Raw genomic sequence first — 69,498 nt, 5'->3', positions numbered from 1 at the left:
TTTTTGTGTGTGTGTGTGTGTGTGTAAATTGTGAGCGTGATTCCTGATTCAAATACTTCATTTCCTATGTAGATGTCTTAATCGGCTGCGTGGATCTCATAATCCACTTAAAATCTAAGTGGGCTGTCTAAATCAGACAATCATTATCCCTATGGTCACCTTAATCAAACTTGCAATCTCAATTTTTAAGAGCTCTCCCTTTGAATCCTTCTCCCCAGCTCCTAGTTATCAATTTGGCCGAATAATATCAATTTGGCTTATTCGGCAAAACTGAATTTTTCCGAATTAAATAAAAAATTCGGACCAAATCCGAATTAAAAATAAAATTTGGTAAAAAACGCGTTTTTTACTAATTTGAATTTAAAACGCGAATAATTCGGGCCGAACCGAATTATTCGGTACACTTAAATAGTATTTAAAAAAAATAATAAAAAAAAACGTCATATATGAAACCCACGGTACCCACCACCGAAATAGTTTTTTTTTTTTCCATCTTCTTCTCCCACAAATTTCCGCCTCCTTCTTCCCATCTTTTTTCTCCACCTAATTCTTCTGTAACAATCATACGAATCTACTCTTTGTTTCATTTTTTCTCATAACTTCATCAGTTCATCCTAAGATAGGGGAGATATCAAGCCTTGATGGATAATTTGAGGTTCCGGGGGACCAGGACAGATTCATATCGCCGTATCAATCAATCTTCTTTTATATTGTTGCTTTAATTTTGAAAAATTAGTGCGTCTTAGTGCAATATGGGTCTTGTGAACCCAAGCAAAATGATAGTGAAAATTTCTTGTGGTCAATTTATTTATTTGTTTTATTGTAGTTTTAATCTTGCTTTCACTCTTTTGGGGCCTAATCTATTTCATGAGTAGAAATTGGATTACAATAACCATTGCTTCCATCGCTCAATGATAATTTTTTCATAGTTTTTTACTTTATTGTATAAAGTAATTTGTTCTTTCTAAGTATACAAATCAAGTTAATAACTTGATAAATAAAAAATATACAATAAACTATACAATAATATCTGAATTTTTTGCCCGAATTTTATTTTTTTAATCGAATAATTCTCGAATCCGAATCTGACTCCGATTTTTATTTTGTCCGCTTTTTTGACCGAATCCTTAAATTAATCAATCGAATTATTCCGAATAATTCTCCACCCGAATAATTCCCGAATCCGAATTTGCTAACTATGCCCTAGCTAATTAAAATGACATTACGGCTGTTGCCTTCTCTTATAATTATTGCCCAATAATAAGAGGATTTAGTGATTATAAAAGAAAATAATTAGTTTCCTTTATGTAAGAACATTGTTTAGGCCATACCATCAGTTTATATTAAAACAATATCTTGTCTTTCCCACCTATGAGGTATATATGTCATGATCCATGTATCTTATGAGCTTATCCATTAAGGAGATCACATCTCGTATTGAGCTACATCCAATCAGGATCATTAGTCAACACCCTTTCATTAATCTAAGCATATAGAATAATTGCGTTATGCCAAAAGAGTCCACCTCCTTCTGCTTATATGGATCCAAGTTCGGATTGGGGGTGTGGAAAACTTCTGTTGGTGCGGGCGCTAGAGGGGCGCCAGCAGAGAAGCGTTCAAAAAGTGGTTTAGTATGGTTTAGTACTTCGACAAGCCGATGCCAACCATTATAGATTGATATCGAACAACCTGTATCAAATAAGAAAATCCCTATTTTTTATTAAAAAAATATATTATTTTTTATTCTTAATTTGTTCTTTTCAACTGATACAATATCGATCAAGTATCAAGATTGAAGACTTATTAAACTGTAACTGATACCGATACTTAAAACCATGACTGTTCCTATTCGAGGCTATCTTTGGCATAGTCTCAAATCTCAACACCTGTTTTTTTCGGTTTGTCGGCTATTACTTTCCCACACACCTTTTCCAGTCTCAATTCGTGGGCCTCGTGACTGTTAGTCCTTTCTGTTTTCAAATTCTAAAAGCCTGCCTTTAACGTTTGTGGGCCTCCTGGCTTCTCAAACCTTTTCTTCCCTTATATGATTTGTCTCCTGTTGGGGGTTTTCTTTGTCTCCCAATACCTCTAGAATATGGATCTAGATCTAGAGCTAGAGCTCTCCTGGATTGGACTGGTTGACATGATTGGATCAAACCATTATTGACTCAATATTCATTTAGATTTTTAAAAAAGAAAGGGAAAAAGAATTTTATCGGTCTGACACAGGAAGCATGAAAAGACCGCACTATCCCCTCTTGTATGTAAATAAAATGCCTGATCAACCAGAAACCAAATCAAACCAAAAGAAAAATTAAAACCAAACCAAACCAAAAGAAAAATTAAAACCAAACCGATAAAGAGAAAAGTGATGCTTTTTCCAGATAATATTCGGTGCTTCGTCCGAATGATAGATTGGCCACAAAAAATCGCTTTATTAACGAAGATCACGCCTGCATCAAAGGTAGCTTAATATTTGGACCCCACTTATTTCCAAAGGAATCCTAGTCGCTGATTTAATATTATTGAAAGTCTTTTAAGTCACCATCATCGTCAGACAGGGAGCTTTATGTCGATGGTCGACCCCACACTTGTCTGCTTACAAGTTACAACTACGTGTCTCCATCGGACAGGGTGAAAAGTTTTAAAATTCAGAATCGGAATTCGGATTGAGTCAAATCGATTTTGATCAACCTAACTCCATTCCAAATCGGTCGCCATTCAATTCATGGTTTGAAAAATCAAATCGGATTGGCCGAGGCTGATTTTGATTCTGATCGATTCGAATAAGTCCTATCTTGTACCTAATTTTAGGTTTAGGCCAATTTCCACTGATTTTGGAATGATTCTGATTGAATGAAACTGATTCTGATCCAACTCTGTGAAGGGGTGTGAGTAAAGAACATTACATGTTCACATCCTCTGTTACTGTTACAATATTGCAGTGAGTACCTAGTGGTTGGGAACTCCATAATATGTGTGCCTAGATACTTTCAACCACTTAATGCTCACTTCAACATTGCAGTGGTTGTAGAAAATATGGATTCAAGCAATACTGGATTCAGCCGAAGCCTCAAACCTGATGAAGCCTCAAACCTGATATGGCCTTAACTGGTAGAAAAATTTCAATCCTAAACCATCTTCAGGGCCAGAGTATCTCATCCTAAAACCTGTATAGACATGAGCCGCTTGGGCGATAAGACCAAACTTGCACCCCTTGATGTTGATATCCGATCTACTGCTGGAAGAAACAGAAAAGACAACTAGAGAAGAGAAACTAGGGCACCTTTCTTCTATTTTAAAAAACTTCCTAATCTTCCCATAATTCTTTGTCCTCACCTAATGATTTTTGACTCTATCCTCACCCACTCCATAAGATCGATGAACCTACTTCAACACCAAGCATTATAAATCTTCCTAAAATCATACACAGTTTTATTGGTAATCTACTGATGGTGTCACAGATTTGTTAGCTTTTGTGAACAGAACCACTCCACTTGTAACAATTGCAAATCTTCAGTTTCTCTTAAACCCTGCCATCCACTTCAATTTCTCAGTCCCAAGCGACCATGTGTAAGTGTTGTTTCTTCCTTCACTTTTCTGGGTTTTCTCTCAATTTTTTGAGCTTTTCTGCTGTTCAACTGTGGTGATTCTTCCATTCTATTTACATGAGAGAAATGAAATGAGAGATCTGATCGGATTGGTGGACTTGAAGGTTCTGGGCTTTAATTTTAAGTAGATTTGTAGAAGGAGAATCGTGATCTCATGTCTCTGATCTTTTGGGATGAGAATTGGAGTTTCAAGTGTTCACTGAGATTGTAATGAGTGCTGAGGTTCTGGGTTTTGTAATACAGATCATGTCGATGGCAATTGTCATCTCTGTGATACTATTGTTCGTGGGTATCGTTGTTATGGTCTTGATTCATTGTTGTATTGTTGGGAGAGCCTCCAGGAGAGGATTCAGCAGTGCTAGCACAGGCGAGAGAGGAAGTAATGGAGGCAATAGCATGTCCATTGATGATCTGAAGAAGCTTCCATTGTTTGAATTCAAAGCAGGAGACAAGGGAAGCGCTCCAGTTGATTGTGTAGTTTGCTTGGAAAGTTTCAGGATGGGTGATAACTGCAGATTACTGCCTATTTGCAAACACAGTTTTCATGCTCAATGCGTCGATTCATGGCTGTTGAAGACGCCAATCTGTCCGATTTGTCGAACCAGTGTCGATTCGCAGAAGCGCCATTCCAGTGAATTGAGGACTCAATGGGGTTCTGATTCCTCAACCTTCCAAGCTGCTTCTGCTTCTCCACTTCCTATGATCGTTTAATGTGACTGGTAATCATGCATCCATGCTTAGAACAAACTATTCAAAAATGACTGTTACAGGAAAATTTCAATTTTCTCTTTCTTGATAGGAAAATTCAGATTTAGACAATTCTGTTTTGGATTCTCATTTGGGTTCTCATTTTCTCTTTAAAAAGTTTTGGATTTATGGAAAAATCTTCACCTTCAGTATGTAATCGTTAATTATCAGATTAACTGGTTTCATTTGAATACATCCATGAGCCTCCTCCAGTTACTCTGTTTCTACCGCAGAGTATTTCAAAACCTCAGTGATGAACAGGTCTAACGTGACTGAGGATGACCCATCCTCAGTCATGGGCCCTTCTAGCCTCTTCTCACACCATTCTAACCTTCTCAGTAACCTTCTTACCTTTCTCTTCCACCATTAATTCCTTAACCATCCTTTGCAAGACCTCAGCTCTGACAACACCACCATCGCCTGCGCCTGCTCCTGGAATTCTCAAACCAATCCCTAGCTCCTCCACCACCATCTTAGCATTCAAGAACTGGTCGCCCATCATTGGCCACGCTAGAATGGGAACCGACGCACATATACTTTCCGACACTGAATACCAACCACAATGGCTCAGGAACCCACCGACGCTCTCGTGCCTGAGTATCTCCATCTGGTCCACCCACTCCCTCACTATCAACCCTCTCTCCTTCACCCTCCCTTCCAACCAGGATTCCAAGTCTGAGTTTGATTCTGACCTCGATCTCACCACCCACAAGAAGTCCACACCAGATCCCTCCAACCCAACTGCAATCTCTCTTATCTGTTCTTCAGAAACGCTTACTTGCGTCCCGAACGCGACATATAAAACCTTGCGTACCTCACCTGAACTCGCTCTGGTATCGAGTCGTTGCATCCACATGGGTTTGTCTTCTGGTTTTAGTTCTGGACTTCTCTGTGATTGCCCCGCGAAGGAGAGTGGACCTACGCACCAAGCTTTCGGCTTGAACTCGCGATTCCAGTAGTCAACAAAGGTCGTCTCCATCTCATAGAAGCTGTTGAACAGGAGACCCCAACTGTTGGATGTAGCCATGGCTACCTCGTTGATGAGCTCGTATAAACAGCCCGGACCAAAGTCGCCGGAATCTTGAGAGCTTAGGTCGTCTTTGGTGAGCTTCATCCAAGGGCTGAAGCTCTTGAGAACCAATGGCTCGTCAGGGATGCAATCCTGGTTGGTGTACTCGCGGACCACGGCCCTACGGACGGCCATGAAGTAGGCGGACGTGCCATAGGACACCAACCTTGGGATGCCCAATTTGGAGGCTGACTCGAGAGTCCAACTGAGAAACCCGTCGGAGACTAAGCAGCAGACACGAGGCAGAGACCGGAGGACTCGCTCGAATTGTGGTTGGACTTTGGTGGAGATGATGAAGGGAAGGAAGAGGGACTCGGAGGGGAGTTGGTCGGTGCTCTGGACACTTGGGGGAAGTCCAGGGATTGAATCAGGGAAGGGAAGGTCGTGTTGGATTTATGGGCTAAATTAATTATTCGGATTGATTAAATGGGTGAGAGTCAAATTGCATGAACCGGTTCGGTCCACTCTCAAGCTTAGGGATATGCTGGCTCAACCCATTGTGGTTTAGGGTTTTGAGTGCAGGACAATATTATAAATACTAGGTTTTGGGTCCCTACAACCATTATTCACTCTTCCCCACTTTACCACTAAAGTGAGAGAACCAAGGAGGTTTAAGGGGTTGTAGAAGATCCATAGCCAAGCCAATAGAGCGAAAGTGGGAGTGAACAACATCAATCATCTTCAGCATACTAGGTGAAAGGTACAAATCGATCCTCCATAATTTTATTAGATTCGTGTTCTTGTTTTTCCTGTGTGGTTTCCTCCATAGGGTTTCAATCTCAAACCCATAGGGAGTTCTAACAATTGGTATCAGAGCAGACCACATGGGACAAGAATCGATTGAATTTTTCTTGTACATGAAGATTTTGATTATTACTTAAAACCTGATTTGATTAAAAATCATGAAAATCATAAAAATCGTAATTTTACCATCACTTAAAAATCCTGTATGGAAAAACTTTCTTCACGAAAGTTGTAGATCACGAGAATACGGTCGCGGCGGTATGCCGCAAGTCACCGGAAACATCCGTACGCGCCGGCACGCGCCACCGGAAACCGGCTGCCGGAGGAGAGAGAAAAAAAATTCAAAAAAAAAAAACGGCGGCGAGGCATCGCCGGTTCAACTCGAAAACCCTACCGATTCGAACCGGTGACACAGTGGGTCAACTCATATGTACTATTTGACTCGGTCAAAGGTTGACCGGGTCGTTGACCAATTGACCCGAATTTGACCCGGAATTCATATGGCCGAACCGGTTGGTCTTGATTGATTTAAAAAAAAAAAGACTTGTTTGGTTTTTGTTCATTTTGGGTTTTTATTTAAACTACTTTAAATTTCATTTAAAGGTTCGTTTTAAGGCCAAATTGGAATCTGTTTTTTTTGCGTTGGATTCCTTGTTTCGGGCCACATTTAATGATCTAATTTTTAATATGACATATTTATTTGAAATTTTATGTTGTATTTAGTTTCAATCATTGAAACAAAAGGGCGTTTTTATTTAAACTACTTTAAATTTCATTTAAAGGTTCGTTTTAAGGTCAAATTGAAATCTGTTTTTTGCGTTGGATTCCTTGTTTCGGGCCACATTTAATGATCTAATTTTTTAATATGACATGTTTATTTGAAATTTTATGTTGTATTTAGTTTCAATCATTGAAACAAAATAGCATAAATCAATGCTTTGAAAAATATATATGTTATTGGTTACCATGAAATTGAGAAGTTTTTTTTTTAAATTGAGATATGTTAATATGGAAAAGGGTGTAAGCTTCCGCTCATTCTTAGTTGCAAAGTAATTTTGCTTTAGGAAACCATGAAATGATGAGGTGGAATCCATCAAAGTGGTACATCTTATTATTTCATGATTTTCCACAGGGAAACAATGTAGGTGACATTTGCCCAAAGGTGATGTCACCAAAGTTAAGAAAATGACAGTAACCTAGAGGTTCCTAAGCCCAAAGGTGAGGGGATTTCAAAAGTTATTGTTCTTTTCACAGTAAATATAAATTTACAAGAGGACCAGTGCATTCTTAGCCCAAAGGATAGGAATGTAGTTGCGGTTGTGACTCTTGTATGGTTATTGTTGTCCTAGTGACATTTATATGTATGTTTTGAACATAAAGATATACATCTCCAATGGGAAAGATATGATAGAACTGACTGAAACCCACCAAAGTGGTACATTCAGTTCGATTGTATCTTCTCCAACAGTAAAGGTGATACTTTCCCAAAGGTTATGTCATCAAGGTTTGAGGATAATCATCCACATTTCAGAAAGGGACATTGAATTTGGAGTTCTTTTGCCCAAAGGTGATTGAATTCCAAAGTTAGTGTTGTTTTCACAGTTAAAAGAATAATATAAGAGCATCAGCTAATTCCTGTCCCAAAGGATAGGGATACATTTTTAGTTGTAACTCTTATTTAAAATATATTGATGGTATTACATGCTTTTATATTATGGTTTATATTTTGATATTTGGCATGTATTGTGTTGTTGTTACTGCTGTAGTAAGATGGCAGTTCCCTCAAGTTATGTATCTTCCATCCCAATACTCACTGGTAACAACTATCAAAAGTGGGTGGAGGAATTAGAATTGCATTTAGGTCTTCTTGACTTAGACTTGGCACTTAGGGAGCCTAAACCTGAGCCTCTCACAGACTCGAGCAGAAGTGCTGAAAGAACCAAGTTTAAGAAATGGACTAAAGCAAACAGAAAGTGCATACTGGTTTTAAAAAAGGCAGTTCCTGAAATTATACGTGGGAACATAGAGATCAAAGACACTGCAAAAGAATTCCTGGATGCTATTAAAGCTAGATTTCAACACAATAAAAAAGCTGAGAAAACCACATTGATGACCAGGCTAATGAATACAAGGTATGATGGATGTGGGAGTGTTAGAGAATACATTTTGGGTGTAGCTACTGATGCTGGTAAACTTAAGGATCTTGGAATACAGATCGATGAAGAATATATTGTACACATTGCACTGAATACCCTCCCTAGTCAGTATAAGGTTATCCAATCTACCTACATTGCACTGAAGGACGATTGGAGCCTAAATGAGCTCATTTCCATTTGCACTCAAGAGGAAGAAAAATTGAAACAAACTAGGTTTGATAGTGCACATGCAACTTTCCACAAGGGATCTTCTGGTGGACTAAGCAGAAGGAACAAAAATTTTTCCAACAGAGGAAGCGTCAAGCCATATGACAGGACTAATAACTCTCAAGAACTTGACACATCTCAAAAGGCTCAGGATGAAGAGAATACCAACAACATAGAGTGTTTCTGGTGCCATAAGAAAGGACATGTGAAGAAGGACNTTTTCACAAGGGATCTTCTGGTGGACCAAGCAGAAGGAACAAAAATTTTTCCAACAGAGGAAGCGTCAAGCCATATGACAGGACTAATAGCTCTCAAGAACTTGACACATCTCAAAAGGCTCAGGATGAAGAGAATACCAACAACGTAGAGTGTTTTTTGTGCCATAAGAAAGGACATGTGAAGAAGGACTGTTTTATTTTCAAGAAATGGTTAGAGAAAAGGAAGAATTCTGGGGTTGATAAGCAGAATGATACTAATAAAGGGTGAGGTAGACTGATCATCAGCAATTGAGAGCAAGTAAAATTTGGTCACATCAAGTAGTTAGGATTTCTTTACATACAGTTATTTGAAATGCTTGATTAGTGGGAGTTCTGGTTTTGTTTAGTATTTGTTTATGTTTTGAACCTTAGCCCATATGTTTTGGGGCACAGTTTGATGAATTATGGTTAAGTTTTAGCATTTACATTATGCACAGTTATTTCTTGAAATATTTGGTTTATGATTTCATTTGAAAATGTTTTTATAGGCAGTAATTGTCTCAGTTTATAGGCAATATTTTTGCCACAATTCAAAAGGTAATGTTTGCCACATTTTAAGACAGTATTTGTCACAGTTCATAGGCAATATTTGTCACAGTTTATAGGCGGAAGGCCACAGTTAGATATTAACCACAGGTCAAAGGCGATTTGCCACAGTGAAGGTTAATATCTCAGTTAAGGACCTACATAGAATGACAACAGTGTAATTTGAGGATATGTCAATGTTTCTATGATGGTATCCCACATAGATTCGTGTTAAGAAATTTACTTATGTTTGTAATAACAGAAAGTTGTATGCCGTATATTGAGGTGTATCTTCTGCTGTTATTCGATGTGAGTGGTTTTTCAACTGAATCACAGTAAGAGTGGTTAATGTAATAAGATTCTATGGCCACACCTATTTAAAAGACATCCTTATAATTAATGTATCCCAAGTGGGAGATTGTTGGATTTATGGGCTAAATTAATTATTCGGGTTGATTAAATGGGTGAGAGTCAAATTGCATGAACCGGTTCGGTCCACTCTCAAGCTTAGGGATATGCTGGCTCAACCCATTGTGGTTTAGGGTTTTGAGTGCAGGACAGTATTATAAATACTAGGTTTTGGGTCCCTACAACCATTATTCACTCTTCCCCACTTTACCACTAAAGTGAGAGAACCAATGAGGTTTAAGGGGTTGTAGAAGATCCATAGCCAAGCCAATAGAGCGAAAGTGGGAGTGACCAACATCAATCATCTTCAGCATACTAGGTGAAAGGTACAAATCGATCCTCCATAATTTTATTAGATTCGTGTTCTTGTTTTTCCTGTGTGGTTTCCTCCATAGGGTTTCAATCTCAAACCCATAGGAAGTTCTAACACCGAGCACCTAAATCTTGTTGTCTGTCTCTGATATGTTCGGTTCTATTTGGTCTTCGACACCCATTTACATGAGTGGGAGGCATCTGAGCACAACATTTGGTATTCGACCCCCATGCCAAGCATAGGTTTCTGATCTTCGACATCCATTTCCACATCACAAATGTTAGGTTTTCGACGCCCATATCGAACCCTCCATGCTCACTCGGCATATAAGCTCTCTACTTAGATAAGAATCAATTTATATTTGGTTTAAATTCTTGAATTCATTTCAACATGCTTGGTCTTGGTAACCCTTATAACTACTTTTCATACCATGCAGCTTAATATGCGGTTCACTATTGAACCCAAGAGGAGTCAGTTAAACAAATGGAAAGCAACAAGGGCAATGCCCAGAGACCAACCACAATGGAGATCGATGAAGGTCTACAAAGCATGCCTTGGAGGACCATTCTCAAGCATTGCTCAATAAGATACAAAGCATGCCTTGGAGGACCATTCCCAAGGGATCCGGCTCGTCTCCAATGACTGACGCTCGAACGAGTGTCCAACAACGAGCCGGATGGTCGATACGTGGTGATTACTAATCCGACATCTGAAATTCATCCTCTACATATTGAGAGATTTGCTGCTGAAAGAACGGAGTTAGACGTTGCCGTTGCTTCTGAAACCTGACCCTCTATTTCCGTCTTTCTCTTTCTCTTGCTCTTTCTCTTTCTCTACCATTTGAAACGAAAACCCTATCTATTCGAACCTTCTCTGCTCATGTTCTGAACTGTGAAGACAAGATTTAGGGGTTTTCAAGTTGCATTCTTTGCTCAATTGAAAATTCCCTGCAGGGCTACTGTTGGAGACGAATTTAGGGTTCTCTTTCAAGCTTCTTCCTCTGCCCAGTCGATCGTTCCCTGTTGCTGTCCAAGGAAAAGGTATTTTCTTGCAAACCCATTCCCCAACCGAGCTTCTTGAAATTTCTGAAATTTCGGTTCCTGCTACTGTCTTGAATAAATACATATGCATAACAACCATGCTGCTGTCCAAGAAATATAGGAAGTTCTCGACTTCAAATGTAGTGGCCATTTCTCTCTCTATCTCATCTCTTTCATCTCTTATTTTGGCAATGAAATTTTGAAGGTTTTTTGCATTTTAGGTTCTCTGCTACTGAAATTTTGAACTAGTTTATGAAAATTATTTGAATAATTTTTGCATTTTAGGTTCCCTGCTACTGTGATTTTGAAGTAGTTTATGTAATTTGTGAAATTTTGAATGGTTATTGCATTTTAGATGCCCAATCATACACATGGTAACAAAAAAATTATCCTTCAAAAATAGCCACAATTAACCAATGCCAGTACATAGATGGGTATTGATCAGTAGCCACCAACCTCAGTCTCATCATCTTGTCGGCATTCATTCTTTAATAAGTAGGAACAACCTAGTATATCTTACATATAAAAAACTTATAGACAGGTATTATAAATAACCAAATCTTGAACGTCGATCAATATTTAGGGTCAGTCTGCATCTTGGATCAGATATGGTTTCCATACGGACTCAAAAACTTTACAGATCCAACCTGTAATATGCCCTAACATGCAAGCAGGATGTGGTGAAGTGAAGGTATATCACCTAAGTTTCTAATGTAGGTAAATGACAAAGAGACCCAGATAGGCAGATACAGAAATCCAGTTTAACCTTGTGTACCCACTTATGCACAAGAATTTGAAGAAAACAAGAATAAGAATGGGAGACTTGCACCAAACAATGTTCATTAGGAGTTTATTGCTCAAGGATCTACTTGTCTGCAGTTAAACCATAATCATTGCCTTTGTTCACCCATTTCCATTCTCAGAACATACAACATGTGAAAGGTTAAAACTAAACAATCTCACCTCGGAAACTGTCACTGCCTATCCTCAAAAGTTTGCATGCTGCCTCGGCCAACTGCAGAGAATCATGAATGTTATCTTCTTCTGAACAGTAGCTTAATATGCAAGTGACCTTCAAACCTTTTGCCTGATAAAGAAAGCTTTCGTGAGACAGATTCCCCTTTAATGTAAGGCTAAATCACAAGTGGCTGAACGCCAGAATAGGATCACAAACAAACAAATAAAACATTACCGCAGGCACAGATATTAGTATATGAGAACAACCTCAAACAGATATCACCGCAGGCACAGATATTATCAATTGTGTACATATGGATATCGGAAGAAGATTGAGACATTCTTGATGGATTTCAGTTGTATTTTTTTTTCACTTTAAATATGGAAGTCTACAAGGATGCACTATGAAATCGTTTGGGTTTATGTCTTTGTTTTGAACTATGACTATTTTTATTGGCTTCTTACAATTGTTTGTTTGGTTGATGTGGCTTCCCTTGCCAAAGCTTTTCCATTTAATAGTTACACATGCGGGCAAATAATGCAAGTATGAAACTAGATTTTGTTTTATAGTTAGCCAAAAAAATATGGAAGATCCAATGACTACACATAGTGAGATTAAGCCTCATGTTGGTATGGTGTTTAATTTTGAGCAAGAGGCATATGATTTCTACAATGGATATGGAAGAACGAAGGGGTTTTGTAATACCCTATTTCTTAAGCCCGGTCTGATTACACGGTTGGCCCGGTTTAACCATGCAGGACCCGAACCAGAGAGGGTTAAGGCGGGTTCTTTATGGACCATGATGGCAAGGGTGACTTTGAACACCGGTTGGCCAAACAAGTCCGAGTCAGTGCCAGAGGAGACTGGTGTACCCAAGCCGTGTACATGCACATATCATAAAGCTATGTACGGATAAAGCAGGTACGTAGCCATATCTTAAAGTGCATACGTATATTATATCTTATGCCGAGAGTGAGATTCGTGCCGAGAGTCAAATTCCATCAAAATCCCACTTGGCGACCAATTTTCGGCCCTCAGGTGGGCGGTCACAGGTGGGCGCATCCGCCCACCTGAGTGACCCACCCATGAGGTTACAAGATGTCTTAAAAGGTATAAATAGCTATCTTTATGCTTCTCCTTTTTTTCTCATTTATGACATTGGGGCGTTTGGTGAGAAGAGTAAAGAGGAGAGAGAAAAGAAGGGAAAGAAGAGGAAAAGGGAAGGAAGAGGAAGAAGAAATGGATTTCAGCGGCGTCGAGGTTTGATCTTCCCATTCCGACGCCGGAAGAGTGATCTCCAATACGAGATCTACGTTTAGAGGTGAACAAAGGCTAAGTTTCTTAAACTTTCACCATACCCAAATGAAACCCTTGATTTGGGTAGAGTTTCTTGAGGTCCCGTAAATCCCCCTTAAGATGATGAATCTAAGGTTTAATAGATGGTTTATGTGTTGATTTTGAAGGATTTGAAGGAGTGTTTCCACGGTTGGAGGAGCATTGGTGATTTGAAGTGATTTTGGGGTCTTTGAACGAGTTCTTGGGCAAAGAAGGTAAGATGGCTTCCATTCCTCAAATCTAACCTAGATCTAGGTTAGAACCATCTTATGAGACCTTGAATGTGTAGAGAATGGGTTTGGAAAAGCCCCATTTGATTCCCCAAAGGTTAGGGAAAGTTTGGAAAAAAATGGCATTTTCCCGCCAAGACCGGTGGGCCAAACCGGTGGGCCAAATGGCTCGCCTGAGGGCACCCACCTGAGAGGGCAAACCCTCGGGGCCAATCGGCGGGCCAACCGGCGGGCCCGACCGACGGGCCAACCTGCCCTCCGATCTTAGCAAGACCCTCGGGCCCAACCGATGGGCCCAACCGGCGGCCCGACCTACCCGCCGATCAGGACCGGTGGGTCTGACTGGTGGGTCAAGGCAGGTGGGCTGTCCGACCCACCCGAGAGGCTCCCAACGTGATTTTTATGTCCGAATGGACCCAAAATGGACGTGCGACTTTCTTTTAGGATTCTAAACATGATTTTGTCATCAAATCTTGTTAGTTTGGACCCCAAAGTAGTGAAATGCTAACCCCGCTCACTCATGATAGGTTCACCAAATATTACGCTTCTCGTACCGGATTTTACCTGTACCTGGCGTGAATCTTTGTACACTACAGGTAAGTGGGGAGAGGATGTTTGGCCTTGTTTCAAGGCTTGTTTGGCATTCATCTAATTGTATCTAGACTAGCCATGTCATAATGTAAATGCTATGTAGCTTAGCTATCTTCATATTTTATGCCATGTGTGCTGTGTTCATTTCTCAATGCCAAATGATGATATGCTTATGTGATGAATGTTGACATCATTGTGCATGATGCATTAATAGACTAGATGTCGTAGTCGGCTTGGACACGAGTGCATTGGTGGCCCGTGGAATAGGACGCGGTGGCACTATGCAATCATACTATATCATATAGGAGCATGCGGTTTAGAATTATCATCTTCCCGTGCTACGATCCTTCCCAACAGGGGTTGAGGTGTTAGGTTACCATTTGGGGGGAAGCAGTGGTCGCGGTTGTCGGGTCACTGTGGCGGTTAGACATACGCCCGGCTGGTCATTAGGACAGTCGACAACCTCGGTGGTATATTCAAGAGGGTCAATCGTACTGCTTTTAAATTACTGGAGTCAGCATCTTTAATTTCTATCATTTACTTTATGTTGAGAGCCAGTGGTCGGCATGTTTTACTTTTTCGAGTACTCACGGTGGGCCTTATCCGATAGCCCTATGGGCGTATCGCGGGATGGAGTTCGCGGCTCGTACCCGGAGTATATGCGCACTGTGGTTGTAGTAGCACTAAACCAAAGACTTAGTAATGTTGTTTAGGTGGATGTGATTAAAAATGAATTACATAACATATAGTGCATATGGTTGTGATTTGTTGTGTGGACTGCTGTGTGGTCCTTCTTTTCACTTACTGAGCTAGTGAGTTCATTCCACGTGTGCACCTCCTTTAGATGATTTTGCAGGTCATCAACCTGAAGAGCACGGGTCGGGCCCCACAGTTGAATTCCCTGAAGAGGATTTGTGGGTCCCCGAGGAATTAGAGCACGGCACAGATTGCTCGTGCGAGGGCTGTGTTGTGGGACCGCAGTTTTGATACCGAGTTGAGCTCTACTATTGATACCGAGCTGAGCTTTACTTTTGATACCGAGCTGAGCTTTACCTTTTGATACCGAGCTGAGCTCTACTTTTGATACCGAGCTAAGCTCTACTTTTGATACCGAGCTGAGCTCTACTTTTGATACCAAGCTGAGTTGTATCCTTTGTGTTTTTGATGATCCCTTTTGTGTACTTGATATGTAAATTGTATTCTTTTTGTGTAAATATCATGTCTGCGGGCCCACATGTACTTAACTATGTATTACAATTTGGGTATCAAGTATAATGGGAATATTTACAGATAAACTAAGTTTTTCGCTGAACTGTTGAACACTTTCTTAGTTGTGTGTTTGCTGTGGTGGGATACTGTATCAGATGATCCTGGCAGGTTTGGGTTAACCGGTGTTAACCCGATCACTGGTCTGGTTCTGTGTGAACGGGGTGTGACAAGTTTAGTGTCAGAAGAGGTTGGGTACATAAGAGTATTAAAGATAACAAGACCATTACATCAAGGGTATCTGTATGTAACAAACAAGGAAAAAGGAAACTAGACAAAAGAGATGATAATATTGTCAAGCCTCGAGCGGAGACAAGAACTGATTGTCCTGCACGGATGAGAATAAAATTGAATATTGATGGGATGTACAATTGCATTGAATTTGTTGAAGAACACAATCATGAACTTCACTTGCCATCTACTAGTCATATGATGAAGTCACAAAGGAGTGTTTCTGAATTTCATGCATTTGAAATTGATCTGGAAGATGACTCTGGTATTAGACCTAAGGACATGTTTGAGTACATGAGTAGGCATGCAGGTGGCAAACAGAGTATTGGGCACCTGAAGGAAGATCAAAAGAATTATCTTTGAACTAAGTGTCAACGAGACCTTCGTTATGGTGAAGCCGGGAGTTTGCTATTGTATTTTGAAAATCAAATTAGGATAAATCCATCATTTACTTATTCATTGCAATTGGATAATGATGAGCAGATAACTAACATATTTTTTGCCGATCCGAAGATGAGAATTGATTATGCACAGTTTGGTGATGTTAGCTTTGATACAATATTTTCTACGAACAAAGAGTCTAGACCTTTTGGGATATTTGCTGGATTCAATCATCATAGGGGAATCATCATATTTGGGGCTGCAGTTTTGTATGATGAGACGACTGATTCGTTCAAATGGTTGTTTGAGGTTTTTCTAGAAGCTCATGGACAAAAGAAGCCAATCACTATTTTCACAGATTAAGATGCTGCAATGGGGAAGGCTTTGACTGAGGTGTTACCTAACACATGGCACGGCTTGTGTATATGGCATCTAATGCAAAATGGTATAAAGCATATGGGCTACATGATGAAAGATGGTTCAAAATTTTTAGTAGACTTGAAGAAGTGTATGTTTCATTATGATGATGAATCACAATTAGAAATTGCATGGGATAAACTAAGGAGTGATCATCAGGTTGAAGAAAATTCATGGTTAGACCGTATTTATTGTCTTAAATATAAATGGGCCAAGTGCTACATGAAGGAAACATTGACTATAGGAATGCGGAGTACACAACTAAGTGAAAGTATAAATGGTGACATGAAAGATTACTTAAGTTCAACTCTTAACCTTGTACAATTTTTCAAGCACTTCGAAAGGGTTGTGGTTGACAAGCGTGCTAACGAGTTGAAGGCAGAGTTTGATACAAGAAATAAACTTCCAAGAAATTTATTCATAAACTCACCTGTTATGAATCAAGCAGCAAGAGTTTACACTCCTAAAATATTTGAAAAACTTCAGAAACAGTATGAATGGATTCCAGCATGCTACATCAAGAAAATTATTCGGAATGGCACCTGTTATGAATGTGTAGTCTCAACATTTGGAAAAGAAGATGAATGTACAGTGTCATGCAACCTAAAGGAGCATATGATTCGTTGTAGTTGTAGAAAATTTGAGACATTCGGCATTCTTTGTCGGCATGTTTTTAAAGTTCTAGATGTCAATGATTTTAAATACATTTCAGGTGCATATATATTGAGGAGATGGACACGGACAGCAAGAAGTACAATTGTACATGATACTGAAGGAAAAGTTGTTGTGGATGATGTCCAATTGGATTGTTCACAAAGGTATATGCGTATTTGTCCTAAATTGGTTAGGATTGCAGCAATAACATCAAATTCATCTGAGGGTTATGCTTATGTGGACAATGTTGCTGATGAGATCTGTACACATCTGAAAATTTTAAATATTAGCTTTGATGGGCAGGATGATGAAAGAGTTCTAGTTAAAGATACTGTTGTCAACAATGGATTAACTCTCAAGACAAAAAATGGTCCAAAAGAAGGTGGTAGACGCAAGAAGAGTTGGGTGGAAAATCAAGGAAAGAAAAAGAAAAAAAGTGTTAAGGGAATGACGGATGATTCTTCACAGGAAATGCAACAAGCTTGTACACCTTTTGAAATACACCATTCGATTTCACCTTTTGAAATGCAACAAGCTCATTCGCCTTTTGAACCTGACCAAATGAATGACAATCAAAGTTTCAGTACTACATTGTTGGTATGTTTCAAATGTATCGGTATATTTGACATTACAATCATGTTATTTATTCATTATTGATGTATTAGACAATGTGGTTGCCTTGTTAGAAGGTACTTATGACTTGTAAGGAATATCATCCCAAGCTTCAACAAATAGCAACATCTTTCCCCCATTCAAATAGTGTCTGATCAATCTTATTTGTTAAGTTTTATTTCTGACTTGTGGGAACATATGCCTTAGTTGCATTTATAGAATCCTAATGTGTGTTTGAAATTGATTTTATTTTGTTATATGTCCATTATATGTCACACTGTTGAATTTTTTATTAAATTTTGAAACTAACATGGTTTATGATGCCCCTAGGTGAGTCTTTAGCTCAATCGGAAGAGCACATGGGTTACACCATGGGATGGTGACTCGAATCCACGAAGACTCAATATCTATTGTTGAGCATATCATAAGTGTCAATTTTATTTGAAACCTTGCTTGCATCTCCTTTCATTACTAATAATCCATTTAATAAAAATAACTCATCAAATAAAGAGAGAATCCAAAATGAAACACCAAAAAAGAGAATACCATTTCATTACTAACATCTCTTTCAGTTACATAACATTGTCACATTCTTCTACCAATCACAATTGCTACAAACACACCAACTAAAAAAACAAATACAAAGTTAGCTACAACCGTCACCGATCCAACAAATTTTTCCACTTCATCTATTCTAATTTTTTCACTGTGCATCTCCTTTTGCAACCCTCGCATCTCCTCTCGCAACACCTGCACCTCCTCTCGTAACACCCGCACCTCCTCTCGCAACCTCCGCACCTCCTCTCGTAACACCCACACCTCCTCTCGCAACCTCCGCACTCTTCTTGCATCTCTCGAAAGTCATGTGCGAGATTGTTTATTGGGACTTCTTTACGCGGAGACTCCGTTGTTGGTGCATTTATAGGATCACATCAAGTGAAGTAGTTACATGTAAACTCTGGGCACCTGTAAAAGAGTCTATTTAGATTCTCCGTAGTCTCTGAGATCCTAATCGTAGTTTTTCGATTACATTGACACCTGATGCATCTGTACTAAAGTACATCGGGATTACTACAATTAACACTTGAGATAGACATTTGATCTGCACAATAAAAAGTCAATCAGTCACATATATGAAGCACAAAACCATTCGCTATGGAATGAATCTGAAACTTAAATGCATTGAAAGGTTGTATAGAAGTGAACACCATTAAATAAGAAATTTAGTCTTGAATGGTTTTTGCATTTTAGGTTCCCTGCTACTGTTGGGATGTATCATCCTTGACCAGATGAGGAGACTGAGGTTGGTGGCTATTGATCAATACCCATCTATGTACTAGCATTGGTTAATTGTGGTCGAGTTTCATAGTTTACAGGATTTAAGTTCCAAATATATGGCTATTTTTTAAGGATAATTAAAGTTCACTAAAGCAAACCTCTTAATCAGGCTAATGGAGAGCAAAATGAATGAGAATATGGAGGAACTGGCATCTTATCACCTTGGTTTTGTTGTTACCATGTGTATGATTGGGCATCTAAAATGCAAAAACCTAAAATGCAATTACCATTCAAAATTTCACAAATTACATAAACTACTTCAAAATCACAGTAGTAGGGAACCTAAAATGCAAAAATTATTCAAATAAATTTCATAAACTAGTTCAAAATTACAATAGCAGGGAACATAAAATGCAAAAAACCTTCAAAATTTTATTGCCAATATAAGAGATGAGATAGAGAGAGAAATGGCCACTATATTTGAAGTTGAGAACTTCCTATATTTCTTGGACAGCAACATGGCTGTTATGCATATATATTTATTGAAGACAGTAGCAGGAACCGAAATTTCAGAAATTTCAAGAAGCTCGGTTGGGGAATGGGTTTGCAAGAAAATACCTTTTCCTTGGACAGCAACAGAGAACGATCGACTGGGCAGAGGAAGAAGCTTGAAAGAAAACCCTAAATTCGTCTCCAACAGTAGCCCTGCAGGGAATGTTCAATTGAGCAAAGAATGCAACTAGAAAACCCCTAAATCTTGTCTTCACAGCTCTAACATGAGCAGAGAAGGTTCGAATAGATAGGGTTTTTGTTTCAAATGGTAGAGAAAGAGAAAGAGAGAAATAGAGGGTCCGGTTTCAGCGAGCAACGGCAACGTCAACTCCGTTCTTTCAGCGGTAGATCTTTGGATATGTAGAGAAAGAGAAAGACGGAAATAGAGGGTCAGGTTTCAGAAGCAATGGCAACGTCTAACTCTCGATATGTAGAGGATGAATTTCAGACATCGGATTAGTAGTCACCATGTGTCGACCATCCGGCTTGTCGTTGGACGCTCGTTGGAGCGTCAATCGTTGGAGATGAGCCGGATCCATTCCCAAGCGTTGCTGATGAAGCTACAAAGCATGCCTTGGAGAAACATTCCCAAGCACTGATCACAAAGCTATAAAGCATACCTAGAGGACCATTCCCAAGCACTACTGACGAAGCTACAAAGCCCGACTTGGAGGACCATTCCCAAGGGCTGCTCACGAGACGACCAGGGCATTGCCCACCTCCTCCATGAGAGCGCAAGAGGACGATTAGGGCTCCGCCCATCTCCTCCAAGAGAGGCTCCACGTCGGAACCTAAGGTCTCACAAAGACTAGATGAACAAGAGGTCTCACAAAGACCAGATGAACAAGGGGTCTCATAAAGACCAGATAAAAGGAAGTCTCATAAAGACCAGAAGAACAGAGGTTTCACAATGACCAGATGAACAGAAGGTCTCACAGAGATCATATGAACAGGAGGTCTCACAGAGACCAGATGAACAGAAGGTCTCACAAAGACCAGGTGAATAGGAGGTCTCACAAAGACCAAATGAACAGAAGATTTGACAGAGACCAGACAAACAGGAGGTCTCACAGAGAGCGAACGAACAGGAGGTCTCACAAAGATAGAAGAGCAGGACACAATCGACTTCCTCCTAGAGAGAACGATTAGGGTACAACCCAGTTCCTCTAATAGAGGTCGACCAGAAGACCAGGGCACAACCCACCTCCTCCAAGTGAGTATGACCACACGCTAAGGGCAAGGCCCAAATGCATCACTAGTTAACACTGGACATAACCCAATAACCTTGCAAACAACGACAAGTGGATACACCTATTGCACCCCCAAACCCTCAGGCTCAAGCTACAAAGCACTACAAATACGAGATATTCAACTAAGGGTTCAAGCTACAACCCAACACTCTCCTTGGATGACCATTCCCAAAATTTGCTCGGCCCCAGCCCAGCCCCAACTCGACCCAACCTAGTTGGTTCAGCCCTTCACGTTCTGATAGATCTCTACCTGGTCTACTAATTTCTCCCTGGTCTTTGACTCTTTAACTCAAATCATCATCTCATCTCATCATTCTAGCTCTTCAGCCCTTCGTTTCACCTATGCTTAAGCTCTTTATAGTTAAGCTACCACAAATAGAAGAAAAAGGAGAAAAAATAAATCTATTCCCTCGACCTCTTACAGAGCCAAAGGGAGTGGGGGGGCACCAGATACGCTATAAATAACTCCACCAATAGGTGGTACACACGTGGTAAGCAACTACAAACCCAAGGACCTCTCCAACTCAAAAGCACGTACCCACAGGGACAAAGAAGGCATTTCACCCCTTATGGGGCAAATATGGTATTCCACCCCTATGGGGATTAGGGTTTCATGACAGCTATCCTATAAAAGGGAAAAGGAAGGCTAAGAAAAGAAGGTCACTTTTTCTCGCTCTCCCCCTCTCTCCCTCTCCCCCACTGCTCTTTCAATATTGAACCTAAGACTAAGTTAGGCATTGAAGTCTCATCCACCGGAGTCCCCTACGGTGGACACTCTCTTGTCTGTTGTGTGCAAGTCTGAACTAAGTCGGAATCTGCAGCAACAGTACCCAAATCAACTCCTCTGAAAAGGAAAAAATGTATCATTATAACCATAATAAAGTCTCCCTATTAACATGAATGCTCTGGCACGAACAGAGCCAGAGAAAGTGCCAGGGCATGCGTCGTGAATACGCTTCTTCTTGGCTATCTTGCACCATCTGGTGCTTTGGAAGTTGAACACACCATAGCATTTGTTTCTGTTCCATATTTTTCAGCAAGCTGCACATCCATTTCCTATTCATTTGATCCAGCACATCTTCTTAGCTGCAAGTCTTAAAAGGGTTACAATGATCAGTTATTTTGACATTGGACTTCTCTTGATGAATAATCATTTTGATTGGACAATTCAGGTTGCCTACTGTTAGGACTAAACAATCTGCTCAGGTGCAAGCCGCGGAGCCAGTGAAGGTGGCTACTGCAGGGGAGGGAGGCCAAGGACAATGTTCATCGATGTTCAGAGAGCAAAAATGTGCTCTTTTGCTGAAGATCATTTTTGCTATCAACACCACCTATCGATTTCTTCTCATGGACTTATCAACTACTATTTGCCCTTCCAATTTATCCCTACTATCTCCCTTTGTGCCCTCCTTGGTGCTGACTTCCAAACCTTGTGCTTTACCAGCAACAAACTTTCGTTTCATTTACTTCCTGTTCAACATTTCTAGAAACTTAGATAACTGAACTCCTACCCCAATCTTTCAATATCTTCCATAGATTACCTATAATCCTCCAAAACCTATGAAAGGCTTACAAGGCCACTTCATCTAGAAAGGCTTGGAAATGAAAGAAAATCCATAATCCATAGAACTCTTCCATAGCCCAAACTCTAGAACCAAGAAATCTCTAATTTGTGAACTCTTAGAACATCCACAATTCAATTAAAAAACAAAACCCTAACTATATAAATCCTCACATAAACCAATAAACCCTCTCCTTCCCACCTAGCATTATAAAATCATATAAAAATCTCATAGGAATAAAAGCATCAAAAGGGAAATTTAGAAACATTAAAATGAAGAACATCAATACAATCTACAAACCCCTAATTCCATTATCTCAACCCATATTTTTTTTTTGCTAAATGTCAACAAAAGAATATATTCATCAAAGAATGAGAATTACAAAAGAGAAACTCTTTGAGATCTTACACCACCTTCAGCATGGCCATCAACAATGAAGATCTCAAAGCAAGGAAATTACAGTGAAGTTACAATAAACAATATTTGGGTCTATTAAGACAATCCCAATTAAGATCAAATAAAACTGAGTTTGGAGACCCATCCCAATATGAAGAAGATTGAGTGACTGCAGCAAGTTTCGCTAGTGTATCTACTATATTGTTTACCTCTTTGTAACAATGTGTTATCATTCATGTGGTGTTCTCCAAGTACTTCTTATAAAATAGCCACTTTTTTTGGAAACACCAAGGAATATTATGATTTTTTATGCAGGTTACCACTGATTGAGAGTCACACTCAATCCATAATTTATCTATCCCTTTTTCTGCAGCATACTTGAGGCCATGAAAGAAAGCAGCAAACTCCACCATGAAGTTGGACTGAATACCTTCATACATTATAAAACATCCACGGCAACATCCTTTTTCTTCTCTAAGAATTCCTCCCACACCCAAGTGGCCCTAGATTCCCCAGGGAGAATCCCATAAGACATCAAAGACCAATATTGAAATACTTTCCAATGGAAATTATCATAAAACAATCACCCAAATCATGCCAAAGAAACCTTATTTTATCAGATACTCAGCTACATATCTCTACCCATTAGTAATCAAAGATCAATTTTCACTTTCCATTGAAGTTACCATAAAACAAACCCAAAGCATTCCAAAGAACCTAATTTCTCATATACTCAGCTTCTTTATCTTGTGGTTTGCAAATGCAAGCTGGGGCTCCAATCTACATAAACGTTACAAGAAAACAAGCCATGTAAGCTTAGAAAGAGCAGGAGATAAGAGTTTCCATCTATATGGAGTAGAAGGGCTTGAGGATCTCATCCTCCTCCATCAGTACTTCTAAGCCAATAAGAAGTTGGCTATGTTATCCTCTCAAGGCCAATCACACCCCGCCATGTATCCAATCTTCCTCATTGTCCCCCTTTTTGAAGTTGACATGGTGTGTTTCCTTGTACCACTCATATACATGAAAGCTCAAGTGGCATAAACCAAAGAAGTAGAAATACACTTAGGCTGCATTTGGTTGCAAGGGAAATGGAAAGGGAAGGGAAGAGAAGGGAAGTGAAGCGAAGGAAAGGGAAGTGAAGGAATTTTTTTTCCCCTTTTGAGTCATTTGGTTGCAATAGAAGTGAAGTAAAATTCATTTCCCAAAGTTGTTTGGTTGGATGTAAAATAGATGTAAAATTTTAAAGAATTGAAGATGCTATATATATTTACTAGAAGAGGCAAAAAAATTTAAAAGGCTTAATAGCCTCAAAGCCACCCAAATTTATGAATTTGAAATGAAATTTCAATGAATACAATACATTGGATGCATGACTTCATATGATCTACAAGTTTTATTCTCCTTAATTCACTTGGTGCTGGACTTGAGCATCCAACACCTCCTGTTAATTATCATTACAAATAGCTTGTACTCAATTCTTTGTTCAATAGTGACACTCTCACTCCCTTTAAGCAAATTCAATATTTTTAAGGTAAAGAAGACCGATAGTGGGCATTTCCTTTTAGAGCCATTGTTAGGTTGTTTTAGAAGCTCTCCAATAACCATTCTCAAAAGCAATCCCTACCAGTCCTGTTACTTGAAAGTTGAGACCTCAAAAAGCCAACATGGAAGCCAAATTATTTTAATGATAGAGGAATCATGGATCAACCCCACCTGATTGAAAATAAGGTATTCTTTGTTCATCATTTCTAAAAGTTAAGTGCAGCTTGCATGATTAAGACTTGATCCTACAAAACAAAGATGTAATGTAGTGCACACAACAACAATTAATAGATAAAAAAAAAACACTCCTCTCTCTCTCTCTCTCTCTCTCACACACACACACACACACATATCCACAAACACACATAGTACATTCAACTACTCTTCTTTAAAATATAAACAACAATCAGAAAAGTGTAAACCTCTGTCTGTTTGGACTGCTGCTTGTGAATGCATGTGGTGATATAATGAACTGTGAACCCAAATACTAGAACTTATAAAAAGAAGTAAAGCTTTCACAACAAGTACAGTGACAATCCTTGGAAAAATGTTCAGTGATCATATTAGTAGTTTGTTTTCAACTAAAACACTTTGTAACTTCTCATTTCACAGAAGTGAATAGAAAAATCATATTAAGTTCATCTGATACAAAACTAATCAACTTCATCCATGACATTACTATTCATGAAAAATATCTAATGTTCAAAAAGTTCCCAAGCCCAATTGCATTACTTTAAACATTTTGAGTTGGAAGGTGGGTTTGGATGGACCATGGAAGCAGTGACACGCAATCCTTTTGCACTTCTACCTGCAGATTAAGAGATTATCAGTGTTGACTTCTATTTAATTCTAGATTCAAAGGGCTGACATAAATCCATGCATAAATAGATTTAAAAAATAAACATTCATACATTTGCTGTGAATTTAAAGCCAGGCACAACATTATATAAACTTGGTTGCATTTCTATGAATCCCTTGTCATTTCCTTCAGTTACTATCCCTTCTTGATGACCTCTGCATAGAACAAACAAACACAAGAAGAAGAAGAGGAAGGCACTTATGAGATGCAAGAATTTAGCTATTAAATTACAAAGAAAAATTTTCATGTACTTTATTGATTTTTTTTAAATAGATCTATTGTCAAACAACTAACCAACAAGCGCACAAATGGGTATGCAAGCCCCATTACATTGGCCACCCTAATAAATTACCAAGACTAAACATTAACCAACTAGAAATCTCATACTCATGGGATTTTCACAAAAATAAAAACCTAAATATAGGTTCCTGAAGTTTCAAAAGGCAAGATGGAGATTCCATAAATGAATAATGTGGAACATAAATGCATAACAAACAAATTATCTCAAGTCCCAACTGCATTAAACAAATATAACATAGCTACAAATGAAATGCTAAATGGCTTTAGGATTTATTTTGGAGAGAAGCATTATGAATTTTTTTTTTTTTGATACAAATTCCATAACAATTGCTCCCAACACAGATACTGAATGCACTAAAGAATAAGACCCATGCCATCATTCTCCAAGTTTGCCATACAACAAATTTTTTGACAAAATGCTTATTAAAAAGGAAACCTGTAGGCTTCAGTTTCATCCAGTGTTCAACTGGAGTCCATCTCAATTCCAGTTCTCTTTCCCATCCACAACGTAGAAGACACAACCAAGTTTAATAATACTAATAATTTATAGATAACACCATATTCTATGCCCTATGAGGAGTTTTATTAATCTTCCTCAACCTTCAAATAAAGCAATTTGCAACAATTAAAACCACTCAGTCATGCAACTGCGAGGAAGATCCAAGATATACACATGTCCCAGTATGAGACAAAATACAGAAAATTTGAGATGTGTGGCTAATCTACTATTAGAAAAAATCGTAACACGGCAACTTGAAGGAAAAAGACAAAAAAAGATAGAAATGGGAAGAGAAAAGTTAAGGAAAACAATAAAGGGTAGAAATGGGAAGGGAAAAGTTAGTGAAGGAAAACAAACAAAAGAAGGAAAGGAACAGAGGACATCAGAAGGTTTCATGGCCTCTCATGTGTTGGATATTATATTTCTAGAACTTTTAAACGACATATGGCTCATGAAAATTGGATTTTTTTTTTCAGTAAAGTGAGTAGAAAAAAGAGGGAATGCATGTGACAAGGAGTCGATCCTTAAACCTTCCACACTCCTAGCACCTGTTTTACAAATAGAAACTGCAACCAATGCACTACACATTGGATCCATAAGAAATCTTTTGTCACTAATCAGAGAAGCAGATAAGGAAGTGTGGACAAGGTTGTTGGTCTAATCCATCACTTATTGGGTATGCTATGAAGCAGATACCCTAATTTCCACATGGCAGCAGGTGGGCAGTCATGAGCTGGTATTTGGCTTCGTCTCTGAATCTAATGAAACCATATTTTTTATTTTAGATGACAAAGTGGCACTAAATAATGATTTTACATGCAAAAATTTTGTTTCTTTCCTGAACAACAATAGAGAGATAAAAGAAAATGATTAATCCTAGCCCATAGGTATTTATATTTGTCTTAGATTATAGAACAGTATGATTATAAATTTTAAATAGCTAAGATATTGATTAAAACAGCTACTGAAAGGAGCAAATTAAAACCCTTTCCCACTTTTTTACAGAGTTTTAAGTTAGCATCTTGTGTGGCTAGATTTGAGAGGATTACTAAACAAGAAAAACTGATCAAACAACTTGATCCTTACATTAATATTGGGAAGAAAGCTGTTGACTGGATGATTGAGATCAGTCAATGCTTGCAATTTCATGAGCTTGAAGATTTGGAATCTTTGGGTTTGTGCACTACCACCTAAGAGATTGGTTTAAAATTGAAAAAAAAAACAGATAAATAATTCAGCATATCAAAAGAGTAGAAAAAACTACTGATCTGACTTTTGAGTAGGGAATTCTCATATCTGGGAACCAAGCATCATCAATAGAACCCATACAGTTGTGAGAAAGGTATTGATAAACCTACCAAAAACACTTCACTGGAACCATCCCACAAGAGGTTTTCTTTTCCCCTGCAGAAAGAGCAAAGGAAAAAAACAACAAACCAGCCATCAAGGGACCTGGGCTTGCTCAACAATATTGAAGATAATGAAGGCTCAGACACTGGCTAACAGTTCATAGGAGGATTTACTAGTAAGCCACAAGCAGACTTCCACCTTACCCTGTCAAGGTAAAGATAGAACATCACCTCCTAGGACATAGTTTAAGCTTCTTCATCAGCTCAGGGTTTGGGACCTCTAGCTGTGGTTGGGTTTGAAATGGAGTTATGAACCATAAAGATAGGGGCTTAAAATCATTTTTTAAAGGTGAGAAAAAACCACTGAGGGAATAACCCCTTGGCTTTTCAACAAGACATCCTGGAATAGGAGAGAATAGACAGATACCCTATGCTACAAGTTCCTACTGCAACCGGTTTTTCTTCGAATCCATAGCATGTTCATCACCAAGAGGAAGGATGAAAATTTAAGCCAAGGGTGCTAGCTTATCTGAAGGAGTCATGCTTGAATTTGAAATGCAATAAAGCTGTTGTGTAAGGGACTGTCATTCAAGCTGGAATCATGGAGAAGATAAGAGGGGGAAATACCTCATCGACAGTGATTCTTGTTGCTGAGAAAAGACGGAAGTCTATCTCCCTGTAAAAGTCATGGAAGAAAATGATAACATCCTCAATTTATCACTGTAAATGCAAAAGGAGAAGACAATTTCGACCTCCTGACCCAAAAGGTTCATCCTCCAAAGAGTGCCATATTAATCAGATTATCTTTATTTTTTATTTTCCACTCTTTAGTACTGCAACTGGTTTTTCTTCGAATCCATAGCATGTTCATCACCAAGAGGAAGGATGAAAATTTAAGCCAAGGGTGCTAGCTTATCTGAAGGAGTCATGCTTGAATTTGAAATGCAATAAAGCTGTTGTGTAAGGGACTGTCATTCAAGTTGGAATCATGGAGAAGATATGAGGGGGAAATACCTCATCCACAGTGATTCTTGTGGCTGAGAAAAGACGGAAGTCTATCTCCCTGTAAAAGTCATGGAAGAAAATGATAAAATCCTCAATTTATCACTGTAAATGCCAAAGGAGAAGACAATTTCGACCTCTTGACCCAAAAGGTTCATCCTCCAAAGAGTGCCATATTAATCAGATTATCTTTATTTTTTATTTTCTACTCTTTGATATATGCCCTGTCTCAATCTCTATTTCCACACCCCAATACCAGTATTAGTTCAAGCAGAGCTGTAAAGCATGGCTTCAACGACCTTGGCCTCATTACATGTATAAAATGCATTTTTGATATTTATAACCTGAGATGAAATTAGTTTTTATACAGAGCAGTGAAGGTGGGTTGGATGTTTAAACTAACAGAAACCAAATCTGTATGAAACATTTCATCAAACACTTGATGAGCAAGATCAATACTCACATACCAATGTGTTGCAAAAACACACAGCTTAGTTACAAAATGAAGAAGAGATACAAAATAAAGAAGAGAATGAACATAAGTGAAGAAGAAAACAAAACTTGAGGATTAGAGATTCCAAATTCTTCTCCTGAGGAAAAGAACCAACAACTTGTCGAGAAGGAAAACCACGAACAGAATGAGAGTCGCGTGAGAGAGAGATCATCTCACCCTTCTCCAGCATGATGACAGTCGTCTGAGAGGGAGATCGTTGAAAATCACGCGAGAGAGAGATCGCTTCACCCTGCCCGCAATTTGAGAGTCATGAGATCGTTGAGAGACACGTGAGAGAGAGATCGAGTCATGAGCGGGGTGAGACTTGAGAGTTGCGAGAGTGATAGAGAGACGATGAGAATAAGGTTTTGTTTTTTCTTCCTAATTTGGTCGAAAATAAAATAGGAAGTTTTAATGTATAAATAAAATTTTACATGTTCCTTGTAGCCAAACATCTCAATTTATTTTTTTTGGAAAAAAAATTTTACTTTACATAAAAAATTTGCATTCCCCTGTCAACCAAACAAAGCCTTATTGATTGGTAGCTTTGAGAAATTAGGTTTCTTTGACATTCTTTGGGTTTGTCTATGGTAATTTCCATAGAAAATGTTTCACTACAAGTTTTGACCTTTGATATTTCCTGGGTTGAGATATTGGTGTTAGGGTTCTGAGACTTTATGGTTTCTTTGGCATTGGGTTCCTTTTATGGTAATATTCTTGAAAAATATTTTACCATAAGTTTTGATCTTTTATGTTTTATGTCTTATGGATTGAGATATTAGTATTACAGGTTTTTAGATTTTTAGTGATTATTTTAGGGTTTCTTATTTCCCCTTTTAATGCTTTCATTTTGGAACTAGATTTTCTATATGCTATTGTCATGCTAGGTGAGCTCCTGGTTTATGTATTGACTTAAATAAAGTTTTACTTCTTTATTAAAATTCTTGGATGTTCTACCTTGTTAAGGGATTTTTGAGTTTCTAAAGTTTGGGTTTTGGAGAGTTCTTTATCGAAACAATTTCCTAACAGAACTAGATGAGAACGAGGATTAAGAAACAAGAAAGTTCACTACATGACTTTGTAATTTTCGTTTTTATCTAGCTCTGCTAGAAAATTTTCCCTTCTTAATTGGATTATCGATTAATGCCAAGGTTTAAAAACCCAGAATCTGGATCCAGATGAATCAGTCTACATCTGATAGCTTGTAGATCCATTAGGGTAGTTTCTGTACAAAGATCAGTTCGTTCCGCGTCATCCGTAATCGAAATCAGCCTTTGTTAGTACCAATCCGAATTGGTCAGAATCAAGATCAGAATCCATCAATACTAGTCCAGATCTGCCTGAATCGACCAATCCGATGAGATTTTTTAATCCCTGATTTATGCATTTTCCATTCCTTTCAAGATGAATTAATCTTATACCTAAGCGTTTCTTATTTTTTGCAGGACTACAGGTTTTTAGGGATTTCCTTCTAGGATTGATATGATATTCATGGAATAGAAATGAAGTTAACTTCTAGGTTGTTGGAAATAGTTACTAAAGCACAAAATGTGGTTTATCCACAAGGAGGAGGGCACACGTGAGAGCGTGGTTTAAGATATTGGAATCATAGTCGAATCAGTCCTGTCGATTTCAGTTGGATCTGATTTGAATTCATCATGATGGTCCCAAGAACTCAAGAATCAGCCCCATAGATCTGAAAAACCTAGCGACTTTAATCCAAAAAGCCCAAAATCTGTGACTTTGGAACATCCTGGATAAGGAGGATTAGTCATTGTCAATTCCAATTCAAATTGATCGATACAACCAATCTGACTCTAATTATTGGAACAACTTTAAACACACTCGTAAGTATTGGTTAGGATAATGAGGCAGAAATTTAGACAAATATGAAAACTTTTTACCCATAGTATTGTAAATATAGACAACAAATAGCAAATGCTTAGAAGAACTAGGACTTTGACAAAGAGAAATTTCACATATAAATTTTTATTTTCGTCTGGGTTCCCATCAAATAGATGTAAAAAAAGAAAGAAAACAAATAGAAGTACCTGCTGATAATCTAAAAACGGAGAGAGATAAAATAAAACAAAGTTACCATAGCAAGATTATAATCCAAGGTTCAAGATTCTCCCTTCGCCTCCTTTTAAGACTAAATATGGAGAGATCATTGAATCGGTAAACTAATCGACTTTGGAACAGAAGTGGTCATGGTCAATCTTCATCATATCCTAGCTACTTCAACACAGTCAATTCAATTCATGTCTAGAAACCATATATTCGCCGAGTTTTCAGGTCTAAGGGTTAATTTTAGGATTCTTGGGACTGATTCTAGCTGATTCAGATCTGATCCAGATTCGATCAAAATAGGCATGGACCAATTCGATCTTTGTTAATTTTGATCCAGATTTATTCGGATCAGAATTGGCTAGGATGAATCCCAAAAACTTCAGAATCAGCTCTTCAAATCTGAAAACCTAGTGAATCCTTTTAAAAAGGCTATAGAATATGCCGCTCTAGAACGAATAGGGATTGCCCACATTTGATTCCAATCCAAATTGGCCTATTTGACCAATTCAATTCCAATTAGTGAAATAAAGCTTAACTAACTATTAGTAATGGTTAGAATAATAGAACAAAAATGTGCACAAATAAAAAAACCTTTTACTCATGATGTTCTAAACAAAAACAGCGTGTAGCAAATGCATAGAAGACTTAGGACCTAAACGAAGGTAAATTTCACATCTACTCCTTTAATTTTTCTCCAGGTTTCCATCAAATATATGCAAATAAAAATATAGAAGTAACTATGCAATCATTTAGGAATGAAAGAAGAAAGAACTTAATTTCCATAGCAATATGATAATTCTTGGTTCAAGATTCCACCCCTCCATTTAAAACTAAATATGGGGATTATCATTACATGTACTCATGGTTTAAATTTGGGAATCAGACCGATAAATTTGCCGATTTGGATTGGAGCAGAGATGACCGATCCAAATAAAGGTTTAAGAACTCGGTATTGGGAATGGGATTGTTCAAGGTCGATACCAATCGGATAACAAACCGGATTGGCCTAGATCAGACAGAAATATCCCTGATTTTAATTTAAAAACAGTTATTTTAATTGTTTTACCCTTCGTTCGTATCGACCCATCAATATGGTATCGGCCAAGGATTGGGATAGGTCAAGTTTGGTCTAAACCCATGATTTGGGTTGCAGAAAAAGAATCGTCTAGTTTATAACCTGCAACAATCTATTTCAAGGAAAGAATCCTTATTTGAAATGAATTCAAAGAAGGATGCTCTGAATTCAAAAAATATTTTCGGGTGGTAATAGAGTTTTGGTGAAGAATAAGGAGGATAAAAGAAACATAAGTGATCTAAATTTATAAGCAAAAGAAGTTTCTAGAATCAACAGATGTTTCACATGCATTTACCAAAATAACCTTATAGTACATTCACTTGACACCCTAACCATTTATTGAATAGCTATCAGTATCAATATATGGCCGCTAAGACTAGCTAGATTTGTAAGTTGGTGTGACCCAAGATTGCCACATCAACACTTATCCATAAACTAGTCGTTTTGTAATGCCACATCAACACTTATCCATAAACTAGTCATTGGCATTTGAATGTTCGATGTTATGGTTTTTTTTTTTTTTTTTTTGTTAATCAATGTGTCTAGGCCAGCTTACGCACACCTTGACTAATCCTCGGGGAGACTAGCACAGCAACCAACTGCAATGGTCTCCACTTAAATTGCAGATGCATAAATGGGGAATCGAACCTGGGACCGTGCGCCTATCCACACAATCCCTAATTCACCCTAACCATCTGGGCAACCCACTGATGGGTATTCGATGTTGATGATTGTAACCCATAAACGGGCATTAAGAATTGCAGCCACCGAACATTAAATGTGAAAGATTTGTTATTTCCCCATATTTCATAATGGAAAAAATAGATTCCACATCCTCTATAGCCGATGCACTGAGCATCTGGCAACTGGAAGCATTTGGGCACACACCTCAAGAGGCTCCCAGCCACTGGATGCTCAGTGCAACATTGCACCGGCTGCAGAGGATGTGGAATCTGTTTCTTCCATTATGAAATATGGGGCAGTTACAAATATTTCACCCTAATGTTCGGTGGTTACAATTCTTAATGCCCATTTTGTGGATTACAATCATCAACATCGAATACCCATCAGTGGGTTGCCCAGATGGTTACGACGAATTGGAGATTGTGTGGATAGGCGTACGGTCCCAGATTCGATTCTCCATTTATGTATCTACGATTTAAATGGAGACCATAGAGGTGGATTGCTATGCTAGTCTCCCCGAGGATTAGTCGAGGTGCACGTAAGCTGGCCCAACACCTTGGTTGACAAAAAATAAATAAATAAATAATCATCAACATCGAATGTTCAAATGCCAAAGACTAGTTTATGGATAAGTGTTGATGTGGCATTACAATTCTTAATGCCCATTTCATCGGTTACAATTATCAACATCGAACATTCAAATGCCATAAGTATTGATGTGGTGTTAGAATTCTTAATGCCCGTTTCATCGAATCCAATTATCAACATCCAGTGTTCAAATCCCAACGACTAGTTTATGGATAAGTGTTGATGCGGCAATCTTAGGCCACACCAACTTACAAATCTAGCTAGTCTTAGTGGCCATATATTGATACGGTAGCTATTCAATAAATGGTTAGGGAGTCAAGTGAATTTACTATAAGGTTATTTTGGTAAATGCATGTAAAACATCTTTTGATTCTAGAAACTTCTTTCGCTTATAAATTTCGATAACTTCTCTTCCTTTTATCCTCCTTATTCTTCACCAAAACCTTATTACCACCCGCAAATAGTTTTTTTTTGAATTCGGAGCATCTTTCAAAGAAGGATTCTTTTCTTAAAATAGTTTGTTGCAGGTATAAACTAGACAATTCTTTTTCCGCAACTCAAATCATGGATCTAGACCAAACATGCAAGAACGAAAGTAAGGCCTCTTTTACCTATAAGTTCATTATTGATATATTTGTTTAATTGTTTGATTGTACGCCCCTTTAGATTTTCTAAAGAATTTTTTTTGTCTTCACTAAATTTTCTTTCTTTGTAGTGAGATTTTTAATTTTAATGAACTAATTTACATCTAATATGGAATTATTATGCATTTTTTACATTCTAATGGATTTATTTTAAATTGTGTTACTTTGTTTTCTATTTCGAAAATCTTTTTTACATCAAACTAGTCTTAGTACATGCATGATCCGTGCATGTAGCATCGCGAATACAGGTCAATTTCGATCTAGTCTGAATCAGATTACAATCCGTCCCAAGAAAACTAGAATCGAACCTCAGATCTGATTCTAGGGTTTCTTGGCATGATTCGACTATGTCGAATAGGCCAGTATTGGGATCATGGTTTGAGGAATGAGATCGGTTGGAGTATGTCATATTGGAATGGAATTAGCCTTGACCTATCCTAATCCTTGGCCGATACGATATCGGTGGGTCAATACGAACGAAGGGTAAAACAGTCAAAATATCAATTTTTAAATTAAAATCAGGTATATTTCTGTCTGATCCACGCCAATCTGGTTTGTTATTTAATTGGTCTCGACCTTGACCAATCCTATTCTCAAAACCGAGTTCTTAAACCTTTATTTGGATCGATCATCTCTGCTTCCAATCCAAATCGGCAGATTCATCAGTCTGATTCCCAAATGCTTAAACCATGAGTACATGTAATGATATTCCCCATATTTAGTCTTAAATAGAGGGGTGGAATCTTGAACCAAGGATTATCATATTGCTATGGAAACTAAGTTCTTTCTTCTTTCATTCCTCAATGATTGCATAGTTACTTCTATATTTTTATTTGCATATGTTTGATGGAAACCTAGAGAAAAATTAAAGGGGTAGATGTGAAATTTACCTTCTCGTTTAGGCCCTAAGTCTTCTATGCATTTGCTACACGCAGTTTTTGTTTAGAACATCATGAGTAAAAGGTTTTTTTATTTGTATACATTTTTGTTCAATTACTCTAACTATTACTAATAGTTAGTTAAGCTTTGTTTCACTAATTGAAATTGAATCTGTCAGATAGGCCATTTTGGATTGGAATCAAATGTGGGCAATCCCTATCCGTTCTAGAGTGGCATATTTTTTCCCACCCTTCTCACTTCCAATTGGTAGGACTTTGGCCCTATTCATGGGAAAGTTGATATTGTGCTTGTTTCTCTCCTCTTCCTATATCCTCTCTTTCCTATAGAATTCCACCCCAACTCCATTTCCTCTTTCTCCCACCAAATTCCACCTCAAAATTACATATTCCACTATTTTCTTCCCTCCCCTTTCCATGTCAGTCCAACCCACAGCATGTGGGACTCACCCTTACAAGTTTCTCACCCATTTTTATCTGTCAAACAAACGGGGCCTTAGGAAAAAGAAAAAAATTGAGAAAGAGCAATTCACATGACTGCCCTTCACACAGTTGACGTTAGAAATTCAATTGACACTTTTAACCCTGTATTCATCTATAATCATAAATAGATTAGGGGGAGTGTGAATAAGTTACAAATGACATGGTAGGTGGTATTTAAATATTTAACTCCCGGACCCACTTTGCGAGCATTATTGTCTTATAATAGAACCAGAGGCAATAGACGAAGATAAGAAGACATTAATTAACTAAGTGAATATGAGTTGTAACTGTAGAAAAAGTAAGCAGTAAGCAGTAAGCAGTAAGCAGTAAGCAGTAAGCTGTAAGAAGAATCTCCTTTTATTCTTCTTTATGTGTATTTCAATATCTATTTTTCTTCCATAATTTCCCAAGATGATGAGGATAACAAGAAAAGACAAAAATAGGGATTTTCATCCAAGTTGATTTGTCACAGGTAAGTGTGGAAGAAAACCCACCTGGTTGGGCCAAAACACTTTATCCTCTTCCTCAGCCTGTGGTGGTGGCATGCCCACTAAAAGCATCACCATTGTTTTTTCATCTTCTCTAAGCCTTTCCACTCCATGTCTATGGAAGCTATGAATTTAATTTGAAGCATTGGTAGGTGTTTAAAGTCTATTTTTTGAAATCTAGGCAGTCCAATCGGACTTTGGTGTAGTCCCTTTCCTTTTAAATTTGAAGCTACTTCTTTAAATACAATTATTGTTGTTTACTACAGGACAAGAAAGTCTGATCACCTTATAGCTAAGGCATTGCAAAACACTTCTCATACATAAAGAGAGATAAGGTTTGTCCAATGGATGGATAGAAAACTACCTAAATAGGGTACTAGTCAAATGAGTAGGATTCAACTCATATTCTAAAGTTAGTTATCTTCTTTTTACGTTTCCTCTTTGAAGTTCCATATGATATTTTCGAGTTTTGTGGGATATTTATTCTAACTTCCTGTAACAAGTTGCATCAGTTCTAGATTTGGTCATTAATTATCTGAATTATTTTCTTTATTATTGTACATTTTGGTTCATAGCAAGCAGATGTGGTTCTATACTTTCTTGTAAGATCTTTAATTTTTTTCCTCCTGAGGATTATACCCTCTAATTCATGTAGTAGTTCTTTTACAAGAATTTTGTGGTGCAGAGTTTAATATGCGGCTGAATGGATTTCTAGTAGCAATGGCAAAAATCACCTCTGGTCACAAGCCAATGTCAAATGCAATATGAAAATGTTCAACCCTTAACAATTGAAGTATATGTGCTAATTGCTCTTTTTAGCACTAGTCCCGTCTTTTAGTTTTTGTGGTTCTTGGTTGTTTCTAAATAGATTTCCCAGGATTACAACTTAAAAAAACCCTTGAAGTATTTTCTATTTCTAAAGTTGAATTTAATGCTTTCCTTCTCCAAAGGGGTGTAGTTGGGTTGTGACTATCTGATTAGCTATGACCCTTGTTCAAGGCCCCAGCACTTGACTTCTGACCCCTTATTAAATATCCCTTGTTTATTCAGAAAAGGAAAAGAAGATATTCTAGGGTTCCCTCAGGTTGAGAAATGAAAATATTGGCCCAGAACTTGATGAGGAGATGATTATAGAAAGGATCTTTAGTCTGATTTCTTAGAAATATGAAACTTCTTAGGGTGATATGGGTGGTTGTTCTATAAAATCAGTTTGTTGGTTCCTGTTGGGACACATTGTGACTTGGGTTGAGCTTAGTTTAGATTTCTACTACTTAGTGATGGTATGTGGGGCGATCCTAATTTTAAGGAAGAAGCTATGACAACTTACTGGGAGACTACCTCTTGGCAACATGGACATGATTTTGGGTTTACATAGATTCAGCTCTGTACATTGTTCCTTTTTCTCAGAGATAGATCCCATCTTCAAATGCAAGTTCCATTCTGTTAGAGGAGAAGGGCCAGATCAATGTGGCTCCCGGTTGAATTTGGTAATATTAAGATCTTGATGTACTTGAATGGTCAGATCTTTACACGTGAAGTTGCTTCTCCTCACCATGGGGGATTCACTAGCAATGCAAGGCAGCAGAGTAGTTTCTATACATTGAGGAGTATCAGTCCATGTAGGATTTCAATCGAATATTCTATCAGATCTTTCTTACCTTGTACACAAGGATTTCAATTCTCTCTATTATCTTGTATACCAAAATCCATACCACATGTGAATGGTAAGTAGATCACATGTGAATGGTAATTCTTGTATATTTAAGCTATCTTTCATCAATGGAATATATAGAATCACAAACCCTAAAATACAAGTTCTATCATGGTATCAGAGCCACAAAAGCTCCAACGAGCATAGCCACCCTCCCTCTCCATTGCCGCCGCCGAAGACTCTCCTAGGGGTGACCAAGCAACACCTACCCTCTCTCTTTCTCCCTCTTCTTCCATGCCTCACTCCACATCTATACCTACTACCTATCTATCTCTCCATAAAACTCACCTCCATGAATTTTTTTATTCTGGAAAACTCAATTGGAACCCTTCCTTGAAGGTCAAATTTTGCTTGGTTTCCTTAATGGCTCCAAACCCTGCCCATCTGATCCAAGCACTGCTGCAGCATGGCGTCAACAGGATGCTCTCATTCATAGTCTGCTTATTTCTTCCTTCTCTGAGGAAGTTTTTCCTCTTGTTATTGGTAAGCCAACCAGTCAGGCCATATGGGACACACTCACCACTGCCTACGCCTAAGCATCTACAACACACATTCTCTCTCTTCACATGACCCTCCAGGACCTTGTGCACAAATCCGAGGGATCTGTATCCTCTTTTTTTCAAAGAGCAAAGAGCATCTCTGATGAGCTCAGTGCCGTCGGTGAACCTCTAAAAACTGTAAAATTTAATATACAGATTTTCAGAGCTCTCTACTCTGATCTCCGTGAGGTCATACCTACTTTGCTAGGTCGCTGTTGGTTGCGAGTTGACAGAGAGAGGAGTGAAACCCAAGGAGAGGGCGAGAGAGTGAATGGTGTAGGTCCTAGAACAGAGGATGTGGTCATTTGGAATGGGTAAACTGACTCATCAAAACGAACATGACAAGCAATGTACATACAATTGGTGTATATGTCCATGCAGCAATAACCAGAGTGGGATGGATTGTCGAAATTGCTTCTTGTGATTGTTATAAGGATGAAGGAAGGGAAAGCAGCGACAACCAAAAGTGCGCAAGAAGGATCTCCAAGTTCAGTTCATCTCGACGATTGATCAGATCGCCGATATCTTCACCAAAGGTCTACCCTCCAAAAGGTTTCAATTCCTTCGCGACAAGATAAAAATTTGACTAATCGAATTGTCACCTTGAGGGGGTGTATCAGTCCGTGTAGGATTTCAATCGAATATTCCCTCAGTTCGTTCTTACCTTGTACACGAGGATTCCAATCATCTCTATTACCTTATATACCAAAATCCATATCACATGTGAAAGGCAAGAATATCACATGTGAATGGCAATTCCTATATTAACAATCCTGCATTCCCTTGTATACCAAAATCCATATCACATGTGAATGGTAACTCTTGTATATTTAAACTATCTTTCATCAATGGAATATACAGAATCACAAACCCTAAAATACAAGTTCTATCAAGGAGAAGGTTTACTTTGGGCTTTGGGGATTGCCCTCTGGCCTTCTTTTATATCCTTGCTTTATATTCACATCTTTAATTTAAGGACTAATTGGCAAGTATTGTAAGGCCTAATTGATTCTTTATCTTACCTGTTTCAGTTGGTACTTTATGGCGAGAGGTAAGACTACTGGTCTACCTTAGTCAACAATCGAGGGAAAGGATGGGCATAATGATGATTAATTGTTGGATCAGATGGGAAAGTAAAGGAGCTTTTGGATGATGTGTGGCACTAAAGTATACCTCCACCACCCATCTAGTGCACACAAAAAGGTAAGGAAAAAAATGGCTTATTAACAACAATCTTGGCTCTGTTTCTTTATATTTTCTTTGGATGATATATTCATCCCTTCTTTTATCAATATGTTGCTAATGGGTTTGTTTTCTTTTGACTAATTCCTATCCTCTTTGTATTATTTTTCTTCAATATCCTCCCCTTCCCACACCCCGCCCACACCCCCCCCCCCCCAAAAAAAAAAAACCTAGAAAAGAAAGTGAAAAGTAAGGGACTTTTATATTTGACTTGAATCATAGTATTCATCCCTTTATAGCTATCTTACACTTAATAAGTATATTTACTTGAGATTGAATTCCCATTCTTTCTATATTATTTTCATTTTTACATAGTCAGTCATATGTTTCTGATTTTATGTTTATTTTTCCATTAGTTTCATCCGACCCCATTAAGTTGGGATAAGGCTTTGTTGTTGTTTGTCATCAGTTTTCATAAATTTGCTAGTTTATGTAGAGAGTTGATAATTCTTACATGAGTTACTTTTCCATCTATGTTGTTAGTGTCTTTGATTGATGGAGGATTTTCCCTGCTATTTCTGAAGATGCTAATGATTTCTCTGTATCTCTCATAATGATTAAAATAAATGATTTTTCCTCCATGTATTCACAGTTCCTAGTGATGAAAGATTTAGTGATCTGAAATTTGCATGAAATTCTGCAAGATAGGTGCTCCCTTTGCATTCTCTTTTGCAGAGGTTGAGGGACCTTTTCATGCTAGGTTGATACCAGGTGTTTAGAGGGAAGTTGTTTAGTAATCCCAACTTTGCATGAAATTATGATATATTGGTGTGATCCCAACTCTTGGGATAGTTACGAATTTTTTTTAACCTCTTTGATAGGTATACATGTCAACAATCTGATGCATGAAACTTTATCCAATCCTGAAACATTATATTCTTGTTCTCTTTACATTTTCTATTATTGTTGCATAGTTGTCACGATGAAAAGGTGATTCAAGGCATTGGCCAAGCGCCTTGTCGCTTAGGCAGCCACCCAGGCATCGCCTACCTCCCTTTGGCATGCATGCTCTCTAATAATATAGTCAGTTACTCATGGTGCATCTTGTTTCCTTTTGTTTCGGTAGGACATGGACACATGGTAAGTGCTGCATGAGAGATCGAGTTCGAGGATGCCAGGGAGGTGATTTCATCTCCTCTGAAGCCAGGTTTACTTGTTTCCTAGACACCGCCTTGACAACTATGCTACATGCATGCTGGAATCAATCCTTTTGAAGTCATCTACCATGATGTAACAAGTCTCTCTTTATTTTCATTTACTTTCTTGTGTAAATAGTACCGTTAATATACTGGAATTAACTTCCAACACACACCCAACGAATAGTCATTTGAGAGCCTTGGGATCAAGTTTGGTGCGGGAGGATTTGTTAACATGCACATAACAAACATAACCGAACACCTTGAGGGGAAGAGTAAAAGCAAAAGATTGAGGAGACAAGAGCGCAACTGGGTTTTGAGACCTAAGAAGTTTGGTAGGCATGTGATTGATGAGGAAAGGCCGCAACAAAAACAGCTTTAGACTAAAAGGTTTTAGGAACACACATACCAAATAAAAGACTTCGATCGAATTCTAACAGGGTATTAACACAAAGCAAGCTAATGGATAATACCATTGTCAATAAAAGAAATTATTGTAGACCACCATACATGTACTCCCCCCTTATTAGATCCGACTATTTTGATCTTGGTTTCAAATTAGGTATAGACCTTTTATAGAAGTTTTTAAAGGCATCATAAACATCACTCTTATGCTTCATAAGAATGGTCCAAGAATAATGAGAAAAATCATCAACAAAAGAAACAAAATAACGATGGCCAAACAGGGAGGTAGTAGGACAAGGTCCCCGGACATCAGTATGCACAACATGAAAAGGAACAACAGATCTATTACCGTAATAGGGATAAGTTGAACGACAATATTTAGCAAAAGTACATTGTTCATAATGAAATACATAAGAAAAAGAAAAATATGTAAAGAATGAGGTAATTTTTCCTCATAACAACCAAGGATGGAAAGAAAAATATGTAAACAAATAAAGTAATTTTTTCCTCATAACAACCAAGGATGGATGTCCCAAACGTTGATGCCAAAGCATCACAGAGTCTAGAACTAGCAACACTACGGCCACATGCATAGGACTATGGTATAGTAAAAAAAGATAACTGCTACGCAAGACAGTATAGGCCATAACTGCTACGCAAGACAGTATAGGCCACCCTCCTCACATCCACTATCAATAATCCTCTTCGTCACCAAATCCTCAAAGAGGCAATGAAAAGGAAAAAATGTAATACAACAATTCAAAGTTTTAGTTAATATGCTCACAGACAATAGATTCAAGGTAAAGTTAGAAACACAGAATCAAGTGAAATGGAAGAGTTAATGGGGATACTACCTTTATCGGAAATAGAGAAGGTATCATCACCTACCTAGATCTTATCCTTACCAGAACAAATAGAGTAGGAGTCAATAATGGAATGTATCAGTCATGTAGTCAGTGGCACCAGAGTCAATGAGCCATGAAGGAGTTGTGGAAGGTGCAGAGGTAGTAACATGCATAAGGGAAGTTGAGGCATCCTATGAGGTAGATGGGCTATCAAGTTGAGACATGAACCGATGAAGCACTACAATATCATCCCTAGAGAAGGAACTGGCATCTCCTTGTGAGGATCCTCTAGTATCAGTCTCTGTCATAGTAGCATGGGTTGTAGCCCCTCCTCTATGAACACCATGTGTGCCTATAAATCCACTATGTGTATCTAGGGGCCATAAAGGACCTAGACATCAGTATGCAAAATATGGAAAGGAACAACAAAATCTATTACCGTAATAGGAATAAGGTGAACGACAATATTTAGCAAAAGTACATGGCTCATAATGAAATACATAAGAAGAAGAAAAATATGTAAACAAATGAGGTAATTTTTTCCTCATAACAACCAAGGATGGATGTCCCAAACATTGATGCCAAAGCATCACAGAGTCTAGAACTAGCAACACTACGGCCACATGCATAGGACTATGGTATGGTAAAAAAAAATAGCTGTTGTGCAAGACAGTATAGGCCACCCTCCTCACATCCACTATCAATAATCCTCTTCGTCACCAAATCCTCAAAAAGACAATGAGAAGGAAAAAATGTAATACAATAATTCAAAGTTTTAGTTAATGTGCTCATAGACAATAGATTCAAGGTAAAGTTAGAAACACAGAATCAAGTGAAATGGAAGAGGTAATGGGGATACTACCTTTATCAGAAATAGAGAAGGTATCATCACATACCTAGATCTTATCCTTACCAGAACAAATAGAGTAGGAGTCAGTAATGGGATGTATCAGTCATGTAGTCAGTGGCACCAGAGTCAATGAGCCATGAAGGAGCTGTGGAAGGTGCAGAGGTAATAACATACATAAGGGAAGTTGAGGCATCCTATGAGGTAGATGGGCTATCAAGCTGAGACATGAACCGATGAAGCACTATAATATCATCCCTAGAGAAGGAACTGGCATCTCCTTGTGAGGAACCTCTAGTATCAGTCTCTATCATAGTAGCATGGGTTGTAGCCCCTCCTCTATGAACACCATGTGTGCCTATAGATCCACCACGTGTACCTAGGATGGCCATAAAGGACCCAATAACTCTCTTGAGTGTGTCTAGGTTTCCTACAATGATCACACTGTCATCTATCTCTGTCATCTCCATGGCAAGGCCTTTTGATGTAGATCCCTATCATGGGATCCAGTATCAAAGGAGAAAAAAAGAAGCAACAACTTTGAAGCTACTGCCCAACCCATGAAGTGCAGTTACCGCTAGCCTTATGCTATTATTTTAGTTTCCTAATTTAGTAGTATTGTAGAGCCCTGCTCTTTAAAACCAATTTATTGACCGGTTGGTCAGTTTGGTCTTACAGGGTCCAAACCGAAACGGGTTGACACTATTGCTTTATGGTACATGACGGCAAGGGTGACATCAAATGTCAGGTGCCCAGACAAGGTTGATCCAGTACCCGAAGTGTTTCGCAAACCTAAGCTATGCCCTTGCATATATCACAAGGCCATGTACAAATAGGAAAGGTGAATTGTCATATTTAAATGAAAAGAACTTAGTGTAAAACACGTGGTGAGAGTGAGGTGCATGTTAAGATTCTGTTTTCCTCCAAAATACAACAAGAGTGGCTTGTTTGGCCAACTAGTAGGTGTCACTGGTAGGTGCAACACCCACCAGTGTGACCTACTTGTATGGGTAATGTGGACCCCAGCATGCCCAACTTGGGTGGGCATAAGTATTTCAGCCTCCTCGACATAATGAGGTCTCGTACACCTGATGATGTCAGTTACTTCGCCCGAAAACAAGATTTAATATGTTTTGGTTCATAAATGGGCAAAACCAAATGGACCTTAGAAGATATTTATTGGCCATGGTATAAATAGCACTTATACCTTTCCCTCTCTCCCATTTATGATTTTCAGCAAAGGTTGGTGAGGGGAGTAAAGAGGAGGGAGAAAAGAGGAAGAAGAAGAAGACAAGTGGAAGAAGGTTTTCCCTTGGATTCTGTAGCTATGTTTTACCTTTTCGCCATCGGTATTGTCACCGGTGCCTTGAGATCTACATATTGAGGTAAGTAACGCCATAAACCCTTGAGATGTGATGAAACCCTTTTGTTTGTGGTTGAATCTAGGGAATAATGAAACCCTTGTGTGATTTCCTTGAAGAATTTAAGAAGGGAAACAAGATTTGGGAGTTATTGAAGTGGCATTTGAGTTTGGGAAGAGTGTCCCAAGATTTGGGGTTTTTCAAGCTANAAACAGCTTTAGACTAAAAGGTTTTAAGAACACACATACCAAATAAAAGACTTCGATCGAATTCTAATAGGGTATTAACACAAAGCAAGCTAATGGATAATACCATTGTCAATAAAAAAATTCTTGTAGACCACCATACATGTACTCCCCCCTTATTAGATCCGACTATTTTGATCTTGGTTTCAGATTAGGTATAGACCTTTTATAGAAGTTTTTAAAGGCATCATAAACATCACTCTTATGCTTCATAAGAATGGTCCAAGTATAATGAGAAAAATCATCAACAAAAGAAACAAAATAACGATGGCCAAACAGGGAAGTAGTAGGACAAGGTCCCTAGACATCAGTATGCACAACATGAAAAGGAACAACAGATCTATTACCGTAATAGGGATAAGTTGAACGACAATATTTAGCAAAAGTACATTGTTCATAATGAAATACATAAGAAAAAGAAAAATATGTAAAAAAATGAGGTAATTTTTTCCTCATAACAACCAAGGATGGAAAGAAAAATATGTAAACAAATGAAGTAATTTTTTCCTCATAACAACCAAGGATGGATGTCCCAAACATTGATGCCAAAGCATCACAGAGTCTAGAACTAGCAACACTACAACCACATGCATAGGACTATGGTATAGTAAAAAAAGATAACTGCTACGCAAGACAGTATAAGCCACCCTCCTCACATCCACTATCAATAATCCTCTTCGTCACCAAATCCTCAAAGAGGCAATGAAAAGGAAAAAATGTAATACAACAATTCAAAGTTTTAGTTAATATGCTCACAGACAATAGATTCAAGGTAAAGTTAGAAACACAGAATCAAGTGAAATGGAAGAGTTAATAGGGATACTACCTTTATCGGAAATAGAGAAGGTATCATCACCTACCTAGATCTTATCCTTACCAGAACAAATAGAGTAGGAGTCAGTAATGGAGTGTATCAGTCATGTAGTCAGTGGCACCAAAGTCAATGAGCCATAAAGGAGCTATGGAAGGTGCAGAGGTAGTAACATGCATAAGGGAAGTTGAGGCATCCTATGAGGTAGATGGGCTATCAAGTTGAGACATGAACCGACGAAGCACTACAATATCGTCCCTAGAGAAGGAACTGGCATCTCCTTGTGAGGAACCTCTAGTATCAGTCTCTGTCATAGTAGCATGGGTTGTAGCCCCTCCTCTATGGACACCATGTGTGCCTATAGATCCACCATGTGTATCTAGGGGCCATAAAGGACCCAGACATCAGTATGCAAAATATGGAAAGGAACAACAAAATCTATTACCGTAATAGGAATAAGGTGAATGACAATATTTAGCAAAAGTACATGGCTCATAATGAAATACATAAGAAGAAGAAAAATATGTAAACAAATGAGGTAAATTTTTTTTCATAACAACCAAGGATGGATGTCCCAAACGTTGGTGCCAAAGCATCACAGAGTCTAGAACTAGCAACACTATGACCACTTGCATAGGACTATGGTATAGTAAAAAAAGATAACTGTTGTGCAAGACAGTATAGGCCACCCTCCTCACATCCACTATCAATAATCCTCTTCGTCACCAAATCCTCAAAAAGACAATGAGAAGAAAAAAATGTAATACAATAATTCAAAGTTTTATTTAATGTGCTCATAGACTATAGATTCAAAGTAAAGTTAGAAACACAGAATCAAGTGAAATGGAAGAGGTAATGGGGATACTACCTTTATCAAAAATAGAGAAGTTATCATCACCTACCTAGATCTTATCCTTACCAGAACAAATAGAGTAGGAGTCAGTAATGGGATGTATCAGTCATGTAGTCAGTGGCACCAGAGTCAATGAGCCATGAAGGAGCTGTGGAAGGTGCAGAGGTAATAACATGCATAAGGGAAGTTGAGGCATCCTATGAGGTAGATGGGCTATCAAGCTGAGATATGAACCGATGAAGCACTACAATATCATCCCTAGAGAGGGAACTGGCATCTCCTTGTGAGGAACCTCTAGTATTAGTCTCTATCATAGTAGCATGGGTTGTAGCCCCTCCTCTACGAACACCATGTGTGCCTATAGATCCACCATGTGTATCTAGGGGCCATAAAGGACCCAGACATCAGTATGCAAAATATGGAAAGGAACAACAAAATCTATTACCGTAATAGGAATAAGGTGAATGACAATATTTAGCAAAAGTACATGGCTCATAATGAAATACATAAGAAGAAGAAAAATATGTAAACAAATGAGGTAAATTTTTTCTCATAACAACCAAGGATGGATGTCTCAAACGTTGGTGCCAAAGCATCACAAAGTCTAGATCTAGCAACACTATGACCACTTGCATAGGACTATGGTATAGTAAAAAAAGATAACTGTTGTGCAAGACAGTATAGGCCACCCTCCTCACATCCACTATCAATAATCCTCTTCGTCACCAAATCCTCAAAAAGACAATGAGAAGAAAAAAATGTAATACAATAATTCAAAGTTTTAGTTAATGTGCTCATAGACTATAGATTCAAAGTAAAGTTAGAAACACATAATCAAGTGAAATGGAAGAGGTAATGGGGATACTACCTTTATCAGAAATAGAGAAGGTATCATCACCTACCTGGATCTTATCCTTACCAGAACAAATAGAGTAGGAGTCAGTAATGGGATGTATCAGTCATGTAGTCAGTGGCACCAAAGTCAATGAGCCATGAAGGAGCTGTGGAAGGTGCAGAGGTAATAACATGCATAAGGGAAGTTGAGGCATCCTATGAGGTAGATGGGCTATCAAGCTGAGATATGAACCGATGAAGCACTACAATATCATCCCTAGAGAGGGAACTGGCATCTCCTTGTGAGGAACCTCTAGTATTAGTCTCTATCATAGTAGCATGGGTTGTAGCCCCTCCTCTACGAACACCATGTGTGCCTATAGATCCACCACGTGTATCTAGGATGGCCATAAAGGACCCAACAACTCTCTCGAGTGTGTCTAGGTTTCCTACAATGATCACACTGTCATCTATCTCTGTCATCTCCATGGCAAGGCCTTTTGATGTAGATCCCTATCATGGGATCCAGTATCAAAGGAGAATAAAAGAAGCAACAGCTTTGAAGCTACTGCCCAGCCCATAAAGTGCAGTTACCGCTAGCCTTATGCTATTATTTTAGTTTCCTAATTTAGTAGTATTGTAGAGCCCTACTATTTAAACCCAATTTATTGACTGGTTGGTCGGTTTGGTCTTACAGGGTCTGAACCGAAACGGGTTGACACTGGTGCCTTATGGTACATGACGGCAAGGGTGACATCAAATGTCAGGTGGCCAGACAAGGTTGATCCAGTACCCGAAGTGATTCGCAAGCCTAAACTATGCCCTTGCATATATCACAAGGCCATGTACGAATAGGAAAGGTGCATTGTCATATTTAAATGAAAAGAACTTAGTGTAAAACACGTGGTGAGAGTGAGGTACATGTTAAGATTCTGTTTTCCTCCAAAATACAACAAGATTGGCTTGTTTGGCCAACTAGTAGGTGTCACTGGTTGGTGCAAGACCCACCAGTGTGACCTACCTGTATGGGTAATGTGGACCCCAGCATGCCCAGCTTGGGTGGGCATGGGTATTTCAGCCTCCTCGTCTTAATGAGGTCTCATACACCTGATGATGTCAGTTACTTCACCCGAAAACAAGATTTAATGTGTTTTGGTTCATAAATGGGTAAAACCAAATGGACCTTAGAAGATATTTATTAGCCATGGTATAAATAGCACTTATACCTTTCTCTCTCTCCCATTTATGATTTTCAGCAAAGGTTGGTGAGGGGAGTAAAGAGGAGGGAGAAAAGAGGAAGAAGAAGAAGACGAGTGGGAAGAAGGTTTTTCCTTGGATTCTTTAGCCACATTTTACCTTTTCTCCATCGGTATTGTCACCGGTGCCTTGAGATCTACATATTGAGGTAAGTAACGCCATAAACCCTTGAATTGTGATGAAACCATTTTGTTTGTGGTTGAATCTAGGGAATAATGAAACTCTTGTGTGATTTCCTTGAAGAATTTAAGAAGGAAAACAAGATTTGGGAGTTATTGAAGTGGCATTTGAGTTTGGGAAGAGGATCCCAAGATTTGGGGTTTTTCAAGCTAAGGTATGATTTCTTTTCCCAAATCTTGATGATGACTTAGATCCATGGAACAATCAAGTAAATGAGGCTTAGGAAGTGTGGGAAATGAAGTGGGAACCACCCTATTGGGTTTTCAAGAAGTAGAATTAAGGAAGGAAGGAAAACAATAAAACCCACAGAATACCAACGGTTAGCACCAGCGGGTGGTCACACCTACAAGTGTGACCCCAGTCTTGCCTGGGCGTCTGGCCCAACCGACGGGTAGGACCAGTGGGTGCCACACCTACAAATGTGACCCACAGATATTCTCTAGGTCAACTGGCGAGTAAGACCGATGGGTGCCTAACCTACCAGTGTGACCTACCTCTATCGATGGGTGCCAAACCTACCAGTATGACCTGTCGGTGTGGACAGTTTGCACAGATGGGTTCTCCTACCCACCTGTATGACCCATTGGTAGCCCAAATGAGCTCCAGTTGAGCTCAAACTCACCGATAACCTTCTTCACGCTATTATATGCGTCGTTAATATAACCTACGTCATTTACGGTCCCAAATTGGACGCATTATAAACTCCTTATCTATGCTAGGTTTTGAGACACTCGTCTTCACTCCGGATCTTACCCGTATCGTGAGTGTAGATTCTTCTACAAGAATAGGTAAGTGGAGAGAGGACTTTGATCTTATTTTCAGAGTGTTTTTGGCATTCTATGTATTCATAGACGATATTGACATTCTGATTGCCATTCCCATGCATATACTGATGTATGATTGATGCATTTAGAACTGAACATGTTGTATCTTAAATACTATATGCTTGTTACTTGCTTGGAATCATGAGAATGGATTCATCATATGTTGGAACATGGTGATGGGATTTCTATAATATGTTGGAACATGTTGGATTAGGATTTCATTATTCCCTCGTGCTATGTGGTTAGGATTTCATATTTCCTCGTAACTATCATATTCATGAGGGAATATGAAATCCTATACTAACCACATGTTGGGAGCATGTGGTTAGGATCTCATATTCCCTTGTGCTACAACCCTTCCTAACAGGGGTTTATGTGTTGGGTTATCACTGAGGGAAAGCGTCGATCGCAGACCGCCGTGGTGGTTAGAAGTACGCCTGGATGATCATTAGGATAGTTAGAAATCTTGGTGATATATTCAGAGGGCCAATCGTACTACTTTTAATCTCTTCTGTGGTTCGGCCACAATTTACTTTTCTACTGTAGTTTGGCCACGATTTATATTTCTATTGTGGTTCGGCCATAATTTACTTTTTCGAGTGCTCACAACTGGCCTTCTCCAACAACCCTATGGGCATGTCGCGGGATGGAGAACGCATCTTGTACCCGGGGCATACGTGCACTGTGGTTATGAGTAGCACGTTACCTATGAGTTAGTAATGATTGTTTAGGAGAAATAGGATTAAAATGAATCTCATGCATATAGTATCATTTGAAATGTATTTACTTGTGTGCATCTTTCTTTCCATTTACTGAGCTAGTAAGCTTATCCATCATTTACACGTATTTTTAGACGATTTTACAGGCTATTTAGTAGAGGAACCTGTGCCGGGTCCTACTGATAAAACCCCAGTGGGGGATTATTGGGTCCCTAAAGAATTCAAACACCGTGATAGATGCCCCTGTGAGGGTTGTGTTGCAGGGCAATAGTGACAGATTCTATTTACTGTACTCTTTATTATTCTTTTGGTATATTTCTATTTTTATGGTCTTGATTGTTAAATTGCTATCTCTTGTGTTAATATCATGCCTACGGGCCCACATGTAAATACTTTATGTATAACAATTTGGGTATCAAGAGTATATGGGAAATTATAGGTAATTATTTATAACAAGACTTCTGCTGAACTAGAATATTATATTTCATGATTACTTGTGGTTTGTTGTGTTGTGGTTACTGTATCAGATGGTCCTGGTGGTTTTGGATTACCCAGAGGGAACTCGATCACCGGTCCAGTTCTATGTGAATGGGGCGTGGCAACGGTGGTATCAGAGGCGATGCTCTAATCACACACAGTATTCAAGAGTAAATTCTTAGAAACCATAATAGAATTAGGGGTTAGGGAAAACATAAAAAACTTCATATAAAAATCTAAAAGTACACAAAACTTAAAAAAAAATTTCCATGATGCATTCATAAGTTGGGAGTATCCAAAAATTTTCACACAAGAAGAAAGATTACATAATCACAGAAAAGATTCCATACACCAGAGAGAATTCACAACATAACAAAAAAAAAGAGAACAAAAGAATAATTAGAAAAGAAGGAAAGAAGATAGAGTTCCAAATCCATATTCCAAATGAAAAGAAAAGAAAACCACCCCAGACAAGTTGTGCCCCACTCAATCATCATCAATATCGTGACCTCCTCCAACCGAGATCTTAAGTTGATACCCAAGTAGTGGTCGTAGTGGTCGAACTGGCTGTTCACCAAATCCACCTCCTCCTGAAGGTGTCTTAGGCTCCTCGCCATGTCCTTGGAGGAGGTGTACACGGTGTTATCCAAATCAATCCATGACCATGCTTGCCCGGGTTTCCTGGATGGTCTTCTATCCTGTCAGGAGTTTCTCCTAACCATTCTAGAAGGCCTTCAATCTAGCCATCATACCTTGATAATCAAAGGGGCCACCTAGAGATGGTGGGACCACATTGATGGGGACCTTCTCCTCCATCTCCATCTCCACATTCACATCCTCCTCTTCAGCCTCGGGCATATAATCCTCATCATCCTCCTCTTGGGTTGCCTCCCCCACTACAGGATTTATCAGATGAAACAACTTCATCATATGTAAGATGTCCCAAAAAAATCTGTCCGAGGGGGCACTACCCACCTTACCCTCAAGATCTATCTGGAAGTGCTCGAAGATCTTGGTGAGTGACCGAGCATAAGGGGTAGTTACCATCAGTAGAGTGGGTTACATGGTACTCCATGGTCTTCATGATCACATATGGAAGGCACAGGTGTGGAGGATTTCCCAAAGCGGTGTAAAGGCAGTATGCTACATAGGCGGCCATAAAGTTCACCTGGTTCTGGTGCTTGGCCCGTCAAATGGCTGAAGACTCGGACTTTAGCAAGGAAGGCTATCTCGGACTCAGGACGGATGGCGCTACCACAAATAGTCTGGTAGTTGTGCTTCTGGAGGGTCTCACTCATGTGAGGACCTAAGGCCTTACCCCTAGGAGGGCAATTGTACCAAGTACCCTCCATGGAGATGCCCAAAATCCCCGCTAGTAAGTCAATCAATAGCCTGATATCTCGACCCTTCACTCGGCTGGTGAGGGTATACGTTCGGTTGTCATATGCCACCTTTAGATTGCAACAATATAACCAGACGAGATTGGGGTAGCATTGATGGTCGACCGATAACATGGCCTCACAACCAAGGGCTGTGAACCTCTTGAGCAACTGAACTTGAGTGAAGTCCTCCATCACCACTGTTTTCTCCATTAGAACGGGTCTTTTGGAGAAGGTGCTCTAAGAGAGTGAAGCCTCAAGGCTGCAAAAGATGTCATCATCATAATCCTCTAGATCCTCAGAAAGATTTCTGATAGGTTAGGCCTGAGAGGTAGAAGAACTAGTGGCAGCACCCTTCTTCTTCCTACTGGAGGCATGTCCACTACGCAATGAGGAAGCTATTCCTTTTCCCTTGTGGGAATACATCCTATAAAATTCGGGAAGAAAACATGAGAGAATGGATAAGTTGCAAAAAGGAACCATAGTGAAAGGCCATAGTCACAATGTAATTATATATAAATGGTAGATTGAAAAAACCACGCATTGACAAATGAATGTTATGGAGTCATGATACTTGAAGCATCATACAAGTATGATATAATAGAGGAAAGCATCTATTTAATGCATGGATACATGTAAATAACAAAGTTGACAACAATTCAAGACGATTGATAGATTTCCAAAAGAATAAGGAAATGAAAATTTCACAGAGAGGAGCATAAACCTTGAATATCCAAAGCATTGAGGAAATTTTTGGCAATAACATATGAGGGAAGGTTCAATTTCTTGAAAATGTGTATATTTTGGCATATTGAGGTCAAAATAAGCAAAAGCCCCAAATTTTCCCAAGAACACTAACCTAGAAATGGAGAGAAGTCATACCAAAGTGAGAAAAGTTATGCATATGTGCAATGTAGCACTCCTACCACTATTATGCAACCAAATGTGAATATATAGACTCATTGAATCAAACATTTTGCAACAAATAAAAGAAGAAATGGGAGAAACCCTAAAATAGCAAAATTTCAAGAAAATTGGGTTAAACAATCCATAGAGATGACATATATGATGTTTAGAAATGAGACACATCAAAGAAATGACAAACCCACATACTACATTCAATTTAGTTGGAAGAAATCAAAAGAAAATGGAGTTTTTGAGGTTATTGAACAAAAGTAACCGAAATCCCAAAGAGAAAGGAAAAACCTACTTACTTGATGTTGAGAATGGAGTTGAGAGGCTTTGAGTTTGAATAGAGGAGTGAATAGGGCTTATAAAGGTGCTCCTAGGTCCTCTCTTGTTGCCTTGGGCGATTTGAAGAAGAAAGGAAAAAGAGAGAAATGAAGGGTTTTAAAAATAAGGGTTTTTCTGCCCTTAAAACAGAACTGCACAAAGGACCGGCGGGTCCTGAAAATAGCCCACCCACAGGTGTGAGATTTTAGGCCGAAAAATCCTAAATTTTGGGAAATTGTTATTCAAGCCTTTTGGGACCTGTTTTTGCATAAAATATAGGCTAATGTGCAATTAATCTTCATGCATGCTTATTTGTACGATACAATATAGAACTCAAATGCTCGAGATGCGTGCTATGATGATGAAATGCACTATGACTACATAATGGGAGGCTTGATGTGCATTGATTTTGTGCTTACATGAAATGAATGTGGCACTTAATTGTACCTAATCTTGATGCAATCCAGGTGCAAAGCATCATGGTATGCACTAGATCTGGCAATAGTGCAAGAGGGGCCCCACGTGGCTCCTGTCCTGTTAGACGACCACTAACCCTCGGGGACCTTGACCATGGGTGAGTCATAGATAAGAAGATATAGTTAAGGACTCACCTACACCTGAAATTCTAGATCCTCCTCCTGTTGTTACTCCCAATGATGTTGCGGCTCTTATTCAACAGTCGTAACAGGCATTCCAACAACAGTTACTCCAACAGTAGCAGACCATCATGAATGCTGTGCACCAATAGTTACACCCTGGTCAACACCCTCATGGGGTAACTTTCCCACCAGATCCTCTCGTGGTGCCATGTGTCAAAGTTCAACCGAGGGGTGCTTCTCCTCGAGCACCACCTATTGAGACACAAGGGAGTGCACTACCTGTAGTGCCAACACAGGACCAACCAGGGGGTACTCCACCTGTGGCACTTCATGGTTCCCTCCTTATGGCACTCCTCTATATATGGTGCCACCCCCATACCAATATTACCCAACTTATCCTCCATACTATCCACTAGCAACCACTACTGCAAAGGTGGTGAAATCATTTAAGAGACACTTGCCACCTATATTCACAAAGGTGGGAAGTGATCCATTAGAGGCAGATCGGTGGATCCAAGAAATGGAAAAGATATTTGAGGTGGTAGAATGTACAGAACCTCAAAAGCTCATATGTGCTGGGTTACAGTTAAGGAATTGAGTTGATTCATGGTGGAGGGCCTCTAAGCTATTTTGGTGGCAACCCATCCGGAAATAGCATGGGAGCAGTTCAAGGAATTGTTGTTATCAAATTATTACCCCACTAGCTTCAGAGATCAGAAAGAGACTGAATCCTCAGCTTTAACTCATGGAAACAAGTCGATTTTTCCAACAACAGTTTGAGAAGTTATTTTACTTTGCTCCTCCACACATGAAAATAGTGGAGGAAAAAGGCAAAGGAATTTTTGAAGGGGCTAAAAGTATCTATTGGCACCATTTTAGTAGCCATGGACCTTATTGATTTTGCCCAAATTGTTCAGAAGGCTAAGACTATAGATGACAAGTAGAAGGGAGAATTTTCCACCACACCTAGACTTTGCAAGAGATCCAATCCCTGTGCAGATTTGGACAACCCGAACAAGAATTTCCATAGGCCATATAATTATGGTCCATCATATCAACGGCCCTATAGGTCATCGGGATACATACCCCGGCCAGCCAGTAGACCGGGTACTACCTCTTTTCGTCCGAATACTAGCACAGTGCCTATGGTACCATGGCCACCTCGTCCTCCTACTACACAGGGCCAAATACAAAGGGCACTAGTACCAGTACTAGCCTCTTAGAACAGCTGCTATGTATACCATTCACTCAGGCATTTTGCCAAGGATTGCCCGTAAAAACCAGTTATGGTACAGAATCAGCCTCCTGTTCATAGACCCGCCTTGACTCAAGGTGGTCCACCTCAAGGAAGAATGTATGCATTATCAGCTGAAGAGGTTGAGGCAAGCCCCGATGTTATAGTAAGTACCCTATCTATCTCGGGTATACCAGCTTATGTATTATTTGACACTGGTGCATTACATTCTTTTATATCTAAAAGATTTGCTAGAAAGATTGACATGACACCTAGGGCTCTAGAAAATAAATTGATTATTAGCACACCCATGGGTAAGGTGGCACAGTTAAATGAAGTGTATGGGCCCTGTCCCATTCATATAGGTGGAAAGAAGCTGGATGCCCAACTTATCAAATTCGATATGCAGAATTTTGATGTTATCTTAGGCATGGATTGGTTCTTTACTCACCGAGCAAATGTGATATGTGCCGAGAAGAAAATTAAGGTGGTGAGTGATGATGGTGAAGAGCTTGTGTATCAAACAGATAAGATAAAATGACCTAAAGAGGTTCTTATCTCTACATTATAGGTGGTAAAATTATTAGAAGATGGATGTCAGGGCTACCTAGCTTCAATACAAGATGTAGACGCAAAGGTCACACCATTAGAGGAGTTGAATGTAGTTAGGGAGTTCCCCGATGTCTTCCCAGATGATCTAACTCGACTCCTGCCTGTCAGGGAGTTAAAGTTTGCCATTGATTTGATTTCTGGAACGACACTAGTGTCTAAAGCTCCATACAGAATGGCACCACCCAAATTAAAGGAGTTACAAAACCAGTTGCAGGATTTGTTAGAGAAAGGATTTATACGACCAAGTGTTTCTCCATGGGGTGTACCAATTCTATTTGTCAAAAAGAAGGATAGGAGTTTGCATATGCACATTGACTACCGGGAGTTTAACAAATTGACCATCAAGAATTGGTATCCATTGCCACACATAAATGATCTTTTTGATCAGTTGCAAGGTGCTAAGGTATACTCGAAGATTGATCTCAAGTTTGGTTATTATCAAATCAAGATAAAGAGCAATGACATACCCAAGACAGCCTTTAGAACTCGGCACGACCATTATGAATTCCTACTGCTGTCTTTTAGGTTAACTAATGTGCCAGTAGCTTTTATGGACCTGATGAATTGAGTATTTTATGATTCCCTTGATAAGTGGGTCATCATTTTCATCGATGACATCTTAATATACTTGAAAACTGAAAAAGAGCATGCACAACACTTGCGAATGGTACTTCAAAGATTAAGAAAACAACAGTTATACGCAAAATTCAGCAAGTGTGAATTTTGGTTGAAACAAGTTGGATTCCTGGGACACATAGTGTCTGAGAATGGGATCGAAGTTGACCCAAGGAAAGTAAAAAAAATAGTAGAGTGGGAAGCTCCCAAGAATGCCACAGAGGTCAGAGGTTTCTTAGGATTGGTTGGCTAGTACCGGCGGTTCATTAAGAACTTTTCCCAAATCGCCGCTTTAATGACCAGTTTGACCAGAAGGGGGGTAAAGTTTGAATGGTTAAAGGAGTGTGAAAGTAGTTTTCAGGAGCTAAAGAAACAATTGGTGTCAGCCCCAGTACTGACGATACCAGAAGGTACTAGTGGAATGATAGTCTACATGGATGCCTCCAAAGCTGGACTAGGTTGTGTTCTTATGCAACATTGCAAGGTGGTGACATATGCATCTAGACAGTTGAAGGAGTATAAAAAGAGCTATCCCACTCATGATTTAGAGTTGGCGGCATTTATCGTTGCCTTAAAAATCTGGTTCCATCACTTGTATGGGGAAAAGTGCGAGATATTCAGTGATCACAAAAATCTCAAGTACTTCTTCACCCAGAGAGATTTGAACATAAGTCAGAGGAGATGACTAGAACTCATAAAGGATTATGACTATGACATACAGTACCATCCAGGTAAGGCTAATGTGGTGGCTGATGCATTAAGCCAGAAAGCTCAGACTATATCACTTGCTTATTTGGCCACCAGCCCACAACTGAAGCAAGAAGCCATATTGATCGATGAAATCATTTTGAATAAAGGATCAACCTTAGAGCTTGATCAGCAGCCAAAAAATATCAAGCAGTTAACTATATCTCTGGCGGCCCTACAAGTACAACCATCCATTAAGTATGAAACAATCATGAAACAGCCCATGGATCCTGAATTACAAAAAATCATAGTTAAAATTCAAGAGCAAAGGATGGACGATCCTGATTTCACAATAGGTAGTGATGGAGCACTATTGTTTCAAGATAGGTTATGTGTAACCAATGACATGGGAATACAAGATAAGATAATTAAAGAAGCACATAGTTCTAACTACACACTTCACCCTGGAAGTACCAAGATGTATAAAGACCTTAAGCAAAGTTATTGGTGGCCAGGGATGAAGATTACAGTAGCTCTATATGTTGCTCAGTGTTTCACGTGTCAAAGGGTCAAGGCAGAATGGCATCGATCATATGGCACTCTTCAGGCACTCCCAGTACCAGAGTGGAAATGAGACATGATTACTATGGATTTTGTCATTGGGCTACCCCGTTCACCAAGGGAATGGATGTAATTTAGGTGGTAGTTGACAGGCTTACTAAAACTGCCCATTTCATTCCAATCAAGACTACCTACTCTATGGACAAGCTAGCACAACTTTACATAGAGAATATTGTTCGCTTACATGGAGTACCAGTGAGTATTGTGTCAGACCGAGACCCAAGTTTCACATCTAAATTCTAGAAGAGCCTCTAGTATGCCATGGGGACATTGGTGAACCTAAGCATTGCTTTCCATCCTCAGACTGATGGGCAATCTGAACAGACCATACAAATATTAGAAGATATGCTCAGAGCCTATGCAATGGAAATGAGTGGTAGTTGGGAAGAAAACATACCTCTTATGGAGTTTGTTTATAATAATAGTTATCAAGCCACGATCGAAATGGATCCATATGAGGCATTGTATGGCAGAAGGTGCAGAACTCCCTTATATTGGGATGATGTAGGAGAACGACGAATGCTTGGGCCAGAAATGACACAGATGACTTGTGATAAGGTTGATGTCATCCGCGAGATCAAGGCGGTCCAATCCCATCAAAAGAGCTATGCGGACAACTGCAGAAAAGATATGGAATTCCAAGAGGGGGAGAAGGTCTTCCTAAAAATCTCTCATACCAAGGGCTTACACAGGTTCCATAAGAAGGGCAAATTGAGTCCAAGATATGTTGGCTCATTTGAGATCTTGAAACGGGTTGGCTCAGTAGCATATATGTTGGCCCTTTCGCCATCTTTCAGCAACGTACACAATGTATTCCACGTTTCGATGTTGAAGCGGTATGTACATGATACATCACATGTGCTAACTATGGAACCAGAGTACTTAGAGGTTGATATGACTTATGAGGAGCAGCCTGCTGAAATCCTAAACCAGAAGATAAAGACTCTTCACAACCAATCCATTGCTTTTATAAAGGTGCGATGGGCCAACCATTCACTTGAGGAAGCATCCTGGGAGAAAGAAGATGACATCCAAGCTAAATATCCTCATCTATTCGGACAATTTGGTAACTTCAATTTCGATGATGAAATTTTTAAAGAGGGTCCAATTTATTAACCGGTTGGTTCGATTTGTTCTTACAGGGTCCGAACCGAAATGGGTTGACGCTAGTGCCTTATAATACATGACGGCAAAGGTTATCAAATGTCGGGTGGCTGGACAAGGTTGAGCTAGTACCCAAAGTGATTCGCACACCTAAGTCGTGCCCTTGCACATATCACAAGGCCCATGTATGAATAAAAAATGTGTATTGTTATACTTGAATGATAAGAACTTAGTCTACAACACGTTGCGAAAGTGAGGTACGTGTTAAGATTTTGTTTTCCTCTAAAATACAACAAGATTGGCTTGTTTGGCCAATTGGTGGGTGTCACTGGTAGGAGCGAGACCCACCAGTGTGATCTACCTGTGTGGGTAATGTGGACCCCAGCATTCCTAGGTTGGGTGAGCACGTGTATTTTGACCTCCTCATCGTAATGAGGTCTCGTATGCCTGATGATGTCAGCTACTTCGCTCGAAAACACAATTTAATATGTTTTGGTCTATAAATGGGCAAAACCAAAAGGACCTTAGAAGATATTTATTGGCCACGGTATAAATAGCACTTATACCTTTCACTCTCTCCCATTTATGATTTTCAGCAAAGGTTGGTGAGAGGAGTAAAGAGTAGGGGAGAAAAGAGGAGGAAGAAGAAGAAGAGTGGGAAGAAGGCTTTCCCCTTAGATTCCGTAGCCACATTTTACCTTTTTGTCGTCGGTATTGTCACCGGTGCCTTGAGATCTACATATTGAGGTAAGTAATGCCATAAACCCTTAAGATGTGATGTAACCCTTTTATATATGGTTGAATCTAAGGAATAATGAAATCCTTGTGTGATTTCCTTGAAGGATTTAAGAAGGGAAACAAATATTTGTGAGTTATTGAAGTGGCATTTGTGATTGGGAAGAGAATCCCAAGATTTGGGGTTTTTTAAGCTAAGTTATGATTTCTTTCCCCAAATCTTGATGATGACTTAGATCCATAGAATAATCAAGTAAATGAGGCTTAGGAAGTGTGGGAAATGAAGTGGGAGCCACCCTATTGGGTAGAGGTGGAATGAACGAAGGAAGAAAAATAGCAAAACCCACAGAACACCGGTGGGTGGTCACACCTACCAATGTGACCCCCTAGTCTTACTTGAGCTTTTGGCTCAACCGTGGGTGCCACACCTATCAGTGTGACCCACTGGTCTTCTCTAGGTTAACCAGCGAATAAGACTGGCGGGTGCCTGACCCACCGGTGTGATCTACCAGTCTCGCGAGTGCTTTTGGTTCTACCAGCAGGTAGAACCGGTGGGTGCCAGACCTACCAGTATGACCAGCTAGTGTGGACATTTTGCACAGGTGGGTTCTCCTACCTACCTGTATGACCCACCAGTAGCCCAAATGAGCTCTGTTTGAGCTCAAACTCACCGACAACTTTCTTCACGCTATTATATACGTCATGACTATAACCTACATCATTTATGGTCCCAAATCGGATGCATTCTAAACTCCTTATCTATGCTAGGTTTTGAGACACTCATCCGACCCCATTCAGTTGGGATAAGGTTATGATTGTTGTTGTTTGTTGTTGTTTCGAGACACTCGTCTTCACTTCAGATCTTACCCGTACCGTGAGTATAGATTCTTCTACAAGAATAGGTAAGTGGGGAGAGGACTTTGATCTTATTTTCGTAGTGTTTTTGGCATCCTATGCATTCATAGACTATATTGACATTCCTATTACCATTCATATGCATATGCTTGATGTATGAATGATGCATTTAGAACTGAACATGTTGTATCTTAAATTTTTTATGCTTGTTTTTGCTTGAAATCATGAGAATGGATTTATCATATGTTTGAACATGGTGATGATTTATCAGACATGTGTGCTATTTCTAGAATATATGCCATAGTCGGCTTGGAAACAAATGCATTGGTACACTGTGGAATGGGACACAAAAGTATTATACAATTGTACTATCTCATATAGGAGCATGTGGTTAGGATTTCATATTTCCTCGTGCTACGACCCTTCCTAACAGGGGTTTACGTGTTGGGTTATCACTGGGGGGAAGCATCGGTCACAGACCGCCGTGGTGGTTAGAAGTACGCCTGGCTGATCATTAGGACAGTTGAAAACCTTGGTGATATATTCAGAGAGCCAATCATACTGCTTTTAATTTCTGATGTGGTTCGGCCACGATTTACTTTTCTGAGTGCTCATGACTGACCTTCTCCGACAACCTTATGGGCATATCACGGGATGGAGAATGCATCTCGTACCCAAGGTATACATGTACTGTGGTTGTGAGTAATATGTTACCTATGACCTAGTAATGATTGTTTAGATGAAATAAGATTAAAATGAATCTCATGCATATAGTATCATTTGAAATACATTTGTTTGTGTGTGTCTTTCTTTCCATTTACTGAGCTAGTGAGCTCATCCCTCGTTTACACACCTTTTTAGATGATTTTATAGGCTATTCAATAGAGGATCTCAAGTCGGGTCCTATCGACATAACCTCAGTGGGGGATTGGTTGGTCCCCGAAGAATTCGAACACTGTAATGGCTGCCCGTGTGAGGGTTGTATTGCAGGGCAGCAATGACAGATTCTATTTATTGTACTCTTTTTTATTCTTTTTGAATAGTTTCCTTTTTGTGCTCTAGATAGTTAAATTGCTATCTTTTGTGTAAATATCATGCCTACGGGTCCACATGTAAATACTTTATTTATAACAATTTAGGTATCAAGAATATATGAAAAATTACAGGTAATCATTTATAACAAGACTTCTGCTGAACTAGAATATTATATTTTATGATTACTTGTGGTCTGCTGTGCTGTGGTTACTGTATCAGATGATCCTGGTGGTTTTGGGTTACCCGGAGGGAACCAAGTCACCTGTCCGGTTCTATGTAAACGGTGAGTGAAAAGTGTAATTATGTTTTTTAGGAAATCCTATTAGCTGCTATTGTGTTTCCTAAATTAGAGATAGAGGTAGTTTCTATTTTGTATTAGTTTCTAATTTGAGTTAGTTGCTTTTTTGTTTAGCTGCTATTTTATTCAGTTTCTATTTTATGTTAATCTATTATTTTGAAATTTCAAACCTTTATATAAAGAGGATCTGCTGTGGACACAACGGATGATTGAATTAATGAAGGTGCGGCAGTTTTTTGCTTGTTCCATCTCCTACGAAAGGAAGACAACAGTTGGGATAGCTGTGGGTGAGATACCCAGGCTGAGATAGCCATTCCCACCCACATCTATCTTGACTTACATCTTCTTTTCTTCTTCTTTTCTGTTCTCTGTTGTTGTTTTCTATGAGAGAGAGGTTTGTAAGTGTTTGAAGCATCGATTGAAGGCACAACAACATCCATAGTTGCAGAGCAAGGAACAGACATATATCAGCCATCGATTTCTTAGACATATGTATCGCCCAGGCATGTTTCTCAACTTTTGTTCATCACTTTTGAAGACCCTTTGGAAGGATTACGGACCACATCAAGGAAGCCACTGGACCAGAGTTTCATCCCCTACTGGGTTGTCAAACTCCACTCGCAGGTTTCTCCCTGCTTCTGGCCAAAACCCAGCTTTGCTTGGGATTGCTAGCTGTTGTTGGATTGTTGTTGCTGAGCTGTTTCTTAATACTATGAGAAGGTTTTGGAATTATTTCTGCTTACTTCTGGACATATTTGATCTCCTAATTCCTGGGTTCTTATTTCCCTTTATTTCTATCTCTACTTCTGATTTCTGTTGAACTAATTGAAGAGGTCAGATCTGAAATTGGTTTGAGTTTATATATTAGAAGTTTATTTACTTAGTGTAACCTACTTCGACATTACCTTTGACCTTGGTCACCTCCACGCCAATCTCTGTGGGTGGTGGAAGAAAGAGCAGAGCGCTCAAGTGAAGGTGTAGAATCTATGGCACATCTCTTGGTCTCCTCACTCATGAGGTAGCTACACGCCTCATCAAGGGATGGAAGAGGTGATTGGCCCAAAATCTATATCAGGATCTACTCATAGTCTGAATTCAGCCCACCTAAAAGAATCAGGGCATGCTCTTTTTTAAGAGATCAATAGTCCTTCGCTTCATCATCAAGATTGGTCAACTAAAGATCTCAGTAATAATCATACTCCTCGTAGAGTCCTAGAACCATATTATAGTCATCAGAAATGAACTTAGTCCCTTGCTTCATGGAGAGGGCTTGTTGAAGAAGTTGGTAGACTTTCTTAGAGTCAACTACCCTATCATAAGTCTTGTAGACACTATCCCAAATATTCTTAGTAGTTTTCTCCTTATAAATCTCCTACCTATCTTAGGTTTCATGGAGAAAGTAGTCAAGTCATAATAGTAGAGTTTGCAGTTTCCCATTTCTGGTACCCTGGGTCTGCGACAGCGGGAACCTTGATAGCCCCAGTAATATACCCTAGCTTCCCTCTACTCCATAGGGACAGCTTCACAGAATGTGACCAATCCAAGTCGTTGATACTATCCAACTTCACCCGAGAAATCTGAGTGTTAGGATTGTCAAAGATAGTCGAACTGGGGTTGGTACTACTTAACCCACCAGAAATAGCTTCCATAGGTTCCGTGAGATCAAACATGATGTAAGGGTACTTCTTAAACAATACCAATGGAGATCCAAACCAAGGGGCATACACAAGTCCCAAATATTGTCTTCTCAGGACCCAAAGAAAAAAATTCCAGCAAGCTATTAAGCCATGAAACCTTGAGAGAAAGCCATTAAAAAACACTTATAACTATAGAGCTTCATCCCAATAGCATATACAAGCATCATATGAGGTAGCGCATTCAACAAAAACAACCAATGACAACACTACTAGTCATTTTCAGACCAAACAACCTAAAAACAGAGAAGATGTCAATACCTAGTAGCAAGGAGAGATTTGAATTGTGTTCCAACACCATACCAAATCACAAGCCAGCACTTGGTTTGAAAATGGTCCTGAGAGAGAGGGGACCTTGGGCGATTCTTTCAAGCCCAACCACATCTCCATCCAAGCTTTGAGGAGAGAGAAACAAGGAGGAGAATCTAGAGTTGGCAGTAATCCAAGGGAGCTCCTCATGTCTCGGTTTGGGCTTCAAATGGTCCTCTTGGACTTCAAGCTCCTTCCAAGTGTCTTCAACTGCAATCTAGAACTCCATTAGGTCATCTTGTATACTCTTCTTACATAGTATAGCCTTTGATGGACTCTTTTGCTTCTAGGGTTCCAAGAGAGACTTAAAGAATGAAACTAGGATGCTTGATTGACTCTCAAACCCTTGTACAAGCTCTGGTACCAAGTTAAAAATAAGGAGTAGGGTTAGAGATGAAGGAAGAAGAGAGGAAGGAAGAAGAAGGAGAGAAGATGAGAGAAGGAGAAGGGGAAATGAGAGCAAAATGTGGGGAGCATTTCTTGTTCTTTCCACTTATATTAAGTTCAACTAGAACTTTAGGGAAATTATATCAAATCTCCCTAGGGAGGTACAAGGGAAAAAATAAAACACAGGTTAGGACAACATAATATAAAAACAATTCCTAAACTAGCCCCATTACATAAACTCCAACAGAAATTGCAACTCTCTATTAAGGCTATATATCACCCTAAAACTTACCTTTGCCAGCAGTTGATGCATCCTCAGGGGGCCGAAGTAATTCGCAGCGATAGACAGTAGCTCACTCACAAGGATGGAGCACAATCTCAGGGAAGAAGGTGTAGTTTCCACCCTCACTAGCAGGGATGGAGCTCAGTTGCTGTAATGGAGCACATTCGCAAGGAAGAAAGATTAGGGTATGGATGGAGCTTGATCACTGGGATGTGAGTTTGGTCCTTTGTTCTCCACGGTGAAGGGTTAGGGTACATTGGGTTTGGGTTTTAGTTTTTTTTTTTTTTTTAAGTGTTTTAGGCAAAAAGTAGTCTATTCAAATCCGCACTTAATAGAGACTGGCGGTAGGGGGTCCGGTTCTAATTGTTAGTAATGTAAGGGTGGAACTAATGTGCAGAGCCTACACCCAGCTGCAGACTATCATGCAACTGCTTGAGGCATTGGTGGTTGTGCAATCTGTCAGGTACTGTCAAAACTCAACTCATGCCTAACACCCAAAATGCCATAAATTAAGCTTTTTAATTAGCTTTTGTTTTGTTTAAATGTCGTTGTCAAATTGTTTCACTCTTTTATTCTGGAGCTCTAAGTTAATTGAGTCTTACAGGAGGATTTTGGTTATTTTGCCTCAACCAGTGATAAGCCAGGTAACCACAACTTTGAGCTCTTGAAGAAGCTGTTCCTCCCTAACAAATCTGTACTGCCTGTCCAACTTCCTGCCCAGACCACATGCAACTGTCTTTTGTGGACTCTGCTAGGGATGGAACCATGTATACTGCTCCATTCCCAACTTGTGCCTTCTGAACAAGGAAATGACTAACAAAGTAATCATAGTAACTTCTTCAAGACTCGGAACTAGAGAATGATATGCTCAAACATTTGAGTTGAAAATGTAATTTGCAGTATGCTCAAAGAATGGAACACAAACAAATGCCGTGCCATGGTGGATGTGTTCAACTGCCAAGGTGTCGGATGGTGCAAGATGGCCAAGGAGCTACCCTTTCTCAATGCATCCTGTGGCACTCTATGGCTCTGTCTGGCTGCTGATGTTAAGTAATGGCTCAAGTTGCTGGACCCGGTTGGAATGGTGAACCATTGTCTATGCCAATAAACCAGGTGAGAACCCTTTTGGCTGTTTGTGTAGTTCTAAATGGTGGCATAATACGAAGGCTTTCCTAGTAATAGGAAGACTATCGTATGGTAATGATATATTTTTGCCACTGCAGGGAAGTTGGTTCGGCTACCAAAAGGTGTCTCACTACCTGTAACCCTCAAAGTCCTGGAGTATAAACTCTTCCCCTTATGTCCTTTCGAGGTCGAATCTTAATGATAGTCCTTGAAAATTTTTATCTCCATCCATGGTGATCTTGATTCTTATTTGGTTAATTGCATATATGCCTATGCTAGCATAAAGATACTTTCCTTCTTATCCCCTTGCTATTTCTGATGCAGTCAATCACATCCAGCATCTTTATTGCACCTAGGCCTACTCGACATGTTCAACTCTAGTGGATCTGTGGAGCATTATGAAGTTCAGAAGTCTACTAACAAGAAACCAGTAACTGTTTGTTATTGAAGTTGCATCCAAGCATCCAAGGATCCAAGTTTGCTCAGTGAGAATAGTTCACCAACTGCAACCATAGTCCCCAAAGTCAGGGTATGTGGCCGGTTTGATACCTTCTTGTCAGAGTCCACTGAAGTGCACTGTGGGTACCTAGGAACCGAATTCAACTACGACCCTGACTTTGACTGTCCTGGCCTCTAAAGGAAGAGAATGTACAGATGGCCTGTTGAAACTCTCAAGTATATGAGATTTGGTGGCTGAAGAAAATGTCACCATTGTTGGGAGGGTTTAGGGGTTGGAGAGAGAGAGCCTGTATGGGCACTGGGTCTATTGGGCAACAAGATATATTTGTTGAGAGTGAAGATGTATGGCATCTGCCATGCATCACTGATATGCTACGTATGCAAAGAGAGTTGAGGGGTAAACTCTTTCTTTAGGGGCAAAGAGAGTCAGAGCAATATTATTACTATTGTTTGATCTTATCCAGATTCCACAGCCCCCTTTCATCTCGATGGAGCCTCTTTAATGCTTATAATGTTGGCTGATCTCATGGAATTGGTTCCTATTTTTATTTATCCTGAGCTTAAACATGTGCTAAACTATTCACAGGGTTGTAAATTTGGTTGTGCTGATTGTAGGGAGTGACAACATACATTGACCTTGAAAATTGGTATCTCTCTCTCTCTCTCTCTCTCACACACACACACACAAACACATTGGAAAAAGAACTCTGCTTGTCCGTGTTCCCCATGCCAAGTAATGGGGAAGTGGAGGCAGAGGCAGAGGCAGAGGCAGAGGCAGCGGCAGAGCCAGAGCCAGAGCCAGAGCCAGAGGCAGGGGCAGGGGCAGGGGTATGGGTCGCAAGGGAGTATCTTCACCCAGGGATAGCACTATTTTTTAACACCCACTACGTGTACCTATGCTTGGGGGTAGTGTTCTTTCTTCTATAATTGTCCATTGTCCTGTTCTAAAAAATCTTTTCAGATAGATGTATAAAAGGGTTTTTAAAATAAGTTGAAAGTAACATATTATTATGTCATTATTAAAAGGTATAACTATCATGCTTATTTTTCGAGAGTATTCGTGTAAAATCACATTATTACTTTTTTTGAAAATTTTTGTGTTAGTTAAAATGGGAAAAAAATACGATTGCAAATTATTTTAACACCTTAAGGGGTGTCGATATGGGAGGAAGAGTGTTGGAATATCACAGGAGGGACTATAATGAATCTGTATATTTGGAGTTATGAAGGCGTGGCTAGGGCACATATTGTGTTTTCTGACTTGTGTTTCTTGGCAGGTATCTGGCATTGGATGTATTGGGATCTAGAAATATTCTGTGATAAGTGTAAAAGAATTGTCTTCTTGAAACTTGTTCCTTGGCTAACCATCGGTATGTATATTTCATGAAGATGTCAATTTCAATGATTAAGATGATAGAGAAATTATAGAGGTTTTCTTTGGAAAGGAAACAATGAAAGTTCAGATTCCAAGCGAGAGTTGCCAAAAGGATAATTTGAGAGTGTAGAGCTAACACGTTTAAAAGAAATGGATGAAACTGGGGAAATTGCAATAGATGTTTGTGAGAAAGCAAATGACTTTGGGTTGACAAGAGGAAAATTTGAAGTGTGTCAAAATCCAAAAATCTGTAAAAGATTTCCTATCAAAGGAGGAGTCTGCAAATGTTAACTTGGAGAAAATTGAGAATCGGCTGCAATGAAACCTTTATTCATACCAAGAGTGGGCTAAACCAAGTGGAAGTTAAGAGTACCCCATTATTTCAGATTTTAGAAGAGCAGCAATTCAATGAGAGAGAGTAGATTCAATAAGGTGACCATGTGCAGTAAGTTTAGGAATTAGGATCGAATTGTTTTATTATAATCCTCTCATGGCAGTAGAACAATAGCCATTTTCATCAAGAAATCTATCAGGAAAATAAAATAAAATATGATGCATAAGGTCCCATGAGGGGATTTAGAATAACTGGCTAATATTAAAAAAAAAAAAATGGGTGAATTTAATGGTGAATTAATATTCTTAATTTAGTGGCAACTTTGTGCAAAAAATACCAAAGAGTAGGACCAACTCCAGCCCATCCAACTCGAAACCCCACCAAAGTGGGACTCAGATAAAATTACAATATCACCACGACCTTTTTAATTATCGACTATATATCTATGAACAGTAATTCTACAACAAGCAATGATATTTCTTTCTTGCCAATGTGAAATATAGTTTTTAAAAATATAGGTTTCATTTGAAGATGTATTAAAGTTGAAGTGCTTTTATAAAAATTTTACCAAATATTTCTATGTTAAAAAAAAAACATATGCTCCAACTTTCCTTACAAATGCTATCAAAAAGTTTAGATTTGGGTCATGTCAATCTGGCTAGTCTTAGCAGCCATCAATGCCAATGACTATTCAGTAAAGGTAAGAAGGTGATTTGGAATAATGTTCTTACACTATCTGGTCTAAGTTTGGTTTGTAGAAAGCCCCCATGTTCTCTCATGCCGAGGGATTTGTTTTGATTAAATCTTAATTATTCCCACATGTTGGATGCCTATTTTCCATTTCTCAACATCAATTTGTACCAAATTAAATACTATTAGTACAAGGTTTTCGCAGTTTTGGGTTAATGTTCCAAAAAAATCGTCTCCTATTTCTTGGGAATCGTTGTCTTAGGTTTTAGAAGTTGTGCTACTCATAACAAGGCCCAGTTGGTTAAACTTGCTTGAAGGTTATTAAATCAACCTTAGGATTTATGGGCTACAGATATCAAGGCTAAGCCTTGAGGTAGCCTGCCTGGTTCAAACCATGGTTTTAAAAACAATTATCAGTTTGGATATATCAGTGGAATGGTTCTAAATAGGGGTAGATTTAGAGGGCAAAACCATCTGATTTGGCCGATATGAATGAACTGTTTTTTCGGTATCCCGATACCGTTGTTTTAAATCATGGTTCGGACTTTCCTATTTGGTTAGCATCAAACACCAGAGTCCGGTCGAACCGTTTGAATTTCAAAATTAAGCTTAGAAAACACCCGCCAATGCATCATCATATCAGGGAATTCCATATATATAATAGAGGGAGTGGTAGGGCACTAGGGCTTGGAGGATCTCATGCTTGTCCACCAGTAGGTCTAGTACCTCTAGCCTTAAGAAGTCCGTCAGTGCATCTGTCAAATCCAATCACACCTCGACACGTATCTAATCTACCGCACTTTCCTGCTCTTTTGAAGCTGACATGGCTTGTTTCCTTGTAACATTGATGTATATAAGAGCCCAGTTTGCAAATGCGAACTGCAACGAAGCAGAATCTTGAGAGGTAACTAACCCATCTGAGGAACTTGGGTCTCTTTGGCATTCTTTGTGTTTGTTTTATGGTAATTTTTATTATTTTATTTTTTAAATCTTTGATGCGTTATGGATTGAGATGTTGGTGTTAGGGTTTTTTAGATTTTAGTTTGTAGTTTGATGTAGCTGAGTATCTGAGAAATTAGTGTTTCTTTTACATGCTTTGGGCTCTTTAATGAAAATTTTCTTGGAAAATCTTTCACTTTGGGTTTTGATCATTGATGCCTTATGGGTTGAGATAATGATATTAGGGTTTTGTAGATTATATTGATGTTCTTCATTTTAGGGTTTCCAATATCCCCTTCTGATGCTTTTTATTTCGGACAAGATTTGCTATATGATTTTATTGTGCTAGGTGGCTTGAAGAGATTATTGATTTATGTGGGCATTTACAGAGTTAGGTTTTATTTTATTTTATTTTATTTTTTTATTATATAATTGACTTGTGGATGCTCTAAGAGTATGCAATATAGGGATTTTGGGTTATAGAGTTTGGGTTTTGGAGTTGTTCTTTGGATTATGAGTTTTTGCATTTCCATGCCTGTTTCTGGATGACGTAACCTTGTAAGCCTTTCCTTTTGCAGGTTTCCAGGCTTATCTGATTTTTCCTTCTGGGGCTGATATTGAAAGATTGGAATTGGGGTTTTAGCTTTCTTGGTTTCTGGAATGGTGAACAGGAAGAAACGGCAGAAGTCTGTTGCTGGTAAAGCACTAGGTGTGGAAGCCAGCAACAAGGAGGGAACTAAGGGTGAGGTTGAGATTGCGGAGATGGCTAAAACTCCCGCGAAGAAGAGCAAAAGAGGTGCTGACAGGGAGATGGCAGAGTCATTCTTCTTGTCACTTGACATTGG

The 69,498-nt window shown here is 39.1% G+C and overlaps 5 protein-coding genes and 2 long non-coding RNA genes across 18 annotated transcripts in view; 5 read left to right on the top strand and 2 right to left on the bottom strand.

Annotated features, from left to right (window-relative positions):
- The first annotated feature begins 3,077 nt into the window (after positions 1 to 3,077).
- Positions 3,078 to 4,430, top strand: LOC122076167 (RING-H2 finger protein ATL74-like). Its single transcript, XM_042641476.1, has one exon. The coding sequence runs from the start codon at positions 3,822 to 3,824 to the stop codon at positions 4,320 to 4,322; it is 501 nt and encodes a 166-aa protein (XP_042497410.1). The 5' UTR covers positions 3,078 to 3,821; the 3' UTR covers positions 4,323 to 4,430.
- A 32-nt stretch (positions 4,431 to 4,462) lies between these two features.
- Positions 4,463 to 5,631, bottom strand: LOC122076166 (UDP-glycosyltransferase 90A1-like). The gene has a single exon (XM_042641475.1). It carries the CDS (start codon positions 5,560 to 5,562, stop codon positions 4,675 to 4,677), a length of 888 nt encoding a protein of 295 aa, XP_042497409.1. The 5' UTR covers positions 5,563 to 5,631; the 3' UTR covers positions 4,463 to 4,674.
- A 10,162-nt stretch (positions 5,632 to 15,793) lies between these two features.
- Positions 15,794 to 16,432, top strand: LOC122075425 (protein FAR1-RELATED SEQUENCE 5-like). Its single transcript, XM_042640451.1, has 2 exons — positions 15,794 to 15,998; positions 16,086 to 16,432. The coding sequence occupies exons 1-2, from the start codon at positions 15,794 to 15,796 to the stop codon at positions 16,430 to 16,432; spliced, it is 552 nt and encodes a 183-aa protein (XP_042496385.1).
- Positions 16,433 to 16,441: 9 nt separating this feature from the next.
- On the top strand, positions 16,442 to 20,042 carry LOC122075424 (protein FAR-RED IMPAIRED RESPONSE 1-like). The gene is made up of 2 exons (XM_042640450.1): positions 16,442 to 17,737; positions 19,947 to 20,042. The coding sequence occupies exons 1-2, from the start codon at positions 16,442 to 16,444 to the stop codon at positions 20,040 to 20,042; spliced, it is 1,392 nt and encodes a 463-aa protein (XP_042496384.1).
- Positions 20,043 to 24,874: 4,832 nt separating this feature from the next.
- Positions 24,875 to 28,350, bottom strand: LOC122075862. Of its 3 annotated transcripts, XR_006139369.1 has the most exons (5): positions 27,970 to 28,350; positions 27,352 to 27,397; positions 27,080 to 27,183; positions 25,247 to 25,349; positions 24,875 to 25,143 (listed from the first exon to the last, which is right to left on the bottom strand). It is a non-coding gene; the product is annotated as an uncharacterized LOC122075862 (long non-coding RNA). The 3 variants fall into 3 exon arrangements; XR_006139367.1 differs by lacking the exon at positions 27,080 to 27,183 and having other exon boundaries at positions 27,970 to 28,346; XR_006139368.1 differs by lacking the exons at positions 27,080 to 27,183; positions 27,352 to 27,397 and having other exon boundaries at positions 27,970 to 28,343.
- Positions 28,351 to 63,116: 34,766 nt separating this feature from the next.
- On the top strand, positions 63,117 to 65,861 carry LOC122075166. 3 transcript variants are annotated; one of them, XR_006139197.1, is made up of 4 exons: positions 63,117 to 64,194; positions 64,365 to 64,844; positions 64,955 to 65,089; positions 65,181 to 65,861. It is a non-coding gene; the product is annotated as an uncharacterized LOC122075166 (long non-coding RNA). The 3 variants fall into 3 exon arrangements; XR_006139196.1 differs by having other exon boundaries at positions 64,336 to 64,844; XR_006139195.1 differs by having other exon boundaries at positions 63,117 to 64,844; positions 65,181 to 65,860.
- Positions 65,862 to 68,420: 2,559 nt separating this feature from the next.
- LOC122075165 overlaps positions 68,421 to 69,498 on the top strand; it is a 5,439-nt gene continuing 4,361 nt past the window's right edge. For 7 of the 8 annotated variants that reach the window (XM_042640094.1, XM_042640087.1, XM_042640086.1 and 4 more), the window contains exons 1-2: positions 68,421 to 68,618; positions 69,232 to 69,498. The exon at positions 69,232 to 69,498 is cut by the window's right edge and continues 1,427 nt beyond it. The gene's annotated coding sequence lies outside the window, so the exon portion shown is untranslated. Of the gene's footprint in view, positions 68,677 to 69,231 lie in introns of all 8 variants that reach the window. The other variant, XM_042640088.1, reaches the window with a different exon arrangement.

This window comes from Macadamia integrifolia, chromosome 4 (assembly GCF_013358625.1).
Source record: "Macadamia integrifolia cultivar HAES 741 chromosome 4, SCU_Mint_v3, whole genome shotgun sequence".
Classification (NCBI taxonomy): domain Eukaryota; kingdom Viridiplantae; phylum Streptophyta; class Magnoliopsida; order Proteales; family Proteaceae; genus Macadamia; species Macadamia integrifolia.
The sequence above is the reverse complement of the archived record's forward strand: the minus strand, read 5'-3'. Positions and strand labels throughout refer to the sequence as shown.

What these genes read in the sequence shown, in the direction of transcription:
- LOC122076166 (XM_042641475.1), bottom strand. Translation starts at nt 5,562, where the DNA reads ATGGCCGTCCGTAGGGCCGTGGTCCGCGAGTACACCAACCAGGATTGC.
- LOC122075424 (XM_042640450.1), top strand. Translation starts at nt 16,442, where the DNA reads ATGGGGAAGGCTTTGACTGAGGTGTTACCTAACACATGGCACGGCTTG. An exon ending in GTTTCAGTACTACATTGTTG is followed by an intron (nt 17,738 to 19,946) that starts GTATGTTTCAAA and finishes TTGGATATGTAG; the next exon opens with AGAAAGAGAAAGACGGAAAT.
- LOC122075425 (XM_042640451.1), top strand. Translation starts at nt 15,794, where the DNA reads ATGAGAATAAAATTGAATATTGATGGGATGTACAATTGCATTGAATTT. An exon ending in GTACATGAGTAGGCATGCAG is followed by an intron (nt 15,999 to 16,085) that starts GTGGCAAACAGA and finishes GTTATGGTGAAG; the next exon opens with CCGGGAGTTTGCTATTGTAT.
- LOC122076167 (XM_042641476.1), top strand. Translation starts at nt 3,822, where the DNA reads ATGAGTGCTGAGGTTCTGGGTTTTGTAATACAGATCATGTCGATGGCA.